General features: G+C 42.1%; 5 protein-coding genes across 11 annotated transcripts; 3 read left to right on the top strand and 2 right to left on the bottom strand.

Annotated features, from left to right (window-relative positions):
- The first annotated feature begins 630 nt into the window (after positions 1–630).
- LOC106609536 (globoside alpha-1,3-N-acetylgalactosaminyltransferase 1) lies at positions 631–10,467 on the top strand. Its single transcript, XM_014208460.2, has 7 exons — positions 631–820; positions 6,723–6,758; positions 7,094–7,135; positions 7,277–7,354; positions 7,488–7,520; positions 7,684–7,818; positions 9,454–10,467. The coding sequence occupies exons 1-7, from the start codon at positions 756–758 to the stop codon at positions 10,154–10,156; spliced, it is 1,092 nt and encodes a 363-aa protein (XP_014063935.1). The 5' UTR covers positions 631–755; the 3' UTR covers positions 10,157–10,467.
- Positions 10,468–19,033: 8,566 nt separating this feature from the next.
- On the top strand, positions 19,034–32,010 carry LOC106609535 (zinc finger protein ZFMSA12A). Of its 2 annotated transcripts, none has more exons than XM_014208458.2 (9): positions 19,034–19,293; positions 19,931–20,133; positions 20,510–20,569; positions 20,763–20,858; positions 28,755–28,865; positions 28,977–29,100; positions 29,359–29,608; positions 29,751–29,800; positions 29,920–32,010. In XM_014208458.2, the coding sequence occupies exons 1-9, from the start codon at positions 19,236–19,238 to the stop codon at positions 31,236–31,238; spliced, it is 2,271 nt and encodes a 756-aa protein (XP_014063933.1). In that variant the 5' UTR covers positions 19,034–19,235; the 3' UTR covers positions 31,239–32,010. The 2 variants fall into 2 exon arrangements, with proteins under 2 accessions (XP_014063933.1, XP_014063934.1); XM_014208459.1 differs by lacking the exon at positions 19,034–19,293 and adding an exon at positions 19,504–19,710.
- A 5,254-nt stretch (positions 32,011–37,264) lies between these two features.
- Positions 37,265–44,863, top strand: LOC106609533 (oocyte zinc finger protein XlCOF22). 2 transcript variants are annotated; one of them, XM_014208455.2, is made up of 9 exons: positions 37,265–37,406; positions 38,238–38,440; positions 38,545–38,634; positions 38,853–38,948; positions 39,402–39,512; positions 39,624–39,747; positions 40,732–40,942; positions 42,732–42,781; positions 42,894–44,863. In XM_014208455.2, the coding sequence occupies exons 1-9, from the start codon at positions 37,349–37,351 to the stop codon at positions 44,006–44,008; spliced, it is 2,058 nt and encodes a 685-aa protein (XP_014063930.2). In that variant the 5' UTR covers positions 37,265–37,348; the 3' UTR covers positions 44,009–44,863. The 2 variants fall into 2 exon arrangements, with proteins under 2 accessions (XP_014063930.2, XP_014063932.1); XM_014208457.2 differs by lacking the exon at positions 40,732–40,942 and having other exon boundaries at positions 42,894–43,098.
- Positions 44,864–49,629: 4,766 nt separating this feature from the next.
- Positions 49,630–61,013, bottom strand: LOC106609532 (zinc finger and SCAN domain-containing protein 2). Of its 4 annotated transcripts, none has more exons than XM_014208454.2 (9): positions 60,808–61,013; positions 59,911–60,039; positions 54,630–54,722; positions 54,429–54,524; positions 54,053–54,163; positions 53,739–53,859; positions 53,061–53,634; positions 51,279–51,343; positions 49,630–51,183 (listed from the first exon to the last, which is right to left on the bottom strand). In XM_014208454.2, exons 1-9 carry the CDS (start codon positions 60,814–60,816, stop codon positions 49,832–49,834), a joined length of 2,550 nt encoding a protein of 849 aa, XP_014063929.1. In that variant the 5' UTR covers positions 60,817–61,013; the 3' UTR covers positions 49,630–49,831. The 4 variants fall into 4 exon arrangements, 3 of the variants coding, with proteins under 3 accessions (XP_014063929.1, XP_014063928.1, XP_014063927.1); XM_014208453.2 differs by having other exon boundaries at positions 59,911–60,113; positions 60,808–60,978; XM_014208452.2 differs by lacking the exon at positions 60,808–61,013 and having other exon boundaries at positions 59,911–60,496.
- An 856-nt stretch (positions 61,014–61,869) lies between these two features.
- On the bottom strand, positions 61,870–69,821 carry LOC106609539 (high-affinity choline transporter 1). Of its 2 annotated transcripts, XM_014208468.2 has the most exons (9): positions 69,539–69,820; positions 65,159–65,342; positions 64,915–65,028; positions 64,596–64,751; positions 64,003–64,151; positions 63,480–63,623; positions 63,050–63,203; positions 62,704–62,921; positions 61,870–62,577 (listed from the first exon to the last, which is right to left on the bottom strand). In XM_014208468.2, the coding sequence occupies exons 2-9, from the start codon at positions 65,340–65,342 to the stop codon at positions 62,011–62,013; spliced, it is 1,686 nt and encodes a 561-aa protein (XP_014063943.1). In that variant the 5' UTR covers positions 69,539–69,820; the 3' UTR covers positions 61,870–62,010. The 2 variants fall into 2 exon arrangements, with proteins under 2 accessions (XP_014063943.1, XP_014063945.1); XM_014208470.2 differs by lacking the exons at positions 64,596–64,751; positions 64,915–65,028 and having other exon boundaries at positions 69,539–69,821.
- Positions 69,822–70,321: the final 500 nt, after the last annotated feature.

Raw genomic sequence — 70,321 nt, 5'->3', positions numbered from 1 at the left:
AACACAAGGCCAAATCTACACTACAGGTGATTCTACAAAGTATTGACTCGGGGTGTGAATACTTATGTTAATGTGATATTTCTGTATTTAATTTTCAATACATTTGCAAAAATGTCTAAAAACATATTTTCACTTTGTCATTATGGTGTATTGTGTGTAGATCGGTGAGATTTTTTATTCATTTAAAACAATTTGAATTCAGGCTGTAACACAAAATGTGGAGTAAGTCAAGGGGTATTAATACTTTCTGAAGGCACTGTTTGTTGAAATATGGGTGGTATTACCCTCCAGTTCATTCCTTTTCGTCAAAGTTGTTTAAAGACTTCCTCCAGCTACGTCATCGGCCTCGACCCTTGCAAGAGGAACAATATAGAAGCAATATAGAACAAAATAAGTTTTGTTAAGTAAATCAGGTGACAAATCAGGTGAAAAGGAGACTGGAGTGCCACTTTAACAAAAAAAGTGCAAGATCTTATGTTATCCCTGCCATTCAATGCCCTCCAACATAACAAAAAAAGGTGCTTAACCTGTTCCATAGTGTGTTTGTTGTTCTATAGATATATGGTGCTTATCTTACCTTACACATGAGTTTTGGTCACACCCATATTTACATAGCCCACTGGCACTATGTAGGTCTACATTTTTGCTGGTGAAACAGTAAAAGGCACAGATTCTACTGGCTTTGGGATACAGTCCTGCATTACTTCAAACACTCAAAGTTTGATTTAATAGAATTGCAAACTTTGGGAGGCACAATGCGTTTTTTCACAAATATCCGTCCTTCCATCACTCTGCCACTTCTTGGAATCCTACTTTTGGGGTATGTTGCGTTTTCCGTGTTTTATTAAGTTAAATTAGTGATATCTGATCTTTCGAGAAACTTCATCATAGAATAACATCAGAATACAAGTGTTCTCATTCTGAATACATCAGAACACAATGTATGAGTGTTGTCATACTGATGGTTTCCACGATGATGATATTATCATTCATTATGTCAATCTATGAATTTTGCGAGTACCTCGTAATGCTTACACTGCCAGAAAGATTTCAATCTCATCTTTCTAGTTAAAATGTTTTTATAATTTGCTGAGGTGTAGTCACTTTTGAGGACACAAGCTCAAGTACACAGTATGATAAAGCAACGCAGTCTCACAATCAATTCGTGCATATATGCACATAATTCATTACAGCAAATTTCGGGCGTTTTGGTGTGGCTTAATTCGTGAGAAAAGACACGAATTTTATGTGCTTCTTAATTCGTGCGAAAAGACACAAATTTAACCAGTAGGCGTCTATATTGTTTTTGCTACATGGTTACATTTTAGCCTACTGGTTAAATTTGTTTCTTTTCGCACGAATTAAGAAGCACATAAAATTCGTGTATTTTCTCACGAATTAAGCCACACAAAAACGCACGAAATTTGCTGTAATGAATTATGTGCATATATGCACGAATTGATTGTGAGACTGAGTTGATTAAGGCGGCGCTTGTGTCAAATGCATGCTCTTTGGCAATTTCGTTTAAACTAGCGCTCTGCTATTTTCCTTCGCTGGCGCCAGGGTTGGTAATTTACCAGTTTTAGATCAACTGTTTTGCTCATTGGGAAGCGTGTAAATATTTGAGATGTTGGCTTAACAAGGTGCGCCAACGTGCCAATTTCAAGCAGCGCTATTGGTGATATTTAAAACTCACCATAAAGATGGTTTTAGAGTAACGTAATTGGTTATGGAATCGATTTTGCAAGCGGAGGGGAAAAGTAGCTTAGTGAGTAGCCTTGAACCAATGGTTTATTAAAATATCACGAGCAGTCAACAGACATTCACGTTTTTTAATTAGTTTTGTCCATTTGGCTTCTGTGAAGATTTTGGACTCATTAGGTCTATGTGCAATTCGCATTGAATATAAGGTGTCAGTTTAGGGACGTCAAGTTATTTCTATAGACTGGCCATATCAACGGCGATGGTAGGCACATTTTATTATAACGTTTGGGTCGAACATGCAGTGCATTTTCGAAATGTAAATGCCATAAAGGAATATATCCACGTTGAAGCCAACGTGTGCCAGCTGCCAGCGGTGTGCACACATTGCCGTATGCTCATTGAAGGAGAGATGCGAATTATGATATCATGCCTCTAACCCGATCCTTTTTAGAAATATCGTTGTTTGATTTTAATAAAACAAATTAAAATACGTATTATAAATATTCACTATCCATGGGTTTCTGCTGAGAAAGCACATGTCTGCTATTTCTGGAGAAGTGAAAATCTGATCTGTAAAATGGTTCCATGATGTTTAGAAAATATTACATTTAGGAGCAGTATCACGGTGAGTGGACATTCCCCCTTTCTCTTTATATTGGATACTTTTCCAGCTCCTGTTAAAAGTTTGGATGTGCATAAAACCCTCCATAGTAAGTTGCCTCATACAACCCGCTGGGAATAATTATGGTGCCGGTGTAACAGTATAGCTTCCGTCCCTCTCCTCGCCCCAACATGGGCTTGAACCAGGGACCCTCTGCACGAATCAACACCCACGAAGCATCGTTACCCATCGCGCCACAAAAGCCGGACTACCTCCTCTCTTTACCATCCGTATAAAGTTATCTGTAATGTCCCTCGGTCGAGCAGTGAATTTCAACAACAGATTCAACCACAATGACCAGGGAGGTTTTCCAATGCCTCGCAAAGAAGGGCACCTATTGGTAAAATGAAATAAAAAACAGACAGTGAATAGCCCTTTGAGCATGGTGAAGTTTATAATTACACTTTGGATGGTGTATCAATACACCCAGTCACTGCAAAGATACAGGCATCCCACTCAGTTGCCGGAGAGGAAGGAAACCGCTCAGGGATTTCACCATGAGGACAATGGTGACTTCAAAACAGAGTTGAATTACTATGATAAGAGAAAACAACATTGTAATTACACCACAAAACTAATCTAATGGACAGAGTCAAAAGAAGGAAGCCTGTACAGAATACAAATATTCCAAAACGTGCATACTGTTTGCACCAAGGCACTAAAGTAATACTGCAAAAATACAAAGTGTTATATTTGGGCGCAAGTCCAATATAACACATTACTCAGTACCCCTCTCCTTATTTTCAAGCATACTGGTGGCTGCATCATGTTATGTGTATGCTTGTAATCGTTAAGGACTGAGGAGTTTTTCAGGATAAAGAAACAGAATGGAGCTAAGCACAGTCAAAATCCTAGAGGAAAACCTGTTTCAGTCTGCTTTCCACCAGACACTGGGAGATGAATATACCTTTCAGCAGGACAATAGCCTAAAACACAAGGCCAAAACAACACTGAAGTTGCTTACTGTCACGTCCTGACCATAGTAAGTTCTTATTTTCTATGGTAGAGTAGGTCAGGGCGTGACGGGGGTGTTTGTCCGTTTTTGTATTTCTATGTTTAGTTTCTAGTTTTGTATTTCTAGGGTGGGTAGTTCTTTTCCGTTTAGTTTGTGTGTACCTGACGGAACTGTCTGCTGTCATTTTTGTTTATTTGTAAGTGTTCATTCTTTCATTAAACATCAGGATGAACATATTCCACGCTGCACCTTGGTCTACTCATTTCGACGCCTGTGACAGAATCACCCACCAACAAAGGACCAAGCAGCGTGGAATGGAGCAGCGGGAAAAATGGACTTGGGAGGAGATATTAGATGGGAAAGGACCCTGGAGGCAGGCTGGGGAGTATCGCCGTCCGAAGGAGGAGATCGAGGCAGCAAGAGCGGAGTGGCGATACTATGAGGCGCTATATCCACCAAGAGGCAAGGACGAGAGGCAGCACCAAAACATTTTTTGAGAGGGGGGGCACACGGGCAGATTGGCTAAGGCGATTTTAAGACCTGAGCCAACTCCCCGTGCTTACCGTGGGGAGCAAGTGACCGAACAAGCACCGTGTTATGCGGTGATGCGCACTGTGTCGCCAGTGCGCACTCACAGCCCGGTGCGCTCGGTGCAAGCTCCTCACCGTTGCCGTGCTAGAGTTGGCCGTCAGCCAGGTAGAAGTGCGCCGGTTCAGCGTATCTGGTCTCCAGTGCGTCTCTTCGGTCCAGGTTATCCTGCGCCTGCTCTATGCACGGTACCCCCCTTTCACCAGCACAGCCCAGTTCGTCCTCTGCCGGCGCTCCGCCCTTGTTTGGCTCAAATCACCATCCAGCCAGGACGGGGTGTGCCAGCTCTAAGCTCCAGACCTCCGGTGCGCCTCCGGAGCCCAGTACGTCCTGTGCCTCCTCCTCGCACTCGCCCTGAGGTGCGTGTTACTAGTCTGGCGCCTCCTATGCCAGCTCCACGCATCAGGCCTCCAGTGCGCCTGCCCAGTCCGGGGTGTCCTGTTCCTGCTCCCCGCACTAGCCCTGAGGTGCGTGTTACTAGTCTGGCGCCTCCTATGCCAGTCCCACGCATCAGGCCACCAGTGACGCTCCTCAGCCTGGAGCCTCCAGCGACACTTCTCAGCCCGGAGCCTCCAGCGACGCACCTCAGCCCGGAGCCTCCAGCGACGCACCTCAGCCCGGAGCCTCCAGCGACGCTCCTCAGCCCGGAGCCTCCAGCGACGCTCCCCAGTCCGGAGCCTCCGGCGGCGGTCTGCAACCCAGAGCCTTCAGCTGCGGTCTGCAACCCAGAGCCTTCAGCGGTGGTCTGCAGCCCAGAGCCTTCAGCGGCGGTCTGCAGCCCAGAGCCTTCAGCGGCGGTCTGCAGCCCAGAGCCTTCAGCAGCGGTCTGCAGCCCAGAGCCTTCAACGGTGGTCTGCAGTCCAGAGTCTTCAATGGCAGTCTGCAGCCCAGAGTCTTCAGCGGCGGCCTTTAGCCCAGAGTCTTCAGTGGCGGTTGGCAGTCCGAAGCATCCGGCGATGATCCATGGTCTGGTTCCTCCGGACATACAGAAGCGGGGGGATCAGCAGGCGGTGGGGGTACTACGCCCGCAACCAGAGCCGCCGCCATAGACATTAGTCACCCACCCTACCCTCCCTTTGAGTTGTGTTTTTTTTCGGGGGGGTTGTTGTTTAGGGGGTTTTGTTGTTGGTTTTGTAGGTGCGGTCGAGTCCGCACCTTTGGGGGGTACTGTCACGTCCTGACCATAGTAAGTTATTATTTTCTATGGTAGAGTAGGTCAGGGCGTGACGGGGGGTGTTTGTCCGTTTTTGTATTTCTATGTTTAGTTTCTAGTTTTGTATTTCTAGGTTGGGTTTTGTTTGGCATGACCTCCAATTAGAGGTAGCCGGTTGTCGTTGTCTCTAATTGGAGGCCATATTTAAGTTGATGTCTGTCCCACTTGTGTTTTGTGGGTGATTATATTTTGTGAGGGTGTTTTTGCCTCCTGCGTCACGGTTTGTTGTTTTGTTCCTTCAGTTTATTTTTTGTATTGCATTAAGTTTCACTGTCCAATAAATATGTGGAACGAAACCGACGCTGCATTTTGGTCCGATCATTCGAACAGTCGTGACACTTACCAAGAAACATTAATTTTCCTAAGTGGCTGAGTTACAGTTTTGACTTAAATCTACTTGAAAATCTATGGCAAGATCTGAAAATGGTTGTCTAGCAATGATCAGAAACGAGCTTGACAGAGCTTGAAGAATTTTGAAAAAAAATGATCTTAGAGACTTACCCAGAAAGACTCACAGCTATAATCGTTGTCAAAGGTGCTTCTACAAAGTTTTGACTCAGGGGTGTGAATACTTGTGTAAATTGATATTTATGTATTTAATTTTCAATAAATGTACAAAAATGTCAAAAAACATATTTTCACTTTGTCATTAAGGTGTATTGTGTGTAGATGTGTGATTTTTTATTTATTTAAAACAATTTGAATTCAGGCTGTAACACAAAATGTGGAGTAAGTCAAGGGGTATTAATACTTTCTGAAGGCACTGTTTGTTGAAATATGGGTGGTATTACCCTCCAGTTCATTCCTTTTCGTCAAAGTTGTTTAAAGACTTCCTCCAGCTACGTCATCGGCCTCGACCCTTGCAAGAGGAACAATATAGAAGCAATATAGAACAAAATAAGTTTTGTTAAGTAAATCAGGTGACAAATCAGGTGAAAAGGAGACTGGAGTGCCACTTTAACAAAAAAAGTGCAAGATCTTATGTTATCCCTGCCATTCAATGCCCTCCAACATAACAAAAAAAGGTGCTTAACCTGTTCCATAGTGTGTTTGTTGTTCTATAGATATATGGTGCTTATCTTACCTTACACATGAGTTTTGGTCACACCCATATTTACATAGCCCACTGGCACTATGTAGGTCTACATTTTTGCTGGTGAAACAGTAAAAGGCATAGATTCTACTGGCTTTGGGATACAGTCCTGCATTACTTCAAACACTCAAAGTTTGATTTAATAGAATTACAAACTTTGGGAGGAACAATGCGTTTTTTCACAAATATCCGTCCTTCTATGGCTCTGCCACTTCTTTGAATCACACTTTTGGTGTATGTTGCTTTTCCCGTGTTTTATTAAGTCAACTTTTGATGTCTGATCTTTGGAGAAACTTTATCATAGTCTTGTGTATGTACTCTGAATACGCACCATTGTTCTTCTGTATGTGTGTCAATACTTGTGTTTGCACAGAGCTGATAATTGCATTTAACCAAAATGTACGCTTCTCTCCATACCACTTTTTTTTACATATATGTTTTTGGGCGTTGTCGATATCATAGCTGATGTACTTGGTGTTAATCCATCCTCTTTCTATCTCCTATTTAGAGTCCTGGTTTTAACATATTGTTACTCATCATTTAGGTAAGATCGGAACTTGTTTAGTGTTCATTTGTTTGTAACTTTGTCAATGATATAATCCAATCTTGATAGAAATCCAATCCCGTATATAATCCTATCAGAAAGACTCTATGCCATCATCTATTTCATAGGTGATTGCTGAAATGTAGCCTTCTAAAAAAGCCCAGTGGGCTCATGACAATGAGATTCAGGACCACAGATTAAGATCTAATTTGAGATAACATTTTCTGATTACATTACAATTGTAAATATGGAAATAATTACATGTTGCACTTCTTTTCTGTTTGATTTGACATACTAGTTAAGTCACCTAAAATTTTCCTTTTTATCTTCAACAGTGAGATGAAAAATAAGGACGTCAGAATTCTAGAAGTTTTGGGGTAAGACAATTTGGTATTACTGACATAATAAACAAACAACTTATATTTGTATACTTTTTTGTGAACCCCTAACCCTCCACAACCTCTCCTGATGCTATCCTTCAGTATTAACACAGTATTAACATTGAACCCCCTCTGAAGGTTGTGTCAGCAGGACCCTGTCAATTTCAGGCGGGAAAACTGGAGTTGTAGGACCCGGGACATGCTGTCCCCACAGGGGTGAGACTCTTCTTTGGTCTACTCTAATATAATCATCTCACCTGATACCACCTCTTTGCAAAACTCACCAACTGCAGCCATTTTGAAAGCAGTACTCTATTTTACTATGTAATATTTTGCATGGTCTTTTCAGACTCCTGTATAAGCAGCCCAGTGTGTTAAAGGGGTAAGTTATTATGAATATATTATTGTTAGTAGTAGACATAGTATCAGTAGGAGAAGGTGCATTTGGAAGTACAGGAAATGTAGTCACTATGAAAGAGTTGCTTATGATGGATTGAATATCTCTGGGCGTTCACAAGCTTCTAACATATCTTTTGTTTTTTCAGGCGCACCAATGTGTTAACTGTTACCCCTTGGTTGGCACCAATTGTCTGGGAAGGCACCTTTAATCCCTTGATTGTTGACAGCATTTACAAGCCTATGCACCTCAGCATTGCCACAACCGTCTTTGCTGTTGGCAAGTAAGTAGTCTCACACACGTCAGCCGTCCCTACCAGGATGTCTGGTAGCACTGAGCCTTAAATGTAGAATAACATTTGTAGTCGGTCATCAAACATTTCTGTAAGAAAAACAATGATAAAGCCTTGCATTCCTATTTTTTTCTCGTTGTGTTCCCATTTTGAACCATTTCATGTGTCTGAAGGTAGAACTCTGCATATCCGGCAGGCCCAGAGAGAAAATCAAGTACACATATAGGTCTACCGCTGGCCAATCAGATACCTCATATCCCCGTGTCTTTATGGTTTCCTCGAGCCTTAGGCTTTATAAAGAAGCCTCAAGCACACAGCAAAGTTGATACTGTGAAATGTTGAAACCTGTAAAGCCGTGACTAGAGAGAAACTCAAGGGCACATCTACATATTTTCCACCCAGTCTGCTCAGGGATTTGAACAAGCAACCTTTCAACTACTTAACCACTAGGCTACCATGAGTAACAGCATCAATTGGTGCATAAGGCAGAAATAATGCAGTGCAACTTGAGTTTCGCCATCAGCTGGAAGAATGTCCCCTTTTTGTCAGCGGAGCGAGGTAGAGCGGAGCGACAATGAGTCGGATGAGAGACAGCCTCACCGCTGCTCTCTCCCTCCCTCCCTCCCCTCAGAATGGCCCCATCAGATGCAGACGATCAATCCAGTAAAATCAAAAGCAAAAGATTATGCTCACTCAGCTGTGCCTCACAAGTAATACAACAAATGATATATTACCAGTGTGATCATATATATATTACCAGTGTGATCATATATATATTACCAGTGTGATCATATATATATTACCAGTGTGATGATTTAGAAATATAATTTTAAAATGGTCTGAGAAGAACAGCATTGGAATGGCAATTCAAGCATAGTCAATATGCAGTGATGATAATGTATTGGGCCTATAGCCTATTGCACAAACCACATTGCTACAGAACTGTTTTTCTAGGTTAATGTTGCTTAGGCATAGCCACGGGCAGTAGGGGTGCTGAGGGTGCTGCAACACCCCCTGATAAATTGAAAAGTATCTTCCTGCAGCCATATTTTTTAAGTCATCTTGAGTGGTAGATCTCGGCTTGATGCTGTCAAAACAGTTACTATGTAATCATATTAGATGATAAATAACCTAGCTATGGCAGCTATTAATCTACTATAGCGCCAGTCGGCTTGGTTGGTTGCTATCTCTCGTCTCTCCCTCCCTCCTCCCTGTTCCCTGTGTCACTCACTCACACTTACAGTAGCCTACACATAGAGCATGACCCCTGCTAGACCGTCACATGGACATGTACAAGAGTGACCAGTAAAAATAGGTTCAAACTTAGCTTGCACTTGCTCTGGTTACCTGAGAAGAAATGTTTAAAAAATGTACAACCCACACATTTTGTTCTTAAATGTTCCTCGCTGAAAGTTCCACACTTTTGACTGCCAACCTTTGAGTGCCTTAGTCTCCACTACACCCTTTTTCCCAAACTAGTGAGTCTCAGTCTCAGCAGGCCTACCTCAAAGTTGGAAAATATCTTGATTTAGATTACACATTATGTCATAATTACACAAAATGTAGTTATCCTCTTGCCATATGAGACAGGCAACTGAAACCTACTTGGTTCTCCTTGTATTTTAGGTATGTGCGCTTCCTGCGTGACTTCCTAGAGACTGCCGAGAAGCATTTCATGGTGGATTTCAAAGTGCACTACTACATCTTCACTGACCGGAGGGAAGACGTGCCAGCGGTGGTCCTCGCTCCCGGTAGAAATGTAACCATCATCCCAGTCCCTGGCTCCAACCGCTGGCAGGAGATCTCCTCCAGGAGGATGGAGATGATCCAGACCACCATCGAGAACCAGATAGGCAAGGAGGCGGACTACATCTTCTGCTTGGATGTGGACACGAAGTTCCACGGACGGTGGGGGGCAGAAACATTGAGCAGGCTGGTGGCCACTATTCACCCAGGTTATTATGAGCAGACCCACGAGCACTACCCTTACGAACGCCGTCTTGCCTCGCGGGCCTACATCCCCGCGGGGGAAGGAGACTACTACTATGGAGGCGCCACCATCGCTGGCTATGTGGGGGACGTGCACAAGCTGGCAAAGTACTGCCGCGAGCAGCTGGAGGCCGATGCCGCCAACTCCATCGAGGCGACATGGCAGGAGGAAAGCCACCTGAACAGATATCTCCTTTACAACAAGCCCACTAAGATTCTGTCTCCGGAATACCTGTGGCAGGACTTCAAGGCCAAGACCAACGAGGTGCAAATAATCCGCTTCTCTCAGGTCAACAAGAACTATGCAGAGGTTCGGCCCAACGTGAAGAAAAGAAAGTAATGCTGTGGCCATTGTCGCACCAAGATTCAGGATCTAGGCCAGGGAGGAGGATGCTGCTATTTGTATACATTGAAGGTGGCTGGATCAGTAAACAAGCTTATGTTGTTCCGACATTAACCTCCCTTGTTATTGTAATGGTGAGAGGTTAGTATGTCTTGGGGGTATGATATTTGTGCATCTGTAACTTTCTCACTTATCATTATTCACGATTCACTCAGGATCATCCGTAAACATGGTGCCATCCCCATTAATGTAGAAGTGTTTAGAAACATGTTCTATTCTTATTTACAATAAAAGTGATTCCAAAATGACACAATACATTACTTACCATTAATTTCTATTGGGCACAAAATTATCTCAAACACAACCAAAACAAAGAGCAAATGTATCCAACAGAGTCACAAGCTTGATGTAGTCATTGCGTGCTATGAATATGGGAACAAATACTTAATATTTTAATACTTTAATACACATGTAACTGAATTTGTCCCAATACTCCCCTAAAATGGGGGGACTATGTAGAAAAAGTGCTGTAATTTATAAACGATTCACCCGATATCAATGAAAATACCAAATTAAAGCTGACAGTCTGCACAGTATTTTTTTAAATTTCAAATCCAACCTTTTGGAGTATAGATCCAAAAGAAGAACAAATATTCACTGTCCCAATAATTACGGAAGGGCACTGTGCATAAGATTTACATAACACATTTCATGGCCCCATGTCCATCAGGTCAGCGTTTATAGACCTGGTGTGGTATGGTGCCTTCTAGTGGTGTAGCATGGCCACCGTTGAATACAGCAACTAATCATTCTCAAAATCAATAGAGGCTAATTCATTGTGTATATATACCAAATCTGGAGTCAATCTGACTTATGGTTCATGAGAAGAAGATTTTTTAAAGTATTTTTAGCATTAGCATATGTGCTAACGTGCATCTATAAGTACAGTGTGGCCATATTTGAAATGAGCAACAACAACAAAAAAATATTGATACCATAAAAAACGGATGTAATGAGTCTAAATACAAAATCTGGACTGAATCTGTTCGGCCGGACAAACTTATCTTATCTGTCCAACTTGTACTATCTGACCGCTCGGCCAAACTTATGTTATCTGGCCTCCTGGCTGAACTTATCCTATCTGGGCAGCCGGCCAAACTTATACTGTCTGGCGAGGCGGCTGAACTGATCCTATCCGGCTGTCCGGTCAACTTGCCCTATCTGGCCGACTTGACCTATCTGGGCAGCCGGCCGAACTTATCCAATGTGGCCAACTTGACCTGTCTGTCCAGCCGGCCGAACTTGTCCTATCTTTCCGGCCAGACGGACTAATCCTATCTGTCCTTCCGGCGAACTTGTCCTATCTGGCCGACATGTCCTATCTGGCCGTCCTGGCTGAATTTGTCCTATCTGACTGGCCATCCAAACTTATCCTATCTGTCCGAACTTGTCCTATCTGACCAATTTGTCCTGTTTCGCAACGAAGTATTGCCAACTTGTCCTATCTGGCCAATTTGTCCTGTCTGTCCGTCCGTCCGAACTTGTCCTATCTGACTGACTTGTCCTATCGAATTTATGCTATCTGGCCAACTTGTCCTATCTGGCCGGCCGAACTTATTTATCCTTTCTGGGGAGCCGAACAAATGTATCCTATCGTTCATCCGGGTCAAACTTGTCCTATCTGGCTGATGGGCCAACTAATTCAAACATTTTCCTTAAAGTACACTACTGGTCAAAAGTTTTAGAACACCTACTCATTCAAGGGATTTTCTTTATTTTTACTATTTTCGACATTGTGGAGTAATAGGGAAGACATCAAACTATGAAATAACACATATGGAATCATGTAGTTAGCAAAAAAGTGTTAAACAAATATTTGAGATTCTTCAAATAGCCACCGTTTGCCATGATGACAGCTTTGCACTCTCTTGGCATTCTCTCAACCACCGCTAGAGTATATATTTTTATTTAATTCAAATGTTATCGTCCCCACTACAACAACAAAATACAAAATATAATTTTGTCCTTGAAACGTTCAATTGAAAAATTGTAGAATGCCATTAATTCCTATGGAGGAATGCAGAAGCTTCAAAGCCTCATTGGCCAATACATAGCGACAGCAATCCAGGGTTAATATACACTGAGTGTACAAAACAATATGAACACCTTTCATAATGCTCTTTCAATGACATAGACTGACCTTGTGAATCCAGGTGAAAGCTATGATCCGTTATTGATGTTAAAGATGCAATATGCAGAAATCGCTTCGCCATTTCCAAGTTGCAAAAATTATAATAGTTTGCCTAATTTCAGTTTATGTGACAAAACAAGGAAGTATAGTGTAGCGAATAATTGTAACATGTAAACCGCTGTGAAATATATTTTCCATAATCAAAAATATTGTATTTTCAGCTGTTTGAAGCTGGTGTACAAAACCAAAAGAAAAAGTCGCAAAAACTCAATTTAAGAACAGGAAGCAATAATTTCTAATCCCCCATATATTTTTTGTAAATATATACAGTATCTCACAAAAGTGAGTACACCCCTCACATTTTTGTAAATATTTCAGTATATCTTTTCATGTGACAACACTGAAGAAATGGCACTTTGCTACAATGTAAAGTAGTGAGTGTACAGCTTGTATAACAGTGTAAATTTGCTGTCCCCTCAAAATAACTCAACACACAGCCATTAATGTCTAAACCGCTGGCAACAAAAGTGAGTACACCCCTAAGTGAAAATGTCCAAATTGGGCCTAATTAGCCATTTTCCCTCCCCGGTGTCATGTGACTCGTTAGTGTTACAAGGTCTCAGGTGTGAATGGGGAGCAGGTGTGTTAAATTTGGTGTCATCGCTCTCATACTGACTGGTCACTGGAAGTTCAACATGGCACCTCATGGCAAAGAACTCTCTGAGGATCTGAACAAAATAATTATTGCTCTATATAAAGATGGCCTGGGCTATAAGAAGATTGCCAAGACCCTGAAACTGAGCTGCAGCACGGTGGCCAAGACCATACAGCGGTTTAACAGGACAGGTTCCACTCAGAACAGGCCTCGCTATGGTCGACCAAAGAAGTTGAGTGCACGTGCTCAGCGTCATATCCAGAGGTTGTCTTTGGGAAATTGACGTATGAGTGCTGCCAGCAGTGCTGCAGACCATACGCCGCACACTGCATCAAATTGGTCTGCATGGCTGTCGTCCCAGAAGGAAGCCTCTTCTAAAGATTATGCACAAGAAAGCCCGCAAACAGTTTGCTGAAGACAAGCAGACTAAGGACATGGATTACTGGAACCATGTCCTGTGGTCTGATGAGACCAAGATAAACTTATTTGGTTCAGATGGTGTCAAGCGTGTGTGGCGGAAACCAGGTGAGGAGTACAAAGACAAGTGTGTCTTGCCTACAGTCAAGCATGGTGGTGGGAGTGTCATGGTCTGGGGCTGCATGAGTGCTGCCGGCACTGGGGAGCTACAGTTCATTGAGGGAACCATGAATGCCAACATGTACTGTGACATACTGAAGCAGAGCATGGTCCCCTCCCTTCGGAGACTGGGCCGCAGGGCAGTATTCCAACATGATAACGACCCCAAACACACCTCCAAGACGACCACTGCCTTGCTAAAGAAGCTGAGGGTAAAGGTGATGGACTGGCCAAGCATGTCTCCAGAACTAAACCCTATTGAGCATCTGTGGGGCATCCTCAAACGGAAGGTGGAGGAGTGCAAGGTCTCTAACATCCACCAGCTCCGTGATGTCGTCATGGAGGAGTGGAAGAGAACTCCAGTGGCAACCTGTGAAGCTCTGGTGAACTCCATGCCCAAGAGGGTTAAGGCAGTGCTGGAAAATGATGGTGGCCACACAAAATATTGACACTTTGGGCCCAATTTGGATATTTTCACTTAGAGGTGTACTCACTTTTTTTGCCAGCGGTTTAGACATTAATGGCTGTGTGTTGTGTTATTTTGAGGGGACAGCAAATTTACACTGTTATACAAGCTGTACACTCACTACTTTACATTGTAACAAAGTGTCATTTCTTCAGTGTTGTCACATGAAAAGATATACTCAAATATTTACAAAAATGTGAGGGGTGTACTCACTTTTGTGAGATACTGTATATATATATATTTTCCCCTAACCCTACCACCTCTCTCCTTATTGGAGTAAACTAATGGACAATAACATTTAGGCTTCTACTTCCAGCTTTTACATACTGTATACATTTTACGGACACAATGTATTTTACAATAGTTTGTTTTTAATCTCATCCTTCAGCTACCATCAACCCCTCCCATCTATCTCTGAAGCTCATTAGTTCGATTTTTTTTTTATTTTGCCATATATTTATAACTGTGCTGTTTCACAGAAGTTCTGAACCTATATACATTTTACGGACACAGTATATTTTACACTAGTTATCTTGTTTTTAATCCCACCTTTCAGCTCCACTCAACCTCTCCCATCTATCTCTTAACACCATACATTTTTTATTTCTATTTGCGATCTACTTTTTTAACCGTGCTGTGATGTTTCACAAAAGTTCTGAAACTTTCTATTCTCATAGTTTCTACAGATTGTAAATAAAAAATATTATTATATTATTGATCAATTGACCATTACTTTTCAAATCACCCAGTAGTGCTATCTGCAGAGTTAGCTCCAGGTAAATGTTGCACTTCTTCAACCATTCCTAGACCTGCGACCAAAAACAAGCTACATATGGACTGTACCAAAACAAAATCTGCAGAGCTGGGATGGTTGTATCCCCCATATATATAACATTCTATTGGTTGCAAGAATTTTGTATAATATTTCAAATAGAAAACTTCCAAGTTTGAATCTGACATTGTTTTGCGTATCAGTTCATAAACCATGTGCCTTGGAATCGGTACATCAAAAATCTCTTCCCAACTATTTTGCAATCTATATAGCACAGCTGTACATATTTTGGTCCTTAAATGAAACTGGTATACTTTTTCATTTATCACAATTTTCTTTAGCCAATTTTGGTCTTTAATGCATGGCAAGCAGACAAATTCCTTACTTTTCCCCCCTTCCACTTGCCTCTTCCATTTTTGTGGTAATGCTGCAATTAGTTGGTTGTAATGTTGGGTAGAGCAGACATTTCCACATATTTTTGTTAGCTGCATGTGTGACATAACTCCACCAGTTCTATTTATGATACATTTTACAAAGATTATACCTTTTTTTCATGTTTTTTTATCAATCAGTATATTTGAGTTTAACCATAATATATGTTGTGTTATCTGTTCCGTTTTTTTTTCTGGTGGATTAAACTGAAATTGCAACCAACTTTCTATGGCTTGTTTTAAAAGTAGCGATATTTTGGAAAATATTTCATTTTCAAATAACAGAAAGTGAGAGGTTGTAATCTGAATAAAGGGAAAAATGCCATTCTTGAACATATGGTGAGACATTTTTACTAATCTGCTAGAGAACCAGTTTGGATTTAAATATAACTTTTGTAGGACTGACGCCTTTAGTGAGAGGTCCAATGCTTTAATATTTAATAATTCCTTCCCTCTGAATTCGTATTCATTATATAAATAGGCCCATTTAATTTTGTCTGGGTTGCCGTTCCAAATAAAATGGAATATTTTTTGCTCATATAATTTAAAAAACAGGTCGCTAGGTATAGGCAAGACCATAAGCAAATAGGTACATTTGGATATGACTAAAGAGTTGATCAGGGTGATTTTTCCACAAATATACAGGTATTTTCCTTTCCATGGTAGCAAGATATTATCTATTTTTGCTAACTTTCTATAAAAATGTATTGGAGTGAGTTCATTTCTTTCTTTCGGGATATGTATTCCGAGTATGCTCACATCCCTGTCAGACCATTTTATTGGTAAACTACACGGTATTGTGATCCAATACATAATATAGTACACTTATCATAATTTGGTTGTAATCCAGAGAGGTTAGAAAAAGTATCTAGATCCTCTATGAGGCTGTGGAGGGATCCAAATTGTGGATTTAAAAGAAAACATGAATCATCAGCGTACACCTTTGTTTTTAAGCACCTTGTTTTGTAACACCTTGATGTTATTGTTGGATCTGATTTTAACAGCTAACATTTCGATGGCAATAATAAATAGATATGCCGATAGTGGACAACCTTGTTTTACTCCTCTTGACCGTTAAAATCTTTCTGAGAAGTAGCCATTATTAACTATTTTACACCTAGGATTACTATGCATAACTTTAACCCATTTTACAAGAGATTCTACAAAATTGAAATATTCCAGGCATGTATATATAAACTCCAGTCGTACATTATCAAAAGCCTTTTCAAAGTCAGCTATGAATACCAGGCCTGGTTTCCCAGATTTTTCATAGTGTTCTATTGTTTCCAGTACTTGTCTTATATTATCTCCAATGTGTCGTCCATGTAAAAAACCTGTCTTCTTAGGATGAATAATATTCGACAATACCTTCTGAATTCTATGTGCTATGAATTTTGCTAGAATTTTTGCATCACAAGACTGACGTGTAAGAGGCCTCCAATTATTTAAATGGTCTGGATCTTTAAATTTACCACTTGGATCCTTTATCAGTGATAATGAAATCAGACCTTGTTGAGTGTCTGATAATCTACCATTTATATCGGAGTGGTTAAAACATGCTCATAATGGCCCTCTGAGTATATCAAAAAATATTTGGTATACCTCTACTGGTATGCCATCCAGCCTTGGAGTTTTCCCTGAATTAAAGGCATAAATTGCATCAAGAACTTCCTCCTCTGTAATTTGGCCTTCCGATGACTCTCTCTGTACAGCTGTTCATTTTACATTATTAATAGATAAAACAGCCATACAATCAGCTTAGTTTAGTGCAGATGGAGGAGACGGAAACAAAAACATATGCTTTACTTCCTCTTTCAAAATATTGTTTGGTGAATCATGGGTGACTCCATCATTTGTAACAAGTTTCAGTAAATTCTTTCTGGTAGCATTTCTATGTTGAAGATTCAAAAATAATTTGGTGCATTTTTCCACATATTCCATCCAGTTCGCTTTATTTTAATAGTATATTACACTTGGTCTTTCTTGAATATGTTCCTCCATTTCCTTTTGTTTTTCCTCTAACTTACTCTGAGCCTCTACGGTACAGTTTTTATTGCTATCTATCTGTACTGTTAGTCATTCCTTTTCCTTTGTTAATATGGACTCTTTCGACCTAAATTGCTTTTGTTTTAGAGATGAGTACTGAAATCCATGGCCTCTAAAGGCACATTTAAAAGTGTCCTATACAATAAGTGGATCTGCTGAACCTATATCATGAAGGAAAAAGTCAGTTAAAAATGATTCTGTCCTTGTTAAAAACAAGTTATCATCCAATAGGCTTTGATTACATTTCCAATATTCTTGCCCACATGGAAACGATGTAAGTGTAATATACAGTGCATTCGGGAAATATTCATACCCCTTCCCTTTTTCCACATTTTGTTACATTACAGCCTTATTCTAAAATGTATTCAATTACTTTTTTTCCTCATCAATCTACACACAATACCCTATAATGACAAAGAGAAAACAACCAAAAAGTTCTACAGCTGCACCATCGAGAGCATCCTAACCGGTTGCATCACTCCCTGGTATGGCAACTGCTCGGCATCTGACCGTAAGGTTGCTACAGAGGGTAGTGCGTACGGCCCAGTACATCACTGGGGCCAAGCTTCCTGACATCCAGGACCTATATACTAGGCGGTGTCAGAAGAAGGCCAATAGAATTGTCAAAGACTCCAGTCACCCAAGTCATAGACTTTTCTCTCTGCTACCGCACGGCAAGCGGTACCGGAGCGCCAAGTCTAGGACCAAAAGGCTCCTTAACAGCTTCTACCCTCAAGCCATAAGATTTCTGAACAATTAATCAAATGGCCACCCGGACTATTTACATTGCCCACCCCCTACTTTCTTTTTACACTGCTGCTACTCGCTGTTCATTATCTATGCACAGTCACTTTACAAATTACCTCGATAAACCTGTACCCCCCCACATTGACTCGGCACCGGTACCCCCTATATATAGCCTCATTATTGTTAGGTCATTTTCTTGTGTTAATTTATTTTTTTACTTTTTTTTTTACTTTAGTTTATTTAGTAAATATTTTCTTAAGTCTATTTCTTGAACTGCATTGTTGGTTAAGGGCTTGTAAGTAAGCATTTCACGGCGTATTCGGCGCATGTGACAAATAACATTTGATTCTATTTATTTTGTGCCACCAGGGCCACAATAATACCCCCCCTCTCTGATTATCCGAGTGCAACCCCCTCCCCATACTTTACTGCAGCTAGTGTTGCAATTGTCACTCACTTAACTCCACACTTTTCCAAACACAAAAACACACACCACACCTTCCATCACAATACATCCGTACATACCCACATACCGCTTCTTAGACTTTCAATGAGAATGACAGATCTATAACTCACATCTCTATGTAAATTTGTTTGCCTAAAAATATGACATATTGCAGCATTAAATCCATTTCAATCAGTGTAGATGAATGGGAGGAGACAGGTTAAATAAGGATTTTTAGGTGTTGAGATAATTGAGACATGGATTGTGTATGTGTGCCATTCAGAGGGTGAATGGGCAAGACACACTATTTACGTGCCTTTGAACGGGGTATGGTAGTAGGTGCCAGGCGCACCGGTTTGTGTTATGAACTGCAACTCTGCTGGGTTTTTCACGCTCAACAGTTTCCCGTGTGTATAAAGAATGGTCCACCACCCAAAGGACATCCAGCCGACTTGACACAACTGTGGGAAGAATTGGAGTCAACATGGGCCAGAATTGTAGAATCCATGCCCCGACGAATTTAGGCTGTTCTGAGGACAGGGGGTGCACCTCAATATTAGGAAGGTGCTCTTAATGTTTTGTACACTCAGTGTACAGTACATCATTGCTGTGAACCCGTAATTAGGACTTTTATTTTGAAGACAATTTCGGACGCTGGAGTAATAGGCCTACTGGTGGCAAAGGTTTCACATCCTCTTTGTTCGTTGGAAGTAACGTTGGCTAGCTAGGTTTACTTTCTACCGTCTCATGCGGCGCTCACTAGCAAAGGTAGCTAAGATACTGATTGGCACATGGGCCATAATGGGTATGTATTCGTGGTAACGTATTATATAAAACAATATTGTGTTTTTTCTTGTTAATCTGTCTAGGTTGTGTTTTCTAGCTAGGTGGCCAACTAGCCATGATCAGGCAGGGCTGTCCTCATTCGTGTACACTTTACTAAAACGAGCGTTTCTTATTGGATAAGTTCAGGCTGTCCCTGTCCGTTTCGGTCCGTTTTTTTCTCCTTCGGTGTCTAATGAACACGACCCTGATCTCAAGGAAGTAGCTGGGTAGCTAGCTAGGCCTACTTTTCCGTTTTTAGCAAAACCCCTTGATCTATCTAGCAGTGCCGCTACGGCGATCTGTTATTATTGACTAACTAACTAACGTTCAGTTTTGTATTATGTTATTGTGTGTCCATTTGCGCACGTTCTGTGCAAGCTAGCCTTATAGCTAATACGTAAGTGCAAGTTAAGCTGTTAACGTTAAGTTGGCTAACGTTAGCTATCTGCTGGCAATGTTATATCAACCGTAACATTTATCACTCAATGAATAACTATATGTAGTTAAGATATGCAAAAGTAGCTAATTTAGTTAGTTCTGCTATGTTAATGTTTCTACAAAATGGAATTGATTTAGCTAGATATCTAACACACTTCACTGTACTTTTCACATTATAGATTCCCCCATTCCGCTCTCCTCCCTGCGCCTTTTGGTTCCACCTCTACGGCTGATGTCTGCATTTATGTGGCAGGTAGCGCAACAGAGGGCCATCAAGCACTATGGAAAATTAGAGGAGTTTGTGACCGTGGTAACACAAACTGTCCCCGAACTTATGACTGACAGACAGAGGACCCTCCTTATTTTGGGTCTGAGAGCAAGGGTAAGAAATGCCACATATTATGCCATACAGAATCACTTCAATGTCACATACTGTTTTTGAATGGGCTTTAAAAAATCATGAAAACATGGGCATTTAAGATATTACATTCTAGTTGTATTCGTGGATTAATTTACTTCTACCTGATGCCTTTTATGAAGGTTTTCAATTGTTTTTGTAATCGAAAACCATAAGGCATAGAGGTAGAATTTCACATCTCAAATTACTGTGTTTTCATGAATTTGATGATATAATCTTGAAGCCCATTAAAAAACAGTATGCAACTTTATCCAGGAAGCAGGTGGACTTTCTTAGTGTATAGGTAAAATGTAGAAAATAGTTTTATGCAAAGTATCAGACTTGATCACTTTTCTTGCAGGTAAACCCTGTCAGTCTCCGGACTCTCCTTTATAGAATAAAGTCTTCTCAACATGCACAGGTTGGTGAATCAAAGTATGAATACAATGCCAAGATTGGACATTTTGTTCTGCTGGACACTTATGAGATAATTAACACCCTCATAATTCAGAAATATTTAAAAACAAGAGATTTAAGATTGTTGGTATGGATGGTTGTGCGGGATTTGTCTGAAAGTCAAAAAATTAATCTTTTTTTTAAACTTTGTTTTACAGTCCAATGATGCAGGCATGGAATCACCTGAAGCTAACTTTGCCAAGCTCACCCAAAGCTTGATTATAGACCCGGTTGAGCGTGAACACTTCGTCCAAGTAAGTAGCTGTTAATGCCAAGCTTGTCTTGAACCTGCAAGGCCTTCCCACACTACGTCAGATTCAGTCTTTTACGATTATTACATGTCACACTGTGCAACGTGACCAAATTAAAATCTTGACATCAACCTGGCTGGGTTGTAAGGTTTACCTCAGTTCTGTCATCATATTCTGCGATTGGCTTGCGAGGCTATGTCAGTCGACTTAGGCTACGTCAACTGGGCGTATCAAGCATTGGCGTCAAAAGAAAAACAACAAGCTTTTGCTATGTTGGTTGACAGACACTGCTCCTCCTACCTCTGTGACTGAGCGGTCCTTGTATTAAAAAGCTAAACTCTCGAATTGAAGAGGCTCATCACAACATGGAAAAGCTAATGCCGAATATAATCCCCATAGCATAATCATTGGCATTACTAAATAAAAGCATTGCAATTTTGACATTCAAGGTGTGATGGTTATTTATAACTACAGAGCCAATTACTTGCACCAAGCTTTCATTCTACAAAGTGTGATTTAAATGTTTTATTTTTTATGAATGGTGTCATTGCTGGTGGTTTTCTTATTGATACTGCCATAACTTTTTCGGAGCTTAGGAAAAGTAGAGGTATTTAAATAAAAATTCCACCCCAAAACTATCCTTTGGTATTTGTTTTATTAGTCCATTGTAGGGCTGGGCAACTATATCAAAATAATTTGCAATTTTTTTGTACGATATCCCAAGTAACTATATCGCAAGAATCAAGTGTTTTTATTTTAAACATTTTATGAGTGTTTATGTCCACTTGTTTTCATGTAGTCTTTTTGGTCTCGTCTCCTTCGCTCCTTCTGTGATGTGTGCGCCTTCCCATTTTACACCAGAGATCTGTATGTAATGATGAGATGCATGTCTTCGCCCTAACAATTGGGGTTGTTGTCCCGAAGGCAAGCTTAGGTCCAAAATAAGCCCATTTGAAACGCATTGGGCTTATTTTGGACAGATTTGAGTGTGCGTGAAACTGCTCGCTTCACCTCTTGCTCTGGTTTACACACACCAAGCCACTCTCCCTGTCACTCACAACAACAAAGATGAGAGATCACGTCTTCCTCCTTGACAAGCGGTTTCAACTCGCTATTTGCATTTGAGAGAGGAAACTAATACATTAAAGACAAATTGCAGAAAGGAGGAGCGTAAGTAGAAAAAGTTAAAGTTACAGGTCCATTATGATATTCTGAGAGAGCATCTTGTGCATCTAAGTGCTACATTCAACACTGTTGACCATGATGTCCTTCTGGAGAGGTGGGTTGTCCTCGCCGGTCCAGCTCTAAATTGGTTTAGTACCTGTTTAACCAGTCTGAGGTTTGTCACCCTTGGTGAACACATCACGTGGTGTTTGACAAAGTTCGATTTTGGGTCAGGTTCAGTTTATAAATGTTACAGCATTTATAGCAGCATTATCAGAAAGCACATCATTGATTTTCACTGCTACGCAGACGATACAACTTTTTACATTAGTGTCACCAGAGGATTTTAGCTCCACGGATAAATTATTAGACTGTATTCGTGATTTAAATACTTGGATGGCTCACAACTTCCTCCAACTAAATCAAGTCAAGACTGAGGTACATCTTGTTGGAGCCAAAGCACAGAGAGAATCTGTCCGCACCTATTAATTCGCGGACAATACGGATAAAACACCAGGTAAAAAACCTAGGTGTTATTTTAGTCGGAACTCCATTTCGAATCACACGTTAGGAATGTGACATCTTTTTACCACCTGAGGAACATTGCCACGGTGTGGCCATTTCTCTCTTAGGCTGATACAGAGAGACTCATCCGTGCTTTTATTACAAGCAGGCTTGACTACTGTAATGCTCTTCTGTCTGGTCTACCCAAGAAAGCCATTGGTTAACTGCAAAACATACAGAATACTGCAGCACGGGTACTGACCAAGACCAGACGGACAGCACACATTACACCGATTTTAAGGTCTCGGTACTGGCTGTCTGTGTTTTTAGAATGAATTTCTATTGGTTTTTAAATCAATCCAAGATTGTGCACCCCAATACATGTCAGGCATGCTTTTAAGTTATGTGTCCAGTACAGTAGGTCCCTCTGGCGCACTGGCCTTTTAACTATCCCAAAGCCTAGGACCAGGAGTCATGGAGAGGCAGCCTTTAGTTACTATGCCCCCAGCCTCCGGAATAGCCTGCCAGAGAACCTGAGGAGGGCCAAAACTGTGAATGTTTTAAAAAGATCTTAAAACACACAAATTTAGCTTTGCTTTTCCTTAGGGTGCTTTTTAGTTGTTCAGTTTGTTATTCATCCTCTTATTGTGTAGTAAATATAGCATTTTATTTTTATCTTTTTCCTGTGAAGAACATTGTTGCATTCCATGGCTGAAATGTGCTGTATAAATAAAGCTTGATTTAACCTGTGTTAATTTTCTGTAGCCTAATGCCTGCTACGTTAAGTTAGTCATTATTAGTGAATGTGCATTATGCAAGGTTCTGATAATGTGTCCCTTTCCAACAATGCAGAGAAAAGAGATAATATAAATTCGAAATAAATACAATGAGTAACAATAACTTCGCTATATACACGGGGTACTGTCGGGAAGAGTGGTTGTGCCCGACTACACAAGCGGCAATGAGTGTAAACACGAGTTCGAGTTTTAGATGCTTTCACATTAGGTTTTTGTGTCTCTGGCATTGTAGTCCACAAACTGTTCAGGCCAGAGGGTGTTTGAAGACGGCGGTGCGGCTTCACTGGCAGAGTCCGTAACACTCCTTCTAAGAAGTCTGTGGAAGGGGAGAGTAGGCATGCTGTGTCTTCCTAACTGCTCACTTGAGTTAGGTCCAGCCTGCACTCTTGTGCCAGTCAGTTGATTAGGGAATTCCTTGCAGGTGTGCTGATTAGTAATCCTGCACAGGTGTGTTTGGTGAGCAGCGCTGTGGCTGGCCTGGTGCTGAAGGTAGTGCAGCCTTGCACAGTGCTGAACTGAGTGCCGTTGTCCATGGGGCTGAAGTGAGCGCACCGTACTCCTGTAAGTGGGTGGGTGGCTTTGTCCATGTTGCTGCACTGAGAGTCCTTCAGCCAAACCTATGCCCATGCCTCTCATGGTGCCACACACCCCTCCCTTTAACTCCGAGCCATGAAAGGAATTGGTAGAAGAGAAAATGGAGCCGGGAGAGGGCATCAGCGTTCCCATGAGCAGACCCTGGTCTGTGTCGAACCACAAAGTTGTATGGTTGTTGCTCGAGGAACCAGTGAGTCACCCGGTCATTGGTGTCCTTGGCAATCCACTGCAAGGGTGTGTGGTCTGTCTCCAGGGTGAACTGCCTTCCCATGAAATGGTAGGATCGGGAGCAGGCAGCCTATTTTATAGCCAGACATTATTTTCCAGACATTATTTTTCTACGGTAGCATACTTCGGTTCCCTAGGTAGGAGCTTTTGACTGATGAATAAAGCATAATGTTCTTAACCATCCCAGACCTGGGACTGGATGGCTCCTTGTCCAGTTCCAGAGACGTCTGTTTGGACGACGAAAGGCTTGGAGTAGTCTGGTGACCTCAGGACTGGTCCTGAACAGAGCGAGGTTTGAAGATTCACAGAATAAACCGCCGGTAGTAACTGGCCAGTCCCATGAAGGCTCTCACCTGAGTCTTGGTGGTTGGATAAGGTCAGTTGCTTGGATACCAGGACGATAGGGCTGGCCCTCTGACTTTTTGACTCCTCTATGGCGTCCAACTCACACACATTTTTGACCTCGGAGCAGATGGCTTTGCGATGATCTTCAAGGACCCTATTCGGCTTGACGTGTACAGTCTTCCCAGGTAGCGTAAGGATATACTGCTCTAGCACATCTGTCCGCCCTGGCAAAGAGGAAAATAAATATATCCGTGTACTGATCAACAAAGTGTCTTACTTCTTGGGGTTGTTGGGGAGTAAGGTCTTGGCCCATGTTTATGACATCTCTGGGTATTTCCCGAGGAAGCTCTGGAGACAAAGGCCACAGTAACATCATCCTCCTCCCACTTCTTCAGAAGGTTGATGTGATATACTTGCTCTCGTTTACGGCGATCTGTCTGGTGTATCCCGTACGTCACTGGGTCTAGTTTCTCCATGACTGCGTAGGACCCCTGCCACCGGGCGAGGAACTTGCTTTCTGTGGTGGGGAGAAGGAGCACTCGGTCACCAGGATTGAACTCTAGGAAGGCCCACCCTTGCGAACATATGTACCAACTCCTTGGCTATGGCCTTGGTAGTGATGGTTCATAGGATAATTGCCTCTGGGTACCTGGTGGCATAGTCTACCACCACCAGGATATATCAGTATCCTTTCCCAGACTTTGGGAGAGGTCCAACTAGGTCTCCCTAGTCTATCAAATGGGGTCTCAATGATGGGTAGTGGGGTACGCCTTACTGGGGCAGTCTGCTGACAGGTGGGAAACCTCTGACAGTACCGTGAGACAGACATGTAGATTCCCGGGCCAGTAAAACTTCTGTAGAATTCGTTCCATTGTCTTTTCCTCACCCAGATGAGTGCCCAAGATGTCAGAGTGGGCCAGTTGGAGAACAACTGGAACATACACTTTGGGCACTAGGAGGATATAAGTTCTTCGCCTACTTCGTTAACCGATAGAGTAGCCCTTGATGAAGGGCAACGTAAGGAGTCACCAAAGGGCATTTGCGAGGTTTTGGTCTCTGGGCATCACCAAAACGGCACTGCAACAGAACTGAGAAGTCATTGATATGTAGGGGAGGCTCACCTTCCACATCAGCGGTATCTCTGTTGTATTCAGGTTGGTCTGGTTGTGCAGCATCACCCAGCAGCACCTTTACCGATCTCTCCTGGTGAGAAAGTTTTTTAGTATTTTGCCCCTTCAGAACAGGCAGCAAAGGCTTGGGTCTATGGGTGTGGTGAAGAGCAGAGGTAGTGCGAAATGAATTTTTGCTTACCCCAGCAGCCTCAAAGACTCAAATCCCAGGCAGTTTCGACTCGGGAGCAGAGGGGTTGTCCATGCCCCACAATCAGTGTTGAACCGGATGTGGGATGTCTTTGGTGTCCCCATGGATGCAGGTGAGGGGTAGGGTGTTGTGGTTTCGAAGACCCCCTACAGGAATCTATTCTGGCCGTATTAGCGTGACTGCTCTGCCAGAATAGGTTGTGAGCCCACCTGCACTAGATACTAGCGAGCAGGTACCTCACTTCCCTCCTCCCTCAGGTCCCACAGGTGGTCATCGCCAGTGGGCCTGTAGGCATTTGCTCATCTGTTAGTCGAGTAGGGTACCCTTGGCCTCACATTTTCTGCACCAGACAACATTATGTCGCTCCTCTCTGGCTGGGAAGTAAGCAGCAGTTTTGGGAGGCTCATATTTTCTTGAGGAAAAAGGTTGTCAGGTTGTTTCTTCCAAGGTCGTTCCTGTTAGTTTGACTTAAGTGCATCTTTTGAAGCCCCCAACTTTTCCACCAGCTAAATCATGTCCTGGTAAGTCTGAGGGCATTGTTGGGTGGCTGCTTTGTGCAGATCATAGGGAAGGCCAGTTCTCATGAACTGGTCCAGGACAACTTTGTTGATCACATCATCCACAGAGTTGCCTTATGGCTTCAGACAATTCTTTCCCAAGCCGCCTTCGGTGGTATAATTGGGCCTGGGGTACCTGGCCAGCTTGTTATTCCCAGGTTCTGAACCGTTGGGCGCATTGCAAAGGGGTTGAGCCTTAATCTGCTCAGGATCTCCTCCTTCAAACGGTCATAGTTAATGACCCCTACTGTCCTCAGATCCTGATAGCCTTGTTGGGCCTCTCCTGTGAGATACGGGCTACAAGAGCGGCCATGTCATCCGGTCCCATAACTCTCTCTCTCTGTCACTCTCAAACATCAAGAGAAAAGCCTCTGGGTCATCAGCATCAGTCATCTTAGTGAGTGTCTCTCTTGCCTTACTGGCGGGTGAGCGAAGAGGGACTGGACCCCTAAGCTGTTCCAACAGGCCTCCTTTGATCTTCCAGAGTACCTCTGAGGTGGGTAATCTGTTGTACGAGCCGGCCATGCCTTCTACCATGGTATCAGAGATCTGTTGGCTGACTCCATGAAGATTTATGAGTTATCCCAGCATGTTTTCCAAGTTTCCAACTCCAGGATTAGACATGGTTCCGCTCTTGCACAAAAAAAGTTACAAAAAATGCAATTAGTTGTGTTTTTACTCAGATGTCTGCATTCTCCACCATATGTCGAGAAGAGTGGGGTGTGCCCGACTACACAAGCGGCAATGAGAAAACACACAACCAAAGAGTAAAAGTTTCAGATGCTTTAGCTTTTAGTGTCTCTTGCGTTCTAGTCCACAAGCAGTTCAGGCAAGAGGGTGGTTGAAGATGGCGGCCACCTGTAGTCTCTTGCGGTGGTGTGGCCTCACTGGCAGAGTCCGTAACTCCCCTTCCAGGGAGTCTGTGGAAGGAGAGAGAAACAGTGCAAGTGGGATAGTAGGCACAGTGTGGCTGTGCCTTCCTAACTGCTACAGGATAGATAATAAACACTAAAAGCAGCATGCTGTGATGATTTATGAGTTCAATGCAGATACTCTGTGTAGCTATTGATGAACTATTTAACAGTCGTATGGCTTGGGGGTAGAAGCTGTTCAGGGTCCTGTTGGTTACAGACTTGGTTCATCAGTACCGCTTGCCGTGCGGAAGCAAGTCTATGACTTGGGTGGTTGGTGTCTTTGACCATTTTTAGGGCCTTCCTCTGACACTGCCTGGAATAGAGGTCCTGGATGGCAGGCAGCTTTGCCGTACGCACTGCTCTCTGTAGCGCCCTGTAGGCTGTCTCATCATCGTCAGTGATCAGGCCCACCACCGTTATGTTATCGGCAAACTTAATGATGGTGTTGGAATTGTGAGCGGCCACACAGTCGTGGGTGAAGAGGGAGTACAGGTGGGCACTAAGCACGCACCCCTGAGGGGCCCCCGTGTAGAGGGTCAGCATGGCGGATGTGTTGTTGCCTACCCTCACCACCTGGGGGGGGGCGGCCCGTCAGGAGGTCTAGGATCCAATTGCAGAGGGAGGTGTTTAATCCCAGGGTCCTTAGCTTAGTGGTGAGCTTGGAGGGCACATGTCAGCAATCGAGTTTTCAAGATATAGAACTTTCGAAATACACAAATACCAAAATGCAGCATTATATGATGATGCAAAACGCAGCTGTATTTTGAAAGTTATACATCTTAACTCGATTGCTGACATCAAAACATTTTGGGGCTACATCAACAATGGACTAATGAAACAAATACCAAAAGAGTGGAGTTTTCCTTTAATCGGCAGACCCTGTCACATTGAACAAGCCAAGATGTTCGACAATCGTTTACGACCTAAGAATTTACCCACAACGTGGACATTTTGTCTGGATGGCAAAATCGTGTCATAAGGCGGTTAAAATCATGCAGTCTGGGCAGGCCTTTACTTGAACATTTTCTCTGGCCTGACTCAAGTTAGTTATGTTTGTGGAAAATAGAGTTGAGTTGAGATTCAGTAAGATTTTAGTCAACAAGATAGCATTTGAATAGTGAATAGGCCTGCGCTATTATAAATCATAACTAGTCATTCACTAACATTAATTTGTCTATGCTGTGTTTACACAGACAGCCCAATTCAGATTTGTTTTTCAGTAACTGGTATTTTGACCAATCAGATCTGATGTGAAGAAATCTGGTGTGATTGGTCAAAAGTGCCACAACATGCAGCCTTACATGCCACAACACTGATTCCTGTTCTTTGGGTACTGGATTGTGCTAGCCTGGGTGCCAAGACAGCAGAAACAGGCATGGCACCCAGGCTAGGATCATGCAGGGTCTCTCAAACAATAATTCATTGATCTAATTATTTTCCCTTTTGCATTATCTCACTGACTCTCCATCTTTTCAGGTGGTGTTTCCTGAAGAATTCAGACCTGATTTTGACCAAGTGCTTCAGGAACTGGTCTGTGACTTCCTCACTCGGCTGGAAGAGCTGCTTACACTACCAGACTTTAAGCAGGTGCAGAAATCACTTTCGTAAGACAGTCTTGAGAAAACGGCATTCAAATTAAGAACTGTAGTTGGCCTGGAATCTATTTTGGCATTTTATTTGTGTCCCTCTTTTCCCTAGACTGCATTGTTGCTGAGTGCTGGCTCCTCTGGCCTGGATGAATGCCTGCAGTCTTTCTCTCACTCAGAAGATCTCCAGTTTCTGCTCCAGAATTACAAACAATGCAGAACATTGTACACAAACAGTAAGTTCATAGAAAATTATACATTTTTTATGCATCATTTTAGCACAACATGGTCAGATAAGGTTTATTGATGTAACAACTGCATCTGAGGAGAATAATATGTTCATTTGAAAGGGATTTAAAGTTGGAAGGATTAGTTAAATAAAGTGACGGATTAAAAAGTAATTTATGGATTTGAGAAGTTTTGCCTCTAGGTGTTCAGAACAGTCACCTAGATAAAAAAGTGTGTTTTTAACGTATTTGTTTTTGTCTGTGCAGTCTCCTCCTCTGACATTCCTCAGGAATCAGATATTGAATCCGATGCCTTCCCTGACCAGTTAAACCGTACCAATCTGGACACTGGTGTGGGGATGAGGACTGGGATACAAAGCAGAGACTGCCAAAGGATGGAGTTGGCATCACATTTAGTGGAAATGGGGAGCACAAGAGATATTATAGGCTGCGATGAAACCTGTGATGAAGGGAATGAAGATGATATTGATGTAGAGGACGACCCAAAACAGAAAAGGTATGAGAATAAATGTATTTTTGTTATTTCAAACGGTACAGTTGGTAAATAACCATTTGCATTTGGACAGTCTATCAAACAAACTTACCACTTGACCCAGTAATAGTCAACTATTTGCATTTATGTTTTGTGCTTTTCACAGGGCTGGTTCTGGTCTTTCTCCTACCAGTATCATGCAAGGTGGTGATACAGGTGAGACCTCACAAACTTTTAGTACATTTACCCTTTGGAAAGCTGCAGCTGACTATTGTGGGGCAATGGTAGGGGACTTCCTCATGAGTATTTCAATATTTGTATTCATTTTTCCGCAGACACTGTTGCAGGGGTATCGTTTCAGGTGTTGACTCCCCTTTCTTCAGCTTCAAATGAGTGTGCCCCATCTACTTCCAGTTCATCACACATGAACATTTTCCACCAGTGTCCTCAGTGTGGGAAGTGCTTTAATTATCAGTCTCAACTTGTCCAACACCAGCAAATTCACTGTGGGGATAATCCATACAAGTGCTCCAACTGCGGGAATAGATTCAAATTCTTTACAAGTCTGTCAAACCATAAGAGGATGCAATGTGTGGGCACTGCCTTTAGCTGCCTGAAGTGCTGGAGAGAGTTTGGTTCTCTGCGTGAGAAATTGAGACACCAGTGTCCGCACAACGAAGTCATGTACATCTGTCCACAGAGCGGGAAGAGTTTTAAGACGCCACAGCAACAACCATTCCAGTGCCGTCATTGCGCAATGGCCTTTTCCGAAATGGATCAACTGCATGCTCACGAAAAAATTCACGGAATCCCCCAAACTCTTGACTGTCACACATGTGGAATTACCTTCAGCAACTTGCCCAGCCTCGTGCACCACGTGGAAGCCCACAAGAGGTCGGATCTGAGGCCATCGTCGCACCTTCCAAAGAAGAAGAAAGGATTGCAGCTTCCGAAAACTCACCATTGTCACCAATGTGGAAAGTCCTTTGTAACAAACCGACGCCTTAAGGATCACGTGCGCACTCATTTGAATTATCGTCCCTTCCCCTGCTCCTACTGTGGAAAATGTTTCACTCAGAAAGGTAATCTCAATGTGCACATAAGGATCCACACAGGGGAGAGACCCTACATGTGCTCTGTGTGTGGGAAGACCTTTCAGTCAGCAGGGAATCTGCAGGTACACCAGCGCTTTCACACTGGGGAGAAACCCTACCAATGCAAAGAGTGTGACAAACGTTTTACTAAGTCGAGCCATTTAGTCGTCCACATGCGTGGGCATACTGGAGAGCGTCCTTTCACTTGTAATGAATGTGGAAGGAGTTTTATCCGGAAAACTTGCTTAAAGAAACATTTGCTAGTTCATTCAGGGCAGAAGCCTTATTCACGGCCTCGTTGCCCAAATAATTCCAAGCGCAGTTCACAACCAAGCTATCAAATGAAGGAGAATCCTACTAATGCCACTGCCATGACTGGACATGCGACTGCCATGGCTGGACATGCGGCCGCGATGGCTGGACATGTGGCCGCCGTGGCTGGACATGTGGCCGTACCAGCAATCTATCATGACAGCCTTAACATAAAAATGTTGGCACATGTTGGCATGTCCCGAGGCTATGCCATGGAGAGGCTAGGAGGTGGTCCTTCAAATTGTTGAACGCTGCCCTGCGCACGGAAAAATGTCCCAATACTCCCCCCCCAGTCCTACCTCTCACCTCTTAGTGGGTAGTTGGGAGTGCAATTCGCTAGCGAAGCAACAAGTTATGGGGAAAAATAAATACTAGTCCAGAGAGATTAATGGGTGTTCTAATTATTGTTAACATGGAAACAACTGCGTTTTTCATTGTAGGTTTCAAACAAACCCTCTGCAATGGCTTCATGCACAGAATTTAATTGGAACAACTAAGAATTTATCATTAACACAGAAACAAAGGAATTGTCCGGTGTAGGTTTTCCAAAAACGTGCGGCAATGGCATCATTCACGGATGGGGGAGGGGCTTTGGAAGGTGACGGGGGTGTAGACTCTCTAGTCTTTCTCTATACATCATGTCTCAGAACCTCATCAAGTAGCTGATTTGGTTGCCAATCTACTGGACCAGTTAAGAAGCTACTTTATAGTTTCATGTGATGTTCTGTTTTTCTCATTACAAATATTATTCCTTTACAGATGTATTATAGACATGTAGAGCTGTTTGCATGTACACATGTTTATGTAATAGGAGCGGTAGTCATGGATAGAGATTGAACTGGTGAAATGCATGTGCAATTGTAATATAAGTATTTACTCTTAACAGTAATAATGATAATGTGTTATTTGATAAGCGTATTTCTAGACTTTCAAGGAATCTAGAAAGTGTATTTCCTGGTGTTATATTTGGAGGGTTGTGATATTCTTTGTTATACCTATTATTAAAGGTTTTAATACTTATTAAGCTTCTATTTATTGATTAATTTTTTTAGGGGCACTCAGCACTGTGCTCTCTCTGTGTTACATGTGACCAACCTGCACAATCACATGCTATCGCAACGCCATTAGATTGTATATTCTGTTTTCTGGGTTATTGGCTGCTCACAACAAGGGTTGCAAAGGGTCAGAAACTTTCCGGAAATTAGTTAAGCCCGGAATTTGGGGACTTTTGCTTAAATTCATCAAAAAAGTTAGCTCATAAAAGTTAACCTTTTTTTGTAGGATACACATAAGGCAATTCTAGGTCTTGTGGCATATTTTGGTTAAACTATCCCCAATTCAATGGAATTGCAACCCTCTACATGCACAGAGCATTCTTCCATCACATGTACAGCTGATTCTCAAGATCTTGCACACTAATGAGATGCTATTGAACCCACACTACTACACTGTCTGAGCCAAGGACTACATGCTTTCTGGTAAGTTTTGATTACAATACTGGGTGGGGTGAATATACACTGCTCAAAAAAATAAAGGGAACACTAAAATAACACATCCTAGATCTGAATGAATGAAATAATCTTATTAAATACTTTTTTCTTTACATAGTTGAATGTGCTGACAACAAAATCACACAAAAATAATCAATGGAAATCCAATTTATCAACCCATGGAGGTCTGGATTTGGAGTCACACTCAAAATTAAAGTGGAAAACCACACTACAGGCTGATCCAACTTTGATGTAATGTCCTTAAAACAAGTCAAAATGAGGCTCAGTAGTGTGTGTGGCCTCCACGTGCCTGTATGACCTCCCTACAACGCCTGGGCATGCTCCTGATGAGGTGGCGGATGGTCTCCTGAGGGATCTCCCAGACCTGGACTAAAGCATCCGCCAACTCCTGGACAGTCTGGTGCAACGTGGCGTTGGTGTATGGAGCGAGACATGATGTCCCAGATGTACTCAATTGGATTCAGGTCTGGGGAATGGGCGGTCCATAGCATCAATGCCTTCCTCTTGCAGGAACTGCTGACACACTCCAGCCACATGAGGTCTAGCATTGTCTTGCATTAGGAGGAACCCAGGGCCAACCGCACCAGCATATGGTCTCACAAGGGGTCTGAGGATCTCATCTCGGTACCTAATGGCAGTCAGGCTACCTCTGGCGAGCACATGGAGGGCTGTGCGGCCCCCCAAAGAAATGCCACCCCACACCATGACTGACCCACCGCCAAACCGGTCATGCTGGAGGATGTTGCAGGCAGCAGAACGTTCTCCACGGCGTCTCCAGACTCTGTCACGTCTGTCACATGTGCTCAGTGTGAACCTGCTTTCATCTGTGAAGAGCACAGGGCACCAGTGGCGAATTTGCCAATCTTGGTGTTCTCTGGCAAATGCCAAACGTCCTGCACGGTGTTGGGCTGTAAGCACAACCCCCACCTGTGGATGTCGGGCCCTCATACCACCCTCATGGAGTCTGTTTCTGACCGTTTGAGCAGACACATGCACATTTGTGGCCTGCTGGAGGTCATTTTGCAGGGCTCTGGCAGTGCTTCTCCTGCTCCTCCTTGCACAAAGGTGGAGGTAGCGGTCCTGCTGCTGGGTTGTTGCCCTCCTACGGCCTCCTCCACGTCTCCTGATGTACTGGCCTGTCTCCTGGTAGCGCCTCCATGCTCTGGACACTACGCTGACAGACACAGCAAACCTTCTTGCCACAGCTCGCATTGATGTGCCATCCTGGATGAGCTGCACTACCTGAGCCACTTGTGTGGGTTGTAGACTCCGTCTCATGCTACCACTAGAGTGAAAGCACCGCCAGCATTCAAAAGTGACCAAACATCAGCCAGGAAGCATAGGAACTGAGAAGTGGTCTGTGGTCCCCACCTGCAGAACCACTCCTTTATTGGGGGTGTCTTGCTAATTGCCTATATTTTCCACCTGTTGTCTATTCCATTTGCACAACAGCATGTGAAATGTATTGTCAATCAGTGTTGCTTCCTAAGTGGACAGTTTGATTTCACAGAAGTGTGATTGACTTGGAGTTACATTGTGTTGTTTAAGTGTTCCCTTTATTTTTTTGAGCAGTGTATTTTATATGACATACATTATTTTTTGTTAACTAGTAAAGAATAGCCTACAGAAAAGTGTGTTTAAATCATTTCTAACTTGTTAACAATTTATGCTAGTTAGTTTTTGCTACCATGTGGGTGTTAGCTTATTTGAGCCTGCTAACTGAGTGTTAATTCACCTGTTTCCATACAGGTTTCATTTTAAAACATTTATCTTACAAAGGAGTTGTTTAATCTAACTGCTTAACTATACCTGTACATGGAATTGTATTTGTGTTTTTTTTACTCTTTTTTTTCTAATCTTTACAGGAAAATGTCACTGTCTGATGTCTGGAGACATTTCACTGCAGCTAATGCAGAAGGAAAAGCTGTGTACATTTGCAAATACTGTGCCAAATCATATGTGAAGAATGCAACAAAGATGCAGAATAATCTGGCCAAGTGCATATAGTTCCCTCAGCACTCACAACAAGCAACCTCTGACAAAAGTCCCTCTACTTCTATTTGAGGTGAAAATGATGAATCAGACACCTTATCAACAGCAACAGCTCATGGTCCTCCTGGAATCAGAAGTTTTTTTGACTCAATGGAGGAACATAGTCAGAGAAATGCTGATGAATGTCTTGCTCGAGCTGTGTATGCAACTGGTTCGCCTCTGATGCTCACAGGCAATGTGTATTGGAAGAGATTTCTGAATATTCTTTGCCCAGCAAACACCCGTCTAACCAGACATACTTTATCTACTCATTTGCTGAATGCAGAGTTCAAGTGAAGGTCAAGCAAATCATAGAGAAAGCAGACTGTATTGAAATCATCTCTGATGGGTGATCGAATGTTCGTGGGCAAGGAATAATTAACTACATAATCTCCACCCCTCAACCAGTGTTCTACAAGAGCACAGACACTAGAGACAACACACACCGGTCTCTACATTTCAGATGAGCTGAAGGCAGTCATCAGTGACCTTGGACCACAGAAGGTATTTGCACTGGTGACAGACAATGCTGTGAACATGAAGGCTGTTTGGTCTAAAGTGGAGGAGTCCTACCCTCGCATCACACCCATTGGCTGTGCTGCTCATGCATTGAATCTGCTCCTCAAGGATATCATGGCACTGAAAACAATGGATAGACTCTACAAGAGAGCCAAGGAAATGGTTAGGTATGTGAAGGGTCATCAAGGTATAACAGCAATCTACCTCACCAAGCAAAATGAGAAGAATAAGAGCACCACATTGAAGCTGCCCAGCAACACCCGTTGGGGTGGTGTTGTCATGTTTGACAGTCTCCCGGAGGGGAAGGAGTCTCCAAGAAATGGCCATATCACAGTCTGCTGATATGGACAGCCCCATCAAGAGGATCCTCCTGGATGATGTATTTTGGGAGAGAGTGGTAAGCAGCCTGAAACTCCTGAAACCTATAACAGTAGCCATGGCACGGATTAAGGGAGACAATGCCATCCTGTCTGATGTTCAGACTGCTTGCAGATGTAAGAGAAGAAATCCGTACTGCCCTGTCCACTTCACTGTTGCTCCAAGCAGAGAGAACTGCAGGTCTGAAATACATCAAAAAGCGTGAAGACTTCTGCCTGAAGCCCATACACGCCGCAGCTTACATGTTGGACCCGAAGTATGTTAGCAAGAGCATCCTGTCTGGTGCAGAGATCAACAAGGCCTATGGTGTCATCACTACCATGTCTTTCCACCTTGGCCTGGATGAGGGCAAGGTTCTTGGCAGTCTGGCAAAGTAAACTTCCAGGCAAGGACTTTGGGATGGACATGCAATATGGCAGTCGTGCCAAGATATCTCATCAGCCACCTGGTGGAAGGGACTTTGTGTATCTGAGGCTCTTTCCCCTGTTGCCTCCATCATCCTCCAAATCCCACCAATATCAGCCCCCTCGGAGCGCAACTGGTCCTTGTTTGGGAACACACACCAAAGCACGCAACAGGCTGACCAATACAAGGGTTGAAAAACTGGTGGCCATCTGGGCAAATTTTAGGCTTTTTTAGCCTGACAACGAGCCATCCTCAACAAAGTTGGAAAGTGACAGTGAAGATAAGGCCTCAGAGTCTGATTGAGGAGGAAACCTGAGAGGAAGACAACCAAAGCTTTAGTTTCTAGACTATAATTTTACAGATGTATGTTAAAAACGTTTTTGGGAGATGCGATGGATCATTGGGGATCATTCAATATTCCCTTTTTGTTGTTGTTCAGTGAAATCATCCCATGTGAAGAGTCAACTCATTTAAAGTTCGATTTGTAACTACATTGTTTTTATTTCTATTGGAAGGATTGAATCATTTGCAATTATGTCTACTTATGATAAGGTAAAAGGTTTATGTTTCTGTCTCCATATATGGTAAATATATCCAATGCAAAAAACATCTACATTTAAGTGGTATTAATATTACTTTGCATATATTTCCGTTAATTCCCACAGAAAGTTTCCACCTCTGTATATTCCCCAAAATGTGCAACCCTACTCACAACACATGGTTTCTGAAAACATTCACCCTTTTCCATACAGTTTCATAGCATTGTGGGTGCAATCAGCATTTCCTGAATAGTGTACAGTGAATTGTATGAACAGGGTTTAGTGTGTGTGACTGCCATGCTCTATTTTGGCATGAAGTGATTATCAATGGAGAGGCATCATGAACAACACAGGTAAACACATTTCTGGGTACCTTTTCAACTATCAGAAATGACCAAATTCCCTATGGTCCCGTGGTCTGACATGTCACAGAGAATTATGACTCCACCCCCATGAAGCTTCAGTAGGTCAAGTGGCTCTCATAATAAAAAATGTAAGTATATAACGGATGTAAGCCCTACCCTTACATAGTTTTCCTTGATAGGGACACATCTTAGGCTGCCATTGATTATGACTATTCAATTCACAATCACAGCATGAGGAAGTGATTAGTAGGCATACTATTTTAGACAGATATGGTCTATAATGGTATGATGATGTAGATGTCTCATGTTAGTCTACAATGCCCTTGTTACAGATGTCTTAGACCTCTTATTATACTAATGATGAAGTTAATGGTTACATGTAAATACAGTTAGTAATAACTAAAATGCAGATTGTATTGGCAATAATCAAGTTCATAAATACATATATTGAATAGCTTGATAGTTAAATATTACACATTTAGCATAATTGATGACTTTTATTTTGAAGACTTTTTGGACACTGACGTTAAAATAGTACTTGGTGGCAAAGGTTTCACATCCTCTTTTATGGTGGTAACATTAGCTAGCTAGATTTACTTTCTACTGTCTCATGCGGCGCTCACTAGCTAAGGTAGCTAAGATATTGATTGGCACATGGGCCATAATGGGTATGTATTGGTGGTAACTTGCAAGATAGAAAACAATATTGTGTGTTTGCTAGCTAGCTTTCTAACCTAGGTGGGCGTAATAACCAGGTCGCTAGCTAGCTATGACCAGGGTCGTATAAGAACAACCGTAGCTAAACGTTTTGCAACGGAACATGTACACGAGCGTTTCTAATTGGACAAATTCGGATCGTCGCTCCACGTTTCGGCCAGTTTTCTAGCACTTAGTGTCTAGTGAAAAACGACCCTGACGTCAAGGAAGTAGCTCGATATCTAGCTAGCTATTGTGCAGTTTCTAGAAAAAACTCTTGTATATCTAACGTTAGCTAGCTGTGCCTTTCGATATTTTTAAGCAATACGATTGAGGGGTTGTGGTATATGGCCAATATACCACGGCTAAGGGCTGGTTTTCATCACGACGCAACGCGGAGTGCCTGGATACAGCCATTAGCCGTTGTATATTGGCAATATACCACAAACCCCTGAGGTGCCTTATTGCTATTATAAACTGGTTTCCAAGGTAATTAGAGCAGTAAAAATACATACTTTATCATACCTGTGGTATACGGTCTGATATACCACGGCTGTCAGCCAATCAGCATTCAGGGTTCCATCCACCCAGTTTATAATATGTTATTGACTAGCTAGCTAGCTATTATTATGTTATTGAGTGTCCACATGCACATTCAGCGCAAGCTATTGTCTGCTGGGATTGTTATGAAATTTGTTATGACAATGTTATTATGACATAACGGTAGCTAAGATATGCATAGCTAAACGTAATTGATTTAACTAGCCATCTAACAGTAACACACTGTGCTTTTCACATTATAGATTCCCCCATCCCTCTCTCCTCCCTGCGCCTTTTGGTCCCACCTCTACGATTGATGTCTGCATTTATGTGGCAGGTATCACAACAGAGGGCCATTAAGCACTATGGAAAATTAGAGGAGTTTGTGACCGTGGTAACACAAACTGTCCCCGAACTTATGACTGACAGACAGAGGACCCTCCTTATTTTGGGGCTGAGAGCAAGAGTAAGAAATGCTGTCTAATCTTTCATACAGGATCACTTCAATTGGTGAAGTGCAGAGAATAGTTTTATGCAAAGTATCAGACTCAATCACCACTTTTCTTGCAGGTAACTTTGGGACGATTTTCTGCTGAACACCCTGTCAGCCTCCAAACCCTCCTTTATTCTATAAAGTCTTCTCAACTTGCACAGGTTCAGGTTGGTAAATCAAATGTCATAGTACAATGCCAAGATGTTAACTTTTTTTCCCCTGCTGGACACTTAAAAGAGAATTAACACCCTGATATTTCAGCCACATTAAAATCAAGGGCTTAAGTTTGTTGGTATGGACAGTTGTGTGCCATTTGTCACCCCCTTTAACACCAAGTCTAAAAATGACCATCCGGTTTCGGTGTGTTTTCCACATTGTTTTACAGTCCTATGATGCAGGCATGGAATCACCTGAAGCTAACTTTGCCAAGCTCACCCAAAGCTTGATTACAGACCCAGTTGAGCGTGAACACTTCGTTCAAGTAAGTAGCTGTTCATGTCAAGCTTGTCTTGAATCTGTTTTAGTTTAACATTTTCTTTAGCCTGACCTAATAATAATTTATTTAGCTTATATAGCACTTCTCATTAAAAAATAGAATCTCAAAATGCTTCAAAAGCAAAACAAACCGACACAGCAAATAATCCAAATGGAAAGTGAATGGTGTCTAGTCAGCTTCAGATAGTTGAGGCAGTTTGGAAAGGCAGTCTCTGCCATATGGCTTGACTGGATCGATGGTACAGCCAGGGAGAACCTAGTAATAATGTCCTTGAAAAATTGCATTTTGTTGTATGATAAGTCATAACTAGTAGACCCTGACAAGAGAGAAGAAAAGACTTGGCACCCAAAGTAGGATCATGCAGGGTCTCCCAACCAATCATTAAGTAGGCTAACCTTTTTCCTTTTGCATTATCTCGCTGACTCTCCATCTTTTCAGGTAGTGTTCCTTGAGGAATTCAGACCTGATTTTGACAAAGCGCTTCAGGAACTGGTCTGTGACTTCCTCACTCGGCTGGAAGAGCTGCTTACACTACCAGACTTTAAGCAGGTGCAGAAATCACTTTCGTAAGACAGTCTTGAGAAAACGGCATTCAAATTAAGAACTGTAGTTGGCCTGGAATCTATTTTGGCATTTTATTTGTGTCCCTCTTTTCCCTAGACTGCATTGTTGCTGAGTGCTGGCTCCTCTGGCCTGGATGAATGCCTGCAGTCTTTCTCTCACTCAGAAGATCTCCAGTTTCTGCTCCAGAATTACAAACAATGCAGAACATTGTACACAAACAGTAAGTTCATAGAAAATTACTCATTTTTTTATACCAATCATTTTAGCGCCACATGGTTAGATAAGGTTTATTGATGTAACAACTGCAATCAATCAAATGTATTTATAAAGCCCTTCTTACATCAGCTGATGTCACAAAGTGCTGTACAGAAACCCAGCCTAAAACCCCAAACAGCAAGCAATGCAGGTATAGAAGCACGGTGGCTATGAAAAACTCCCTTGAAACTGAAGCAGCAGCACGACCAGGTGGACTGGGGACAGCAAGGAGTAATCAGGCCAGGTAGTCCTGAGGCATGGTCCTATGCCCAGGCAGGATATAACCCCACCCACTTTGCCAAAGCACAGCCCCCACACCACTAGAGGGATATCTTCAACCACCAACTTACCATCCTGAGACAAGGCCGAATATAGCCCACAAAGATCTCCGCCACGGCACAAACCCAAGGGGGGCGCTAACCCGGACAGGAAGATCATGTCAGTAACTCAACCCACTCAAGTGACACACCCCTCCTAGGGACGACATGGAAGACGACCAGTAAGCCAGTGACACAGCCCCTGTAATAGGGTTAGAGGCAGAGAATCCCAGTGGAGAGAGGGGAACCGGCCAGGCAGAGACAGCAAGGGCGGTTCGTTGCTCCAGTTCCTTTCCGTTCACCTTCGCACTACTGGGCCAGACTACACTTAATCATAGGACCTACTGAAGAGATGAGTCTTCAATACAGACTTAAAGGTTGAGACCGAGTCTGCATCTCTCACATGGATTGGCAGACCATTCCATAAAAAAATTCTGATTTATGTGCAGGAACTTCCTCTCACCATGTTCCTTACCTTTCTTGTTCATTTTAAATGGATTTAAACTTGGATGGATTAGACAAATAATAAACAATTTGACAGATTAAAATGTAAATTAGGGATATGAGAAGTATTCAGAACAGCCTGGCAGATATTCAATTTATATTTAACGTATTTGTTTTTGTCTGTGCAGTCTCCTCCTCTGACATTCCTCAGGAATCAGATATTGAATCTGATGCCTTCCCTGACCAGTTAAACCGTACCAATCTGGACACTGGTGTGGGGATGAGGACAGCACATTTAGTGGCAATGGGGAGCACAAGAGATATTATAGGCTGCGATGAAACCTGTGATGAAGCGAATGAAGATGACATTGATGTAGAGGACGAGTCAGCACAGAAAAGGTACAGTGCCTTCAGAAAGTATTTACACACCTTGACTTTTTACAAATGTTGTTGTTACAGCCTGAATTTAAAATGGATTAAATTGAGATGTTTTGTCACAATACCCCACAATGTCAACGTTAAATTATGTTTTTAGACATTTTTACAAATGAAAAGCTGAAATGTCTTGAGTCAATAAGTATTTAACCCCTTTTTTAGGGCAAGCCTAAATAAGTTCAGGAGTAAATATTTGCTTAACAAGTCACATAAGAAGTTGCATGGACTCACTCTGTGTGCAATAAGTGTTGAACATTATTTTTCAATGACTACCTCATCTCTTTACCCCACACATACAATTATTTGTTAGGTCCCTCAGTTAATTTCAAACACAGATTCAACCACTAAGACCAAGGAGGTTTTCCAATGCTTCACAAAGAAAGGCAACTATTGGTAGATGGGTCCAAATAAATTAAAAAAGCAGACATTGAATAGCCCTTTGAGCATGGTGAAGTTACTAATTATACTTTGGATCGTGTATCAATACACCCAGTCACTACAAAGATACTGGCGTCCACTCAGTTGCTGGAGAGGAAGAAAACCGCCAATAGTGAATATATGGGGAATATAAAACAGTTTAGTTTAATAGCTGTGATAGGATAAAACGGGATGGACAACAACATTGTAGTTACTCTACAATACTAACCTGATTGACAGAGTGAAAAGAAGGAAGCCTGTACAGAATAACAAATATTCTAAAACATGCATTATGCTTGGCCTACCGAATGGCGCAGCAGTCTAAGGCAATGCATCGCAGTGCTAGAGGCGTCACTAGAGACCCGGGTTCGATCCCGGGCTGTATCACAATCGGCCGTGATCAGGGTAGTCCCATAGGGCGGCGCACAATTGGCCCAGCGTCATCCGGGTTAGGGAAGTGTTTGGCCAGGGGTGCTTTACAAGTAGGCCGTCATTGTAAATGAGAATTTGTTCTTTACTGACTTGCCTAGTTAAATAAAGGTTAAATAAAAATGTAAATACAAGGCACTAAAATAATACTTACTCAGTACCACTCTCCATATTTTCAAGCATACTGGTAGCTGCGTCATGTTGTAGGTATGCTTGTAATCATTGGGGACTGGGGAGTTTTTCAGGATAAAAAGTAAATGAAATGGAGCTAAGCACAGGCAACATTTTTATTTTATTTCACCTTTATATATGAGGCCCCCTCCCCACATCAGCCTGCCCGAGACAGCTCAATTTGTCCTTGTAAGACGTCTTGCCAGGGGGGGCTGGAGAGGCCCTACTAGAGGGCCCCTCCCTTAGTCTGCTATCCACCAGACACTTGGAGATGCAGGACAATAACCTAAAACACAAGACTAAATCCACACTGAAGTTGCTTACCAAGAAGACCGTGAATGTTCCGGAGTGGCCGAGTTACAGTTTTGACTTACAGCTGTAATCACTGCTAAAGGTGCTTCTACAAGGTATTGACTCAGGGGTGTGAGTACATATGTAAATGAATTATTTTTGTATATAATTTAATACATTTGCAAACATTTCTAAAAACATGTTTTCACTTTGTCATTATGGAGTATTGTGTGTAGATGGGTGAGAATATGTTTTATTTAATCCATTTTGAATTCAGGCTGTAACAACAAAATGTGGAATAAGTCAAGTGGTGTGAATACTTTAAGACACTGTATGTGATAATTAATGAATACCTTTTTGTTGGTTGAAACAGTGCATCAAACAACTTTACCACTTGTCTTAGTAATGGTCATCAATTTGCATTTCTGTTTTGTGCTTTTCACAGGGCTGGTTCTGGTCTTTCTCCTACCAGTGTCATGCAAGGTGGTGATACAGGTGAGACCTCACTAACTTTTAGTCAAGTACATTTACCCTTTGGAAAGCCGCAGCTGACCATTGTGGGGCAATGGAAGGGGAAACGTCAATGTTTTTATTCATTTTTCCACAGACCCAGTTGCAGGGGTATCGTTTCAGGTGTTGACTCCCCTTTCTTCAGCTTCAAATGAGTGTGCCCCATCTACTTCCAGTTCATCACACATGAACATTTTCCACCAGTGTCCCCAATGTGGGAAGTGCTTTAATTATCAGTCTCAACTTGTCCAACACCAGCAAATTCACTGTGGGGATAATCCATACAAGTGCTCCAACTGCGGGAATAGATTCAAATTCTTTACAAGTCTGTCAAACCATAAGAGGATGCAATGTGTGGGCACTGCCTTTAGCTGCCTGAAGTGCTGGAGAGAGTTTGGTTCTCTGCGTGAGAAATTGAGACACCAGTGTCCACACAACGAAGCCATGTACATCTGTCCACAGAGCGGGAAGAGTTTTAAGACATCACCGCAATATCCATTCCAGTGCCGTCACTGTGCAAGGAGCTTTCCCGAATCGAGTCAACTGGACACCCACGAAAAAAGTCACAGTGTCGTCCAAACGCTCGACTGTCACAAATGTGGAATTACCTTCAGCAACTTGCCCAGCCTCGTGCACCACGTGGAAGCCCACAAGAGGTCGGATCTGAGGCCATCGTCGCACCTTCCAAAGAAGAAAGGATTGCAACTTCCGAGAACACACCATTGCCACCAATGTGGAAAGTCCTTCGTAACAAACCGTCGCCTCAAGGATCACATGCGCACTCATATGAATTATCGTCCCTTTTCCTGCTCCTACTGTGGTAAATGTTTCACTCAGAAAGGTAATCTCACTGTGCACATAAGGCTCCACACAGGGGAGAGACCGTACATGTGCTCTGTGTGTGGGAAGGCGTTTCCATCAGGAGGGGATCTGCAGGTACACCAGCGCTTTCACACTGGGGAGAGACCTTACCAATGCAAAGAGTGTGACAAACGTTTTTTTAAGTCGAGCCATTTAGTTGTCCACATGCGTGGGCATAGGGGAGAGCGTCCCTACACTTGCAATGAATGTGGAAGGGGTTTTATCCGGAGAACTTGCTTAAAAAAACATTTGCTAGTTCATTCAGGGGAGAGGCCATATTCATGTCTTCGTTGCCCGAATACTTACAAACGCAGTTCACACCTGAACTATCACATGAAGAAAAATCATTGAAAGTTGTAGTGTATTTACAATATGCTTTTTTTGGTAGAGCTTTTGTAATAGTGGCATTAGTGGAGATGCAGGAAGTACACCCAGTACCAAACTAATGTATCATATCCTCAACACTTTAAAGCCTTTTTCCCAGTTCAAGGAGAAGTTCAGTAATTTACAGCTTGACGATTCCTCATCCTTTAAGTAGTCTATGGGCCAGGAGACACTGTAATCTGTGTTTCAGTTTTCTTTAAACAGACACTACAAATTAACAAGCTAACGTGAGCCTCCACTAGCTGATATTCAATGGAAGTGATATGGGGCATCCATGAAATGTAAAAAAAATAGAAATGTTGCTAAATTACCTTATGCTAATGTAAAACCAAATATTGGATTTATTTTAGTTGATTGGGCTATTACATTTAGAACAATTGCATAATTGACCCTATCACTCTCTTTGATTTATAGTTAGAGGTGTTTAAAATTAGCTTAAGTTTGTAGTGGCTGCTTAAAGAAAACTGAACTATAGATTACAGGTTTTCCTGGCCCATAGACTACTTTCAAGGTGATGAACCATCTAACAATAAATTGTTAAATAGTGAACTTTCCCTTTTTAAAAATCACTCTGCATAATAGTTGAGGATGAAAATATGTACATAAGCCACTCCACTGGTTGAGGCTGTTCCATCTGTTTGTTTACGTAATGTTATATGGAGTTTTGGTGAAACTGTTTAAATGTTCAGCACCTGGATTTATTTCCATGGTGATATAGTGATTTAGTGTTCTGTTGAATGCAGTATAATCGGCAGAATCTACTCTTCTGTAATTGAGTTATGCATTAATATATCAATAAACATATCCATCTAAAAACGCCAACCGTTTTGCCTTTGTGTAAACATTGTGCCATTCCAAAACAAAGTAGATGAATGATTGAGTCAAGCATTTTCATAATCATTACATGCTGGTGTGTTCCCATCTGGCACTGGCTTACAGGGTTATCGTACAGGTGACTGTTCAGAACTGGGACGGGACTGCCCTAGATGTCCTGGGTGGACCAGAGGGCCCCCGACTGGGCCTCGTGCAATCAAACAAGCCAAAGCTCAGAATGATGGCTAACTGCCAACATACAGGAAACACTTGAGTAAATGAGGGATACAAAGTATATTGAAAGCTGTTGCTTCTACACAGGTGTGGTTCCTGAGTTAATTAAGCAATTCACATCCCATCATGCTTAGGGTCATGTATAAAAATACCCAGTTGCCCATTATTTTGGCTACAATGGCTAGAAGAGATCTGTGACTTTGAAACAGGGGTCTCAAAGAAGCATAGGGGGTTTAAAGGGTCTGTCTCACCGGATCTCAACCCAATTGAACACTGAGACAGGGTTTTCCATCAACAAAAACCCAAATTGTGGAATTTCTTGAGCAGGAATGGTGTCACATTCTTCCAATAGAGTTCCAGACACTTGTAGAATCTATGCCAAGGGGCATTGAAGCTGTGCTGGCAGGCCCAATGCCCTATTAAGACACTATGTTGGTTTTAGGAAGTTCTCTGTATCTTCCTTTGCTTCCTTCAGTAACATGTTCTCACTTTGCAGTGGGTAAAACATATGAGCGGAAACATATCTTTATCACCCCATCCAGAAACATGATTCAATCAGCACAGTTCACATAGGCTGTGTTGACACAGGCAGCCCAATTCTGATCTTTTTCCCAATCGCCAATCTTTTTCAGAGCTGATCTGATTGGTCAAAAGACTCATTAGTGAAAAACATTAATTTGTCTGCCTGTGTAAATGCAGACATACAGGTTTCACAGGGTTCTTCCAAGTTTACTACAGCGGAAGTGGGTTTTTTTACAGTTTACCCACCTTTGAGGAAAAATTCATTGAAAGTATAGGGTGTTACTTTTTTCACCGCGACCGGCGATCAGAGTTTACCCATCTATTTGTTTTACCACTACATCACATGCAGACGAGCTTCAAGTTGGGACTGAGTCCTCCAGCTGGGGGGTAGTGTCTCATCCAGACCTGACACTATGGACCTCAGGACCAGTTTCCTAGAGGGGTGATATCTTCTGTGTGGAGAAAATAAATACAATTCTTCTTCACGATGCTAAAGTAATGCTGGTGATTGTATTGAATACCTAGAAAGGTAAAGGTATGAGATACATCGCTACTCTGCTACAGAACATTTGTCATTCCTGATCTTTGCTGTGTGTCAATCTTGCAAATGGTCTCATTGAAGTGATTTCTGCAAATGAAACAATATACACAAAGTGGTGGGGACATTTTCAGAACCCAGTTTTTCAAACGTTATCTATTCTATCGGATAGGTTGAAATGCATAGAAATATCATGAATAGAATGGACTAATCATTGACTTGAATGGGGACCCCTGTTCTATTCATATTTTTGTGAAATCCAAATAGATTTTTTTTAAACTGGGCCCAGGGCTGACATACTGGTAATGACCCACACACAAAATAACTAAAATCCAATCAGATATCATCAGAGCCTACAAAAACTATATTTTCTAGACAACTCAATCAAACATGATAAAGTGGGCTTGGGAGGACATTCCCAAGCAATCCGACATTTTCAATCCACAGTCAATGGGGAATGTGGCCGTTTGGCAGGCATTTTAATAATAAGGCATAGAGATTTTACATGTCCCCAACCGATTGTGTTTTTTTGTTCGTTTATTTAAGTTTTTTGTAACAATTTTTTTAACTTATTGTGTACATAATGTTGCCGCTACCGTCTTATGACTGAAAAAAAAATTCTGGACATCAGGACTGCAATTACTCACCACGGACTGGTGGTCATGGCTCACATCAACACCATTATCCCAGAAACCCTAGACCCACTCTAATTTGCATACCGCCCCAACAGATCCACAGCTGATGCAATCTCTATTGCACTCCACACTGCCCTTTCCCACCTGGACAAAATGTGAGAATGCTATTCATTGACTACAGCTCAGCGTTCAACACCATAGTGCCCTCAAAGCTCATCAATAAGCTCAGGGCCCTGGGACTAAACACCTCCCACTGCAACTGGATCCTGAACTTCCTGACGGGCCACCCCAAGTGGTAAGGGTAGGTAACAACACATCCACCACGCTGATCCTCAGCACAGGGGCCCCTCAGGGGTGTGTGCTCAGTCCCCTCCTGTACTCCCTGTTCAATCATGACTGCACGGCCAGGCACGACTCAAACACCATTAAGTTTGCCAATGACACAACAGTGGTAGGCCTGATCACCGACAACGACGAGACAGCCTATAGGGAGGTCAGAGACCTAGCCGTGTGGTGCCAGGACAACAACCTCTCCCTCAACGTGATCAAGACAAAGGAGATGATTGTGGACTACAGGAAAAAGAGGACAGAGCACGCACTTATTCTCATCGACGGGGCTGTAGTGGAGCAGGTTGAGTTTCAAGTTCCTTGGTGTCCACATCACCAACAAACTAACATGGTCCAAGCACACCAAGACAGTCGTGAAGAGGGCACGACAAAACCTATTCACCCTCAGGAGACTGAAAAGATTTGGCATGGGTCCTCAGATCCTCAAAAGGTTCTACAGCTGCGCCATCGAGAGCATCCTGACTGGTTGCATCACTGCCTGGTATGGCAACAGCTTGGCCTCCGACCGCAAGGCACTACAAATGAAATAAAAAGAAATCAAATGTATTTATATAGCCCTTCGTACATCAGCTGATATCTTAAAGTGCTGTACAGAAACCCAGCCTAAAACCCCAAACAGCAAGCAATGCATGTGAAAGAAGCACGGTGGCTAGGAAAAACTCCCTAGGAAAAACTCCCTAGAAAGGCCAAAAACCTAGGAAGAAACCTAGAGAGGAACCAGGCTATGAGGGGTGGCCAGTCCTCTTCTGGCTGTGCCGGGTGGATATTATAACAGAACATGGTCAAGATGTTAAAATGTTCATAAATGACCAGCATGGTCAAATAATAATAATCATAGTAGTTGTCGAGGGTGCAACAAGCACGTCCGGTGAACAGGTCAGGGTTCCATAGCCGCAGGCAGAACAGTTGAAACTGGAGCACTACAGAGGGTAGTGCCAACGGCCCAGTACATCACTGGGGCCAAGCTCCCTGCCATCCAGGACCTCTATACCAGGCGGTGTCAGAGGAAGGCCCTAAAAATTGTCAAAGACTCCAGCCACCCTAGTCATAGACTGTTCTCTCTGCTACCGCACAGCAAGCTGTACCGGAGCGCAAAGTCTAGGTCCAAGAGGCTTCTAAACAGATTCTACCCCCAAGCCATAAGACTCCTGAACACCTAATTAAATGGCTACCCAGACTATTTGCATTGCCCCCCCCTTCCCCCTCTTTTACACCGCAGCTACTCTCTGTTATCATCTATGCATAGTCACTTTAATAACGCTACCCACATATTACCTCAATTAACTGGTGCCCCCGCACATTGACTCTGTACCGGTACCCCCTGTATATAGTCTCGCTATTGTTATTTTACTACTGCTCTTTAATTACTTGTTCATTTTATTTCTTATTCTTATCCGTACTTATTTATTTTTACTGCATTGTTGGTTAGGGGCTCATAAGTAAGCATTTCCCTGTAAGGTCTACCATGTTGTATTTGATTTGATTTGATTTGAAATGAATATTTGGCTGCATTTACACAGGTAGCCAATTCAGATATTTTCCACTAACTGGTCTTTTGACCAATCACATCAGATCTTTTTCAGAGCTGATCGGATTGGTCAAAATACCAGTTAGTGGAAAACGTATCTGAATTGGGCTGTCTGTGTCATCTCAGCCTTTGCAGCAGGAACTCCATATATGGGCATAGGCCAGTCACCATGACACAGCTACCTCACATACTAGGGGCACGTTCAGTAGGTCACAAGTTAGTTTTGGAACGTTCAGATATATGTAATGTAAAACAAACATGCCGCTCTGACAAGGAATCATGTCGGCTCTATTTCTATATGCAACGTTTTAATATTCAAAAGGCACTCGCACATCTGAGCTAACTTTTTTGCAGGTGCATGGTAACAGTTGAATAAGATGAGAAAAAAGAAGAAACCCGCACACTGCAAAGTTTGGCAACTGAATGTGGCCCTGCATACACATGACCATAAGCCATAATTACACCTCACACACCTGCATACAAGTTTACGTATAACATTACAAAACACTCGTAATTGCTAAAATACCTACTACCTCCATGTGGAAATGTAGATGACATTTGTAGCAGTTTAAGTGTTCAAATTATAATCTATAAACGGTAATATATAAAAGTTTAATAAAAAACAATATTTACATTTACGTACACACCTGTTTCTGTGTATTATTTTTAATTAAGCCAAATGCTTATTATATATATAGAATAAGTAAGGTAGAATATAATAAATTAAGCCTACTGTAACAGCTTTCATTTGCATTGAAGAACAAAAATACAGTTGTATTTCAAAGTTCAAATATTGTCTTCTCAGTTTTTGTATTGGTTTTTATGCTGACATTTGTTACATTCAAAATAAACTCTGACTCAAACCCCAAACTTCCAGAGAGAAGCAGGCCCAAACGTCCAAAGAGAAGCAGGGCCAAGCTAGAAAGTATCATAAAATGCCTCATTTATGACACAAACTTGAAAGAGGTTATTTTATATTTTGAAATTTTTATTTTCCATCCATGTTGGCAGTAATGTACACAAACTACAGTTTGAGAAAAAGGCATGGTGAGCATGGTTTTCAGTTATACATTGACGTTATTCAGCATAACACATTGACAGACAGTGAAACAGCAGATCCATGGTAACGCTTTTCAGAATGAAACCAAAACAGGAAAACACACCGGACTCCCTCAAGTGTGTGTTTGTAGGTGTCTCTTCAAGTGTGTGAGACGGGTGTAACTTTTTACACAGTGATGGCATGGGTATGGCCTCTCTCCTGTATGGGTGAATTGATGTTTAGTTAAGACAGAGCTCTGTGCAAAACTCTTTCCACACTCAGTGCAGGTGTAGGGGCGCTCTCCTGTGTGACTGCGTATGTGAACCGTCAAATGACTTGACACTGTGAAGGCCTTTCCACAAACTGTGCACCTGTAAGGTTTCTCTTTGGTGTGAGAGCGCTCATGCTTCTGCAGGTCACCGACTGAGCAAAACCCTTTCTTGCACTGAGAGCAGATGTGAGGTCTCTCCCCCGTATGAATCCTTGTGTGCACAGTAAGATTAGCCAACTGAGAGAAACACTTCCCACAGTAAGAGCAGCTGTATGGACGCTCGCCCGTGTGAGTCCGCATGTGTGACGTCAGCTGACTTTTGGAGATATACTGCTTATTACAACGAGGACATGTGTGGGGTTTCTCCCCCGTGTGTGTTCGTTGGTGGAGTACAAGGGTGGCTAAGGCGCCAAAGCACTTTCCACACGCATCACACTGATGGGGTTTGTCCACTGCATGAGTTTTTTGGTGGATCTTCAGCTCAACTGACCCAAAGAATTTGTCTTCACAGTGTCGACAGTTGAAGAGAGGTTCACGAGAGTGAGTTTGCTGGTGACTCTTTAGTTCGGAGCGGGAACTGCAACTCCGTCCACACTCCGTACAGTTGAGCTGTGCCCTGTGTGTCCTCTTATGTTGGAGCCGTTCACTTAAAGATCCAAATGTTTTCCCACACTTGGAACAAGCATACCCCCCCTCCACTGAATGGGTCCTGTTGTGCCTGGTTAGGCTCGACAGGAACTTGAAGCGTTTTTCACAGAGAGAGCAGTTGAACGAAGGCGTCACACTATGTGTTTGCTGGTGCTTTCGCAAATCAGAAGTCGTCTGGCAACTCTTTCCACACAACAGACATTTGAGGGACTTGTGAGTAGATAGGTGTTTGAAACGCTCGCGGAGAGATCTGAAACTCTCTCCACACTTGGGGCAATCGAAGGTCGCATCTAGACAGTGTTTTTGGTGGTGTTTTGAAAGCCCAGTTGAATTACTGAAAGTCTTTCCGCACTGGGTGCATTTGTAAGGTCGATCTCTAGTGTGAATTCGCTGATGCTGAACCAGTTGAGATGGATAGATAAAACACCTTCCACACTGGGAGCACTTGTTGGCAATACGCCGTGCAGTGGACAATGCTTTGGAAAGGGTCTCCGAGGATGGTGATGCGTCACTAGGTGGTGGTTGAGCGCAGCTAGAAAGCCGAGAAGACTCCCCCGAAGCAGGTTCTGTGGAGAATAAAGCAAGAAAATAAATGCCATTGTCTTTGCACAACTATGGAATCCTTGGGGCCCCGTTTATAAGTAAGTTTCAAAAATCTTACCGTTGTTTTCCTCTTCTGTGTTGTCATGGTCTGGAGAAAATGTTCTTGATTCTTCAGCACCAGTCCTGTTAGGGGAGGATCCACAGCGCATGTTCAGTTAAATACTAATGCACAATAGTAGTAGATAACAGTAGTTTAATATAATGGATTAAAATGTAAAAATGCATGGTGTTGGTGGTGTATGTCAAACAAACCTAACTATAACATTTTCCGACAAGATAGAACTGCCAAAGGGGGTGGAGTTGCAATCTACTGCAGAGATAGCCTGCAGAGTTCTGTCATACTATCCAGGTCTGTCCCCAAACAATTCGAGCTTCTTCTTTTAAAAATCCACCTTTTCAGAAACAAGTCTCTCACCATTGCCGCTTGTTATAGACCCCCTTCAGCCCCCAACTGTGCCCGTGGACACCATATGTGAATTGATCGCCCCCATCTATCTTCAGAATTCGTACTGTTAGGTGACCTAAACTAGGACTTGCTTAACACCCTGGCCGTCCTACAATCTAAGCTAGATGCCCTCAATCTCACACAAATTATCAAGGAACCTACCAGGTACAACCCAAACTCCGTAACCATGGGCACCCTCTTAGATATCATCCTAAACAACTTGCCCTCTAAATACACCCAATAATTTCAATAAGCATCTTTCCACGGCTGGCCATGCTTTCCACCTGGCTACCCCTACCCCAGCCAACACCTCAGCAACCCCTGCAGCATCTATGTGGACAACTACAAATACCTATGTGTCTGGTTAGACTGTAAACTCTCCTTCCAGACTCACATTAAGCATCTCCAATCGAAAAATAAAATCTAGAATCGGCTTCCTATTTCGCAACAAAGCCTCCTTCACTCATGCCGCCAAACATACTCTCGTAAAACTGACTATCCTACCGATCCTTGACTTCAGCAATGTAATTTACAAAATAGCCCCCAAAACTCTACTCAGCAAACTGGATGTAGTCTATCATAGTGCCATCCGTATTATCACCAAAGCCCCATTTCTTACCCACCACTGCAACCTCTATGCTCTCGTTGGCTGGCCCTCACTACATATCCGTCGCCAAACCCACTGGCTCCAGGTCATCTATAAGTCTTTGCTAGGTAAAGCCCTGCCTTATCTCATCTCACTGGTCACCATAGCAACATCCACCCATAGCACGCGCTCCAGCAGGTATATTGCACTGGTCATCCCCAACGCCAACACTTCCTTTGGCCGCCTTTCCTTCCAGTTCTCTGCTGCCAATGACTGGAACGAATTGCAAATATCTCTGAAGCTGGAGTCTTATAACTCCCTCTCAAACTTTAAGCATCAGCTGTCAGAGCAGCTTACCGATCACTGTACACAGCCAATCTGTAAATAGCACACCCGACTACCTCATCCCCATATTATTACTTACCCTCTTGCTCTTTGGCACCCCAGTATCTCTACTTGCACATCATCATCTGCACATCTATCACTCCAGTATTAATGCTAAATTGTAATTATTTTTGCCTCTATGGCCTATTTATTGCCTACCTCCCTACTCTTCTACATTTGCACACACTGTACGTAGATCTTTCTATTTTTCTTTTCTTTTCTTTTGTGTTATTGACTGTACGTTTGTTCATGTGTAACTCTGTGTTGTTGTTTTTGTTGCACTGCTATGCTTTATCTTGGCCAGGTCGCAGTTGTAAATGAGAACTTGTTCTCAACTGGCCTACCTGGTTAAATAAAGGTGAAATAAAAATAAATAAAATAAAAACCTAATTCACAAGCACAATTCCAACACACTTTGCTCTTACGTTTCCTGTGAGGATTCAAACAGAGATGTATCAGAGTTCACACTGGACTCAGCCATCCTCCCTTCTGGGCTCTTTCTAGATATCTTGGAGGAATTGACTCTGTGGTCCCCTTTACTTTTGAGTGTAATTCGGGTGGGAAATATTGAGGGTTTTTCAGCCACACTGGAGGTGACCATTGGAGAGTTGGCTGTGAGGTCTGGTGCTCCAGCAGCACACAGGTCCCCAACAGCCCCTTCACATCTCCTCTGGTCCTTTGGTTCGGTAATAACCCTTCCCACAGCACTTATGTTTTCATTCTCCTCTTCCACACCTCTCTCTGTGCATTCATCATCATCGCTACCCATGGTAGACACTCTGTCTTCTTTACTGTTCTGGTTTCCATCTAAACATGCTCTTGATTCTGCCTGTTGATAATCTCTGCTGTCTGACAAAGTCTCCATCTGTCTTCTTACATGGGTAGAGCCTTCCAAGTTAGGCAAGACATCTAATTTGCTGTCAAAGGCATATGCCACTCCCACTGTGGTAGGGAGGGATAGTGAAGCGAGGATGCAGTCTTCTGCCGAGGAGGGAAATACTGACAGACACAAGGGTAGAGGACAGTAAAGTAAAAAGTCAGTATGTCAGAAAAGTTAACATGTCACAATGTGTTTCTTGTGATAAAGGAGCTTAGATTATCACGTTTGTCTAACTTTCCACAGCATGTGTGGTGCTGAAGCAGGTATTGCAGGTCCTCTGTGTGAGAAAGAGACTGCAGACACTCATCCGAGGCAGAGGGTACAGCGCTGAGCCAGGATGCAGTCTATGAAGACAGTACACCGAAAATGTAGTGTAACAAAAGCATATAAATCCTTTTACATCTCAAACATTGCTCTCAATGTGTTAAATGCAACATGTTAAAGATGATGATATAACAACAAACAGAGCCAAAATGGAGCTCATAAAGACTGCATTGAATATCAGTGATATTTACATCTCCTTGGTTTTCTCTCTACCTGCTTAAGGTCTGGCACTGGTAGCAGATCTTCTAGTCTGGAGAGGAACTGACAAACAAGTGCCTGCAAAGCTCTGTCAAAATCACAGCCATACACCACAGGGAAATCTGCCTGAGAGGGAGATAGAGAGAGCAAGTGAAAGGAGTCCCACAATTTGTATGACAGACAAGTACGTCCGCAAACCAAGGATAGATAATATTGATGTTGCTGCCCTTGGCACAGTTGCTATAGCAGAAGGGCAGACTGACCATTCGTCAGACATTAACTATAAACTTTTTTTGATAATTCAACTGGTTAATAATGTCTGCTATTCAGTGACGAAATGTTGTTATTCACAATTAAGATTTAAGCCAGCTGGGAATAAACAGTTCCATACCTTGAAGAATTGGATCCTCTCGACTGGGTCTTCAAGAAGGTTTTTGGTGAGCTTGAGGAAGTTTGCTTCCAACGCATCCATCTGTGCATCATTATTCTGTAACATAAACCCAACACAATGATACAAAAAGCAGGGCAACCAGAAAACGTGATATTTTACCCTATATACAGAAAAGTGCAAGAACATACCATACCAACTCACCTGTGAAAGACCACAGGATGAGAATCTGTCAAGATGGATCTTAATTTTGTTGAGGTCCTCTGGATGCTCACCTTGAAACAGCTGAAGAGTTACCTGAAAAATATCAACTGTATCCTTGGCCGTGTCTACACTTGACACTTACAATTGAAGTCGGAAGTTTACATACACTTAGGTTGGAGTCATTAAAACTCGTTTTTCAACCACTCCACAAATTTCTTGTTAACAAACTACAATTTTAGCAAGTCGGTTAGGACATCTACTTTGTGCATGACAAAAGTAATTTTTCCAACAATTGTATCACAATTCCAGTGGGTCAGAAGTTTACATACACTAAGTTGACTGTGCCTTTAAACAGCTTGGAAAATTCCAGAAAATGATGTTATGGCTTTGGAAGCTTCTGATAGGCTAATTGACATAATTTGAGTCAATTGGACGTGTACCTGTGGATATACTTCAAGGCCTACCTTCAAACTCAGTGCCCCGTTGCTTGACATCATGGGAAAATCAAAAGAAATCAGCCAAGACCTCAAAAAAAGAATTGTAGACCTCCACAAGTCTGGTTCATCCTTGGGAGCAATTTCCAAATGCCTGAAGGTACCACGTTCATCTGTACAAACAATAGTACGCAAGTATAAACACCATGGGACCACGCAGCCGTCACACCGCTCAGGAAGGAGATGCGTTTTGTCTCCTAGAGATTAACGTACTTTGGTGTGAAAAGTGCAAATCAATCCCAGAAGAGCAAAGGACCTTGTGAAGGTGCTGGAGGAAACAGGTACAAAAGTATCTATATCTACAGTAAAACAAGTCCTATATCGACATAACCTGAAAGGCCGCTCAGCAAGGAAAAAGCCATTGCTCCAAAACCGCCATAACAAAAACAGACTATGGTTTGCAACTGCGCATGGGGAGAAAGATTGTACTATTTGAAGAAATGTTCTCTGGTCTGATGAAACAAAAATAGATCGGTTTGGCCGTAATGACCATCATTATGTTTGGAGGAAAAATAGGGAGGCTTGCAAGCCGAAGAACACCATCCCAACCGTGAAGCACGGGGGTGGCAGCATCATGTTGTGGGGGTGCTTTGCTGCAGGAGGGGCTGGTGCACTTCACAAAATAGATGGCATCATGAGGTGGGAAAATTATGTGAATATATTGAAGCAACATCTCAAGACATCAGTCAGGAAGTTAAAGTTTGGTCGCAAATGGGTCTTCCAAATGGACAATGACCCCAAGCATACTTCCAAAGTTGTGGCAAAATGGCTTAAGGACAACAAAGTCAAGCTATTGGAGTGGCCAACACAAAGCCCTGATCTCAATCCTATAGAAAATTTGTGGGCAGAACTTAAAAAGCGTGTGCGAGCAAGGAGGCCTACAAACCTGACCCAGTTACACCAGCTCTGTCAGGAGGAATGGGTCAAAATTCACCCAACTTATTGTGGAAAGCTTGTTGAAGGTTACCTGAAACATTTGACATAAGTTAAACAATTTAAAGGCAATTCTACCAAATACAAATTGAGTGTATGGAAACATCTGACCCACTGGGAATGTGATGAAAGAAATCAAAGCTGAAATAAATCATTCTCTCTACTATTATTCTGACATTTCACATTCTTAAAATAAAGTGGTGATCCTAACTGACCTAAGACAGGGAATTTTTACTAGGATTAAATATCAGGAATTGTGAAAAACTGAGTTTAAATGTTTTTGGCTAAGGTGTATGTAAACTTCCGACTTCAACTGTACATGTGACTTTGCTATCAGAACACGAAGATCACATTGAAAATATAAGAGGTTCCAGGACGATGGCGGCGAGTGCAGAGAGATTTTAGCTTGCTCTGAGTAACCTTAACTTTTATCCCTCTCAACAGCACAATTTTTACTTGAAACCTTTAAGGAGACTAAAAAGAAGGGAGAACTCTCTGGCTCTCTGAAGCAAGGGGTTATTACTCTTATACCTACACCACACAAGGATCTCTTAAATATTGATAATTGGCATCCAATCACACTCCTAAATAAAGACTACAAAATTATAGCCTTAATCTTTGCAAAAGGTTAAAGTCTTACTTGAATGATCTGATTGATGAATGTCAATCAGGATTTATGAAAGGGTGCCATATATCTAATAATCTGAGGCTGGTGTTAGACTTGGTTGAGTATTGTAATCTATTGGATGACTTCCCTGTTATCTTATTTTTGGATCTTCAGAAAGCATTTGATGTTTGGTTATTTTCTATTGTTGATGCTATTATAACTCTGTATAATGGTGGCAATAGCTGTATCAAACTCTGTCATGGAATATCCTCAAGGTTTAACATTTACAAAGGAATACGACAAGGTTGTCCAATCTCACCTTTTTTATTTTTGTTAGTATCTCACATCTTATGCTCATTAGTTCATCAAAGTCAATTTCAAGGCATTACATTCCAGGCCAGAGAGATCAAGATATCCCAACTGGCAGATGACACATCACTTTTTTTGAAAAATGTGTCACAAGCTAGATTAGCATTGGATATTGTGAAGCAGTTCTCCAAAATCTCAGGTTTGGTATTAAATCTTTCCAAATGTGAGATGTTTGTTCTGAAACGAGCTGTCAATCTAGCAGATTGTAACATCTCTGAAAAAGATGCTGTAACCTACCTCATTGTAAAGATCAACAAAAATGTTAAGGCTGTGAATGATCTTAATTTGAACCCTGTAACTGAATCTGTAAAAAAAAAAAAATATCCTCATGGTTAGGGAGGGATTTAAGTCTTCAAGGAAGCGTGCTTTTATCCAAAGCTGAGGGGCTATCTTTTTTCATCTATTGACATTCCCAAATCCACTTGCTGTACCTTAGATAGGCTTTTGTACAACTTCATATGGAAAAACAAGCCACATAAAATGAAAATAGATGTTATCACCAACAGGGTTTGTGATGGCCGTCTAAATGTCTTAGACTTCACTCTCTTCAATCAGATATCAAAAGTCAACTGGTACATAGGTACATAAAAAAATCCTCCGTTTCTGGAATATTATACCTCATTTTGTTTTTCTGAAGCTCGGAGGGCTTAGTTTTTACTACAATGTCTGTATATGGCGGCTTTTCACAAGCAGGCTTTAATGTGCTGGGCTTTGCTGTATAAACTTTTCACCTCATAAATGTTTAATATGGAATAATGGGTCGATATTACATAGAAACAAGATTTATTTTAACTTAACTGGTTCTCGAAAAACATTGTCTTTGTCAGCCAATTAGTTAGTATTTGTGGGAATCTATGTACACTGAGAGAATTTATGGAACGATACAACTTTGGGGTTTCAAGCAAGGAATATGACACTGTTATAAAAGCTATACCTAGTGGGATAAAATATTTACTTCAGAATAATGCATATTTGGAATATCTATTGTAAGCGATATCCAGGTGAATGGCATAGGTTTACTAGATAAGAAATTCAACAATTGTTTATTAAGGGATATTCTCTACAGGAAGTGTATTCCCTCTGCGATATTTTATCGTTTGATGTAAACTGGCGCCGTGCTTGGCTCACTCCACACAAATTTATGGTGACCAATAAAGTAAAGGAGATCTCCTTTAAGATTATCCATAGTTTCTATCCGTGTAATAGCTTGATTTCTAAATATATACCTGATGTTACCAGTGAATGCAGTTTTTGTGAACTAGAAACTAAATCTATTGAACACTTTTTCTGTCATTGTTCACATAGTGAAGTGTTCTGGACTGATGTAAAACTATATCTTGGCAACAAAATGCATACAACAATTGAAATATCTAGGTTTGACATTATTTTACTACACTGATTCCACAATTGAACTTGAGTATGTCATAAATCTCAATTTTATTAGGAAAATGTTTCATACACAAATAATTTATGAAAAATCCCCTTTTCTTAATTTTTTTTATCTGATTTGGAAAACTATTTAGAGTCATTAAAACGTATACAAAACAAAATGTCTAAAAAATGTATTCGCTACATGGCTGTATTTGAATTGATATAATGTGGATTTGTATTATTTTTTTCTTCTTCTATTATTCCTTTTTGGAAGCCCTCTGGCTGTTCTGTTTGTGTTTTACTGTTTAAAAAAAGCATTGAAAATATAGGTAAAGGCTGTTTTTACACAGGCAGCCCAATTCTGATATTTTTCAACAAATTGGTCTTTTGATCAATCACATCAGATCTTTTCACAGATCTTTTGCAGAGCTGATCTGATGTGGGGAACGTGTTTGCTGGCCTCATAATTGCTAGCCAGCTAGCTAATATTTAGAAAAATAATGCACTTTTTTTGGCTAGAGTTATTTGCAATCCCTTTAACTTTGCTTGCTCACGAGCTACAGAGGTTAGCTGGCTAGTAAGCTAAAGTAGTTAACTACTGCCATCAAGTTGTTGTCGTGTTATCATATTTTGCTTATTCCACCATTTGCAGAATGCATACTGGCATTTGAATATAGGCAGGAAAAGGGAATCGGGACACATTTAAATGTAGGTGTAGACGCATGATGTGTTCGGATTTCCATGATCAGAATACAAAAACTGCATTAACTGTCAAGTCTACATGGCCTAGCCCTTGATCATGACTCTCAGCTCCATTATTTTTTATTTATTTAACCTTTATTAATTTAACTTTTATTACATTACACATAAGAGTTATTGGATGAAGGCGTCTTCTGTACAGAGTTTTGTTAAGAGCCCCTATGCTCAATCTGAACATTAACACGCATCGCTTGCGGTACGGTTTTGGAAACATAAGGACCTTTCATATTAGCGAGAAATAATAATTTAAAAAATGTAATTGATACACACCTTTATAGGGATAATTATGGTTCCCACGCGGCCATATCTCGTTACAGTGCATGTTTACGGAAGACAGAGGGACCAATTGCGCTAATTATCAATCTAGCATACCTGTGTGTAACCAAAGAAGGCCGGCAGAAAAATACTGTTTGCTGCAACTGTGATAAAGCCGGTTAAAACAGTGTACAGTAAGTGAACATTTTTGCATTTGTGAAATTATTTTTGATGTGATATGAAAGTAGAGGGTGTTTTGTTTCTAGAACCGTATCACGTAACAATTGAAATCGTTTCACGTTTATATAGGAGTATTTGGCTGGTGTGCCTGCCAGAGCCAATCTACCTCTGAAAATAGCATAAGGTCCTTGGACCTTAAGGAGTAACGGTAGGCTCCTTAAGAGTACATCTTGGGCTAGACACAGCCCTTCATGCACCTGACACATTATTAAACACATTTCTACACCCAGGGTACGTTTCAGAATTTACTTACCCTTGCCCTTAATGCCAGAAGAAGCAATGTCCTCTGCCTGTCAGTTATAAGTTCTGGGACAGTTTGTGTAACCACTGTCACAAATTCCTCTAACTTCCCATAGTGCTTGATGGCCCTCTGTTGCGCTACCTGCCACATAAATGCAGACATCAGCCGTAGAGGTGGAACCAAAAGGCGCAGGGAGGAGAAAGGGAGGGGGTAATCTATTGTGTAGAGAAGGATGTACAGTAAAATCAAAGACAGTACAGTATAACGATAACTGCTTCTCCAATAGAAATCCCTGATCTTGCTTGTAGGAGATGTCATGGCAACGTTGGCTAGCTAAGCTCATGCGTAGAAACAAGTCTTCGTCTAACGGCGGTCTTGTGCCGAACTGCGAATGTCTGGTTGCTAATTCGAATCTCATCAAGGACAACTTTAGCATTTTATCAACTTTTCAACTACTTACTACCTTTTTTCTACTTTGCAATTACTTAGTATGTTAGCTAACTTTTCCCCAAACCCTTTAACCTAACTCCTAAACTTAACCCTAACGTTAGCCACCTAGCTAGAATTCGTAACATATCATACGTTTGCAAATGCGTAACATCGTACGTTTGAACATTTGTAACATATAATACGTAATATTGTACTTCGAAACATATACAAAATGGCTGATGGACATCCACAAATTATTACATACCATACGAAACTTAACATTTCATAATAAATGGCAGGTTACTGATTTACATACAGAATAATACGACATACTCTGAGACCAGGTTGCAAAGCTAGCTAGCTGGGGCCATATAGACATATAAATCCCTCATACAAAAATAAACTGTGTGCTACAATGTCCACAGCAAGTTTGAAGCCATATATAACTAGGCTAGCTACAGGAAGCTGTTAGCTACATACCCAAAGCATCCATCTTTTGCTGTGTTATAAGTCTGCTAAATGACTGTATCAATACTGAAAACTGTTTACAGCATTCTGCTGTAAAACAGCAGTATTATTATTAGATGTTGTTCTAAAATGCATGAACAAAACAGAAGGAAAAAAACGTGTCCTCGAGTATTTAGCTACTTCCGGGTGGGAACGTCCACAAAATTGTCAAAATAAAAGTCCTTTTCGCTGCATGTGTTCTGTTCATGAAGTAACTTACTTTACATCATTCATGAAGCTGTTTCTTTTTTCTTTTTGATGAGGTGGAAGTAACTAACAAAAACATAAACATGTTTATTTAATTGAATACCATTTAAATAAATAATTGATTGATTAATTGACAACTAATTTGATCAGTTCATTAATACCAAATTAATTAAACTGTAAATGGGATTCAGGCAGAAGAAAGGCCTTAGATTTTCTTTGACAGTATTCAGTCCTTTCTCCTCAGTCTGATCCTTAGCAGCCACAGCTGTTAAAGATCACCTTCTGACAGACCTAATTAACACATCCCATCTATGGGGCAGTAGCCAGTAAGGAAAAGGTGGCCTGCCAAACATGACACAAGAAGGATTGTGGCTGAGGAGAGAAGTAAGGGAAAGAGCAAAGAAGAGGTATGCGTGTGTGGGCACATCAAACAGGCCACAGAGGAAAAGCCCTATCCCAAAGCCCAAACACACTCCATATTCATTGACCTGTCTAGACAGAAATAGGATCGCTAACTGGGGTAACACCACTGTGTATATGATATTATAGACACTCAGGATCCAGAATGTGCACACAAAGAATCTCCATTGAAAATGCTACTTAGTCCAGAACTGGGTTAATATGTGTCTGGGAGACAAACTCTTAAAGTAACAGTTCACCGTTTTATCTTGTTTTTCCACCTAACTAGGGTGGTGTCATTCATGCTTGATCACTCGTTATTTAGCTTGTATTTTTATTGCTTTCTAAACAAACAGTCTTTGAAGGATATTCATACAAATGTACCATAAACATGAAGATGGCATACAAGTAACAAGAACAAGGAAACAGTACTTTCCACAAGCTACATTTCTTTGAAAAGGTAACATTCTTTATTGAATTAAGAGTCTTAACTGTGCTGTGGTGTTTGAGTCCTGCCTGTTCCTGGCCTTTGGCCGTTGTATGTAACTATCTACATGATGGGACCCCAGGTCATTGTAAAGAGCTCATATCTTCTGTGCTCGCATGAGGAGATGGGTCCATCTTCCTTGTGTTCAGTCCAATCTTCTCAGTCAGATCCTTAGCTACCATATCCTTCATCAAAATCATCCTTTTTTCACCAAGTCCATATACATCCCAGTTGTCAGGCAGTAGCCCTTTAAGGAAAAGGCAGGCTGCGAAACGTGACACAACCAGGATAGTGGCCAGAGAGACCAACATGATGCCGGTGCGGAACGGGAAGACATGCAGCAGACGCCCGTCCTCGTGTAGGCTGTCCCAGGGAAGGGGCATGAGTCCAGGCACACCAAGCAGGGGCTCTCCCACAAGGAGCCGCAGCAGTAGCCCTACCAGAAGGCCTGCCAAGGCACCATACCCATTGACCTTCCCAGGCAGAAAGAGGACGCAGATCAACTGTGCACACACCACCGTGTACATCACATCTCCACTGAGAATCCAGAAGACATACACAGAGGAGGTCGTCATTGCCAAGCCCGCCCCCATCAAACCAAACAGTAGGATGGACACCTTTACAACCAGTAGAATCTCTTTCTCAGAGGCCTAAAATGAAGAAGAAAAATCAATCACAGTGCCCGATTCTGTAAATTTGTGGGAAACATTTACAAATAAATAGTTACATAGAATAAACTAAGATGTTTGTAAGTAGATTCTCCAACTTTCTCTCACCCTTTTGCTGAAAATGTTTTTGTAGATGTTTCGGGCAAAAAGGGACGCAGATGACAGCAGGGCAGAGTCAATCGATGACATCACGGCAGCAGCAATGGCGCCGATTCCGGCAAGAGAGACGAAAGGTGGACACAGGTGGTGCAGGGAGATGGGCAGAATCATACCCGCCTTGTCCTGCTCGTAGGGAGTAGGTAGACCAAAACTGGTCTGGTTCCAATCTAAGTGAGGGAGAGAAAAAAAGCAAGCATATGAGATTTACAGAACTCCCATTGATTGACATTATTGGGACAGAGTCGGCTCCTCCCATGAAGCCTACTCCTCCATTTTGATGAACACACAGCTGTACCTGTGGATGCTGCCACAGCACCAATGAGAAGAGGTGGTATGGCGAGGATGAAGCAGAAGACAGAGGCAGCATAGCAGGTGAACTGAGCCTGAGCCACAGTGGCTGTGGCCAGGACTCTCTGATAGAAGGCCTGGTAACAGATTCCACCTAGAGTCTGAGAGAGCGAGACATTGAAATGGACCGTAAAAATGTTGAAATCCAAAAAGTGACAGGACCTAAATGAGAAAACAACCAGCACAGAAAATAGAAAGGTAACACAATACAATGAAAATTATAGGGTCTTCGTTTGGGATTGAGACATTTAGATAAAGATCTATACAACAGATGGTCTGTGATGTGGAATCAAGTAGATATTAGACCATGTTTGAGGTCTGAACACCTCTGACAAACTGTGAAATTGGAGTGAAATGTGACTTTAAGTTGACATTACCACCAGTAGCAGGTCATCCAGCCAGCACCCTGCATCTGCCAACTTCAGCCTGCCGGTCCATGGCTCCTGATACAGCTTTGTCACCGCTGTGACTGTAATGTCTGTTGAGGCGGGGCTCATCAGTATGAAGGGCACACAGAACCACTGGAAGGGAAAAAACAAAACCACAAAATCACTGAAAGGAAAAAAAACGAAACCACAAAACCATTGAAAGGGAAGAAAAACAAAAGTTGAAGCAATTCCCATACAGAAACTCTGACACGTAAATAAAGTGAATCTTGGCGTGTATATATACAGTAGACCACACACGTGCCTCACTCGCTATAACACGTTGACTCTAGAACCAATAAGGGTTCTTCGGCTGTCCCCATAGGAGAAACCTTTGAAGAACACTTTTTGGTTCCAGGTAGAACCCTTTTGGGTTAAATGTTGAACCCTTTCCAAAAAGGGTTCTCCTATGGGGACAGACAAAGAACCCTTTTGAAACTATTTTTTGTAAGAGTGCAGGACAAAGTTTTATCACCAGGCTGAGGAACATGAAGATGAGCTGGATGACATCAGTGTAGGCCACCGAGTACAACCCTCCCAGCAATGTGTAGAGAACTGCCACGGCAGCAGACAGGGCCACAGCCAAAGGTGATGGGATATCCATGATCACACTCACCGTTCCCCCTAGAGTAAAGCATTGTACAGATTGTTCACACATTCTAGCTAGCGTAGTAGCTTGCAAGCTTCTGTGTGTAGCCTATAGCCAACAACATCCCGGAGATCTAGTGTCATGATGTCGCTAGAAGGCCTCAACCATTCACCCAATGTATAACTTACAGACATGCCATGCAGGTTCATGCACTCATTCATGCATCAGGGAGTTGGCCAACATCACCAACTAATAATGTAAGAGTTTAGACTCATTCTCATGCTTCCAGATAATGTGGTGGTGGAAAACAATTGCTTATTCTTCAATAAATTACATCAGATGCACTCAGAGAAATCTAAGCTAGAGACAGTTTTTCCATGTGACATAACCAGGTCATAACCAGGTAAACGTGGCTCTAGTCATGGCACGTGCCAAAAGGTGCTGTGATGGCTATTTTGCTGACAGAACAACTGACTTACCCAATGCAGCAAGCACACAGGCTATCCAGAAGATGTCAGCAAGGAGTGATGGGATAAAGAAAATAGCAGTAAACGTGTTTCCGTACTTCTCCTGGAACGGATCCATTATGGTGACGTAATTCTTCTCTCGGACCGGTTTCACAAAGAACAACGCACCTGCAGCCGTCAAATCCATTTACTGTGAATTATTTACCTTACACCACATGGTTGCCATGTGTTTGATGCCATTCCATTCGCTCCATTCCAGTCATTATTATGAGCCATCCTCCACTCAGCAGCCTCCACAGCCCAAGTATTATGATAACATAACCATACATACCTACAACCAGGCTAAGGGAGGAGCCTATTGGTCCAATGGCCCAAGCCAGGCCCCTTTTAGGGTCGTAGACCACCTCAGCATTGCCTAAGATGAAACCTCCTCCCACCCATGTAGCTGTAGAGAGTGGGTGGTCACACAGAACAACCACTAAACATTGAAAAACACTAAAGTACTTTGAAAGAGACTCAATGACTTTCAAATCTGGGTGATCTTATGTTACAAGTTAGTTAGGTTGACTACACACCTGTGGTAGTGAAGATGCTGACCCAGATGTTGAGGTTCCGCCCTCCAACCATGGCAACCTCACTAAGGTTTCCAGTGCACTTCCTCTCCTCGCGTTTGGACTTCCTGGACGCCCAGACGCCTGTCGCGAGGACGATGAGGTAGAACACCCCGATCGACAGCAGGCCGGGCCAGTTAAGCGCCATCTTCAGGGAGGAGAGGGAATTTCTATAAGATATATGAATATTGACGACAGACCATCGAGACTTAGGCCAATGTCACACAGAGATGGACAAAAACGTAAACTCAGCAAAAAAAGAAACGTCCTCTCACTGTCAACTGCATTTATTTTCAGCAAACTTAACATGTGTAAGCATTTAAGTGAACATAACAAGATTCAACAACTGAGACATAAACTGAACATGTTCCACAGACATGAACAAAGGGGGAGTCAAAATCAGAAGTATCAGTCAGTATCTGGTGTGGCCACCAGCTGCAATAAGTACTGCAGTGCATCTCCTCCTCATGGACTGCACCAGATTTGCCAGTTCTTGCTGTGAGATGTTACCCCACTCTTCCACCAAGGCACCTACAAGTTCCCGGACATTTCTGTGGGGAATGGTCCTAGCCCTCACCCTCCAATCCAATAGGTCCCAGACATGCTCAATGGGATTGAGATCCGGGCTCTTTGCTGGCCATGGCACAACACTGACATTCCTGTCTTGCAGGAAATCACGCACAGAATGAGCAGTATGGCTGGTGGCATTGTCATGCTGGAGGGTCATGTCAGGTTGAGCCTGCAGGAAGGGTACCACATGAGGAAGGAGGATGTGCAATGACAACAAGCTCAGTCCAGACCATGACGGATCCTTCACCTCCAAATCGATCCCTTTCCAGAGTACAGGCCACGGTGTAACGCTCATTCCTTCGACGATAAACGTGAATCCGACCATCACCCCTGGTGAGACAAAACCGCGACTCGTCAGTGAAGAGCACTTTTTGCCAGTCCTGTCTGGTCCAGCGACGGTGGGTTTGTGCCAATAGGCGACGTTGTTGCCGGTGATGTCTGGTGAGGACCTGCCTTACAACAGGCCTACAAGCCCTCAGTCCAGCCTCTCTCAGTCTATTGCGGACAGTCTGAGCACTGTTGGAGGGATTGTGCGTTCCTGGTGTAACTCGGGGAGTTGTTGTTGCCATCCTGTACCTGTCCCGCAGGTGTGATGTTCGGATGTACCGATCCTGTGCAGGTGTTGTTACACGTGGTCTGCCACTGCGAGGACGATTTGCTGTACGTCCTGTCTCCCTGTAGCGCTGTTATAGACGTCTCACAGTACGGAAATGGCAATTTATTGCTCTGGCCACATCTGCAATCCTCATGCCTCCTTGCAGCATGCCTAAGGCACGTTCACACAGATGAGCAGGGACCCTGGGCATCTTTCTTTTGGTGTTTTTCAGAGTCAGTAGAAAGGCCTCTTTAGTGTCCTATGTTTTCACAACTGTGACCTTAATTGCCTACCGTCTGTAAGCTGTTAGTGTCTTAACGACCATTCCACAGGTGCATGTTCATTAATTGTTTATGATTCATTGAACAAGCATGGGAAACAGTGTTTATACCCTTTACAATGAAGATCTGTGAAGTTATTTGGATTTTTACAAATTATCTTTGAAAGACAGGGTCCTGAAAAGGGACGTTTCTTTTTTTGCTGAGTTTGTATAGTTTTGTCCATTTTGTCCATCAAAAGTTCAACTAATTCTTACTTTTTACGTACATCTAATGATAATTTGCATGTTTAGCAAAACTCTGGTTGCCTCTTGATGCAAACTGTTAAATCGCTCAGAGGCTGTCTACTATAAATGGCCAATATCCACCAGCAAGCAATGCTTCACCTAGCCACGCTAGCTTCGCCCTGAGTAGCTTGCCATGTGGGTGCTAGCAAGCCAACAACATGATAGGTGCTGCTAGGTATTGACAGCCAATCCAGTAGGGGCTGGAAGCTATTCTAAGCTTTAATTGGTTGTGCAATATTGGCAATAATTTACATATATCAAGCTTTCCCCAACTTAAGTCCCACCCTGTTCAGGGTCTGTTCAGCAAGCTTCTCTTGCCTTGCTAACTTACTTCCTTACACTGAAAATGAATGGGCTCCGTCACTTTGTCGGAGGCATCTCTTGCTAGAGGACATGCCCGGATCACTTCAGTTTGTTATTTCCAAAGAAATGTAGCTTGTGGTATCAAACAACATTCACACAGGTAGTGAACTTATCAATAGCCAATCCAGCCCGGTGTTCAAGCTAGCGAGACCTTCCCTCCCCCGATTGGTTAATCGCACAGTGGTTTTCTTCTGTGATTTTCATAAAGTTCAGCCTAACTTTTTGCCAATTTCTGTTCACCAGAATTGGTTTGCCTCAGTCTTTAACCCTGGTGCTTTGCTCCAAAAAAAATGTACGGCCATTGTAGTATGAGTCAGATTGACCCGTATAGTTTAAACACACTCAAGACAGTCAAAGAATCAAGTAAAAACAACCAAAACTTGATTTTGTCTTGTCAGACCTTTCAGAAAGAAGAAATGGAAGAACATTATTTAAAGAACTCTATATTTAAGAACTATTTGTTAAGATCTGCTGCTCTCACACTGAGAAGCTTGGTAATGCTCCTTTTCACCCAAACTTTATTATAAAAGTGCAATCAGAACCAGTCAAAACAAAATACATCAGACATTTGTTTATTTTGGACCTGTGCAAATATCTGTACACATGAAAGCCTCCTGGTCAAAATGACTCACATCATGTTTGTACACAAACTCTATAGACATTCCACAACACATCAGTGTGTCCACATTTTGAGTTAGGTTCATGACGCTAAACGAGAACAAGGTATTTAATTTCATGGAGAAAAAGAGAGGTTAACTAGTATTTTAGGGGTCAAGTTGATCCGCAACATAATAGGAGGGTTAACAGAAGGTGTTTCCTTCCTTTGAAAAATAATGACTTCTGCAATTTGTCGCATATAGTGGACAACCTCTGACAATGTCTCCTTGTGAAATGACTGATTTCTGGTTGTTTGATTTCTCAAAGTAATGCCCAGTATAAACGTACTGTTAGGGTGAACTCCAACCTAATTTGCATAACACCAGCATTTAGAACAACAGAAAGGAGTCCACTCCACAGCAGTCTTCTCCACATGGAATATATGGGCGAAATGAACGTGAAACCCAAATAACGGTAAAGCTAGGAGGGATTTGTGGTCAGAGATGTCGCCATAGATCTTCATCTTCACCTTAGCCCAAGAAGTCACCAAGGCAACCAGTAAAGAGAGAGCAGATTTGCATTCAGTCAGTCAGTCGGTTTCATTAACATGCTGACTCACACACACACACACACACACACACACGCACATGCACACGCATCCCATACCAAAAAAATCTCTTTACAAAGGTATTACACTGGAACTACATATTAGAGGTGGATGGAAATATGTGGGTGGTCTTGCACATAAGAAAATGGTAATGTATTTACTGTATAGTTACAAAATAGTTATGCTGCATGTCAAATCAAATCAAAGTTTATTTGTCACGTGCGCCGAATACAACAGGTGTAGTAGACCTTACAGTGAAATGCTTACTTACAGGCTTTAACCAATAGTGCAAAAAAAGGTATTAGGTGAGCAATAGGTAAGTAAAGAAATAAAACAACAGTAAAAAGACAGGCTATATACAGTAACGAGGCTATAAAAGCAGCGAAGCTACATACAGACACCGGTTAGTCAGGCTGATTGAGTCTGAACTAGGAAACTCGGAAATGTCAAACTTCGAAACTCGTTGTAGAAAGATGATACCCAAGTTTCACACTTGGAAAGTATCAGAATCCACCAATAGGAAGCTCTACGCAAACAACTTACGTTTATTTTAACTCAGAGGTTCCTGAGTTTCTGACTTGTCATAAATGTAGCATTACACTATAATTACTACACACAAAAAAAGTTTATATCATTCTGCATTCAAATTCATTGTGGTTTCATATATGGAAACTGAGACAATCATATTGTTATGTAAATAAACAGATCTTGTACAATTCTGTAATAGGTCTTCGCAATATTATCCTAAAACAGACCAAAGACGGTACAGTACACCCTTCAAATGTTATTATATTTCTAAATGTCAGTCAATTATGCAAGTACAGTATAACATTTGAAAATATATTTAGTCCTATTTTAATGTTCCAATATTCAATAGATACTGTATCATATATTTAATTGGTTTTATATACTTTGTAGTATTTCTCTTCAAGTTCAGTAGATACTTCTTTGATTGATGTTTCAGCATTGAGAAATACCAAAGTGTACTCCCAAGTTCGATCAATATGACAAAACAAATATAAGATGCTAGGAACTGTTTAAACTTACCTCGATGTGCAATTTCCTTGATCCTCTCAGAGGAAAAACCTAAATGTACTTAGAGAATATCTTCTAACTCCTCCCTCTAGTCCTAGGAGTTTATTAGTGTAGTCAATATAACAAGTTAATAATTGATCATTACAGTACACTCATGTGGACTAAAATGCAAAAACAATAGTAAAACCATGTGTTGACCACACTGTGAAAAATATATTAGTGGAATTTATGATTTACTGATTTATTTTAGCTTTGCACTACTACTCTACTATTCTGTCATCGTCAGTTACATCCCTTATAAGGAATCATTATGGTCTGGGATTCCAGTGCGCCAATTTCCTCATGTTAATTATTAAACTGCCTGGCCCATATCCAGGTATCTATCTGAACAGACACCCTGCTCAGACATGGTGGACCCCAATACAAGTTAGTTCAGGTGTGACCCCACAGCATAAACCCAAACCCAGCGGGACCAGGTGGTCACTTTGTCAAGGGTCAGCTTGCAACTCAAGCCAAACATTCTTTCACTGCAGGGAAACTGCGTCAATTAAAATCTAAGCTAAGTAACGCTCTGTTACTCAACTCCATAAGTAAAGAAAAAGGCAAAAGGGAAATGTTGAGACTTTGAGCAACAACTGACCACTGTTGTCCTGTTGCGTGACCACATTCTTTCACAGTGGAGAGCTGAACAAGGGACAGGACAACTAAAGCCTAGCGGCATTGAGAAACCCAGTGATAGTTTATTTTTCCGAAAGTCTCTCGTTGATGTCACCCCCTGGGTTTGTCAACATCCCC

Source organism: Salmo salar, chromosome ssa07 (genome assembly GCF_905237065.1).
Source record: "Salmo salar chromosome ssa07, Ssal_v3.1, whole genome shotgun sequence".
NCBI lineage: Eukaryota > Metazoa > Chordata > Actinopteri > Salmoniformes > Salmonidae > Salmo > Salmo salar.
Note: the sequence above shows the minus strand (reverse complement) of the source record. Positions and strands in the feature narration are given on the sequence as shown.

Excerpts from the sequence above, each read along its gene's own strand:
- LOC106609533 (XM_014208455.2), top strand. The coding sequence starts at position 37,349 with ATGCGGCGCTCACTAGCTAAGGTAGCTAAGATATTGATTGGCACATGG. Across the intron at positions 39,748-40,731 it reads CAGAACATTGTACACAAACA|TCTCCTCCTCTGACATTCCT; the intron begins GTAAGTTCATAG and ends TTGTCTGTGCAG. Across the intron at positions 40,943-42,731 it reads GACGAGTCAGCACAGAAAAG|GGCTGGTTCTGGTCTTTCTC; the intron begins GTACAGTGCCTT and ends TGCTTTTCACAG.
- LOC106609535 (XM_014208458.2), top strand. The coding sequence starts at position 19,236 with ATGCGGCGCTCACTAGCAAAGGTAGCTAAGATACTGATTGGCACATGG. Across the intron at positions 29,101-29,358 it reads CAGAACATTGTACACAAACA|TCTCCTCCTCTGACATTCCT; the intron begins GTAAGTTCATAG and ends TTGTCTGTGCAG. Across the intron at positions 29,609-29,750 it reads GACGACCCAAAACAGAAAAG|GGCTGGTTCTGGTCTTTCTC; the intron begins GTATGAGAATAA and ends TGCTTTTCACAG.
- LOC106609532 (XM_014208452.2), bottom strand. The coding sequence starts at position 60,216 with ATGACATCTCCTACAAGCAAGATCAGGGATTTCTATTGGAGAAGCAGT. Across the intron at positions 53,860-54,052 it reads CAGTGCCAGACCTTAAGCAG|ACTGCATCCTGGCTCAGCGC; the intron begins GTAGAGAGAAAA and ends CTGTCTTCATAG. Across the intron at positions 53,635-53,738 it reads CTGTGGAAAGTTAGACAAAC|TATTTCCCTCCTCGGCAGAA; the intron begins GTGATAATCTAA and ends TGTGTCTGTCAG.
- LOC106609536 (XM_014208460.2), top strand. The coding sequence starts at position 756 with ATGCGTTTTTTCACAAATATCCGTCCTTCCATCACTCTGCCACTTCTT. Across the intron at positions 821-6,722 it reads CTTGGAATCCTACTTTTGGG|AGTCCTGGTTTTAACATATT; the intron begins GTATGTTGCGTT and ends TCTCCTATTTAG. Across the intron at positions 7,136-7,276 it reads AGAATTCTAGAAGTTTTGGG|GTTGTGTCAGCAGGACCCTG; the intron begins GTAAGACAATTT and ends CCCCCTCTGAAG.
- LOC106609539 (XM_014208468.2), bottom strand. The coding sequence starts at position 65,342 with ATGGCGCTTAACTGGCCCGGCCTGCTGTCGATCGGGGTGTTCTACCTC. Across the intron at positions 65,029-65,158 it reads CAGCATCTTCACTACCACAG|CTACATGGGTGGGAGGAGGT; the intron begins GTGTGTAGTCAA and ends CACTCTCTACAG. Across the intron at positions 62,922-63,049 it reads TGCTGTGGCAGCATCCACAG|ATTGGAACCAGACCAGTTTT; the intron begins GTACAGCTGTGT and ends TCCCTCACTTAG.